Source organism: Xiphophorus hellerii, chromosome 11 (genome assembly GCF_003331165.1).
Source record: "Xiphophorus hellerii strain 12219 chromosome 11, Xiphophorus_hellerii-4.1, whole genome shotgun sequence".
NCBI classification, from domain to species: Eukaryota; Metazoa; Chordata; class Actinopteri; order Cyprinodontiformes; family Poeciliidae; genus Xiphophorus; species Xiphophorus hellerii.
Window position 1 is genome coordinate 5658016 of NC_045682.1, and position 53656 is coordinate 5711671.

Below are 53656 nucleotides of genomic sequence, written 5' to 3' on the forward strand. Positions count from 1 at the left end.
ATGTACTACAATACAAGGTGCCCTGCATGAATCTTTTACTATTTAGCTGGTGCAATTTGCAACTTCTGTAGTCCAGTTTATCTCACGCACCAGCGCGTGCATCCGTCATTGAGCCTACGTCAATGAACGTCATGGAAACGCACCAGCGCGTGCATCCGTCATTGAGCCGTCATGGAAACGACGTTAGCGTCGGTAACCCTATAAATGACGCGGACCTTCTGAAATCTTTCCCTTTGCTACGGGACTTTTGAAGGAGACGCCTGAAGGAGCATAACGCCTCGGAAGGTTTGAACCTAGTGAGAAGTCTGCTTTGCAAAACTTGCTAAAGAAGCACTTGCTGAAATACGCACTTGCTGAAGAATCCCACAACCCGGGAAAGATGGATCCTGGCCAGGAGAAGAACCAGCAGGGTGATCAGCTGGAAGGTTAATATCATTCTTCTACTATTTTAATAAACAAAAACAAGTTATTAGTAAAATAATAATGAATCGTTTAGTTTATTTTGTGTTTGTGTGCATTTCTTTTAAAGAAATACTGCCTGCTGTACAAAGAAAGACAAGTAGCATTCTTGCTAGCGTAGATGTTTCTTAACTAATGAGCCTTTTTCTTGACTGAATTTCCAGGAAATGTCAGGAATGTTAAACTGGTGTAGTGATTTAAGAAACATATGTATTTAATTATAGTCAAATTAGTTGAATTAATGTCAAATTCGTGAAAAATTAGCCTGCTCGTGACCGTTATTTTTTGAAAAATGCTCTGTTCCACTCAGTTTCCATGGATACGCCAAATAAAATACATTAGCTATTTAATGTTACTGAAAAAAAATAAAATAACAACACGTATTTTCCCCTTTGATAGACTGTAATTTAATTGTTTAGTTTTGCTATTTTTTAAAGAAAGGAACATGTAGACCTGTTTTTTTAAGCATATGCTAAAATGTGCAAATTGATTGAAACAAAGGTGCTATAATGAGAGTCAGGTTTAATGACTTTGTGTTGAATGCTTTATTAACGCTGGTGTTTGAGAATAACTGCTATGCTGATTTGAAAAGAAAGAAGAAAGAAAAAAACAGTAAAATTTCTGTCCAGTTGTTGGAAAATTAGCTTGTTTTTGACCGTTATTTTTTGAAAAATGCGGTGATACACACTCGGTATCCATGGATACGCTGAATGAAATGCATTAAACATTTAATATTACTTTAAAAAGCATTTTTTTAAAAGATATTTTCCCTATGACAGTCTATGATTTGATTGTTTAGTTTTATTATTTTTTCAAGATAAGGACATGTTGATCTGGTTTTTCTTTAGCATAGCCAGGAATGCTAACATGGGTGAATTGATTTAAAAAAGCTAAAATGATGCTATTTAATCTAAGAGTATCAGGTTTGATGATTTTGTAGTCCAATACTTCAAAATTTTGTTGACTTCTTTGAAAAATACAGCTTTAATAGGTCTGTTTTGCATTTGTGGGATGAAACAAATTTGTGAGTTAATTTAAATGGTTTTGTGACTTATGTGTTAGCTTATTGAAATTTGTGGATAAATGTGTGGAATGTTAGCACTAGTGTTTGGGAAAAAAATGTTATGCTGGTTTGAAAAAAAAAACAAAACGGGAAAATTAGCTTGTTCTTTATTTTTTTAATGTCCTGACAAAACATATTTGGTTTCCATGGCAATGACATCAGACTTGTAGAGGTTTATTAGGACACTCAAGGACAGTTTACATAAAATCAGTAATTTCTATTCATGCACACGTTCACACACTGATGAACATGAAAAGCTAATAGATTGTAGCCACAGCTGTTTTATCAAGCCATTGGACCTTCTGACCAACACCAGCAGGAAAGGTGGGAGAAGCGTCTTGACCAAGGACACAACGACAGAGGCGGGCCACTGCAGGGCAAACTCCTACACCTGTTGCCCCAGTAATAAGCATTGTGTGGGTGTGGGTGTGTGTGTCGTAGTGATCATCTATCAAAGCTGATTTTCAAATACAAAATAATAATTTTTATGTGAAAATCAAATCAGCTTTTATGACTTTGGTGTCCAATTCTTGGCAAACTCTTTGGATACGTTGCTTGAAATAAAATCTTACTTGAAGATTAGAAAAGTTTTTGATATATATTTCTATTTATCTTTTAGATATTTTAGAAATATATTTCTCCTGTGTTATTACTAAATAGTTTAGTTTATATTTTTATTATTGTTCAGTTTTATATTTCTAAGAAAGAGAAGTTTTGAATAATTAGTGGTTTACGAAATGCTGTGTTGGTTCCTAGCATATTTGGAGCTGTAATATATTTTAACGCTGACTACGTTTTCAGAAAGAGTCAGCAATATTAATAGTGGTGTGGTGATCGGAAAACCTATTATTTTAGTTTGAGAGAATTACTTTTGGAGAATCTTGTTGATGTTCTTTCTCTACATGGAGATGGTAATATTGACAGAATTCAAATTCAAAAATACTTTATTAATCCCAAAGGGAAATTAAATGTTGCTGTAACTCATTAATTAAGCTTCTTCAAAGAATTATTGTACGCTGAAAGATGGTCACGATTGTCCTTATGTATTGGATTTGGAGCAATATAATTGTGAACATTCATCTGAGTTTATTGCTGGGTTGTGTGCAGCCATGATCTTCAGACTGATGTAATGAATTTCATAACACTACCTTCAGCCATAACTGAGCCATTTGGAGTAATACTAACATGTGATAATAAGACTTCGAGGCATCATGCACACATAAGGAATGCAGGTTAATATCTTAATTATTTTGTCTGGTCTATCTCCAGACAAAATATAATGGCCATTTTAACACTGGATATGGATTTCTAAACCAGATAAACAGTTTTATTTTTGTAGGAGCCCCTTTTTACTGGAAACGGACTGGAAATTTGTGTCGGACTGTTTATTTAGATCCCCAGTGTTTAGACTCTGATATTTACAGATGACCATTTCTGCTGTTGACCATATGTAGGAGTATATAGGTATTTATTCATACTGTAGGATTTACTGATGGGGTGTCAGAGAAGCTGTGGTTGTGGTTCTGAAAACTTGTGGAGCTCAGAGGAATTTAATCTAATTAACTACAGTTAACATTTTATTAATTTAAAAATGCTAATGGAAACATATTAATTATTTTTCAATTCTTTTATAGTATTAAATTTATGTAAGCAGTACTTTAAGTTTAATAGTAATGAATGGCTCGTGTATCTTGTTTTGGCTATTAAGATAAAACAGATCTGTTCATCAGCACCAAAGATTTGTGAGAATTTAGGAAGGTAAACTGAGTAACTTGTTGCAGTGTCTTATTTTATTCACACTAATGGTATGTAAGATTAAAGGTATTTTATTAGCCATTAAAAAGTCCTCAACACAGCACATACTTGTTTAATTCATATTTAGACATTCTCAAACCTGGGCTGGTGTATTTTGGTTTTTCAGTGTTCTCTTTAAACATCGCTTTGGATTTTTGTCAAGGTCTTGATAATGAACTATAGTTTTTTCATGTTTTCCTTCACAGCTCATAGTGTAGAGCTTCCAGGAGATGGATCCCCAACGTTGGAGGAACGTTCAGACGACGGTAAGGATCTTGGTAAGGTGTGGTCAGATGTTGTCCCTCAGATGTCTGACAACGTGGTTTCTGGAAGTCATGGCGAGGCGTCGAGGTGTAGTTCACCTCCTCTGTCTGAGCCCATTTGGAGTCCAGATGACTCCAGACCTATTGGTACTTCACAACGTCATCAGGTAGGTTTGGTAGGGGATGTGGCTCGTGTGACATCTGGGACCAGCGTAAACAGAAAGAGGCCAAAGGACAGTGACTCTGAAGAGGAGCCCCCTGCCAAGAAGACTAGGGAGAGTGATGTTGATGAAGAGGAGCTCCCCTCCAAGAGGTCCAGGAACAGCGATGATGAAGAGGAACCTCTTCTCAGTCCCTCCACAAATACTTTGCGTGAGGATCCCGTTCAGTCATTTCCACTCTCCATTCCCTCGCCCATGACATTCTGGCTGGATCACATTAATTCACCCTTCAGTATTTCACCTCACAGTGCATGTGAGGATCCCGTTGCTGAAGTGGAGCTCCCCTCCAAGAGGTCCAGGGAGAGTGATGTTGACGAAGAGGAGCTCCCCTGCAAGTGGACCTGGGATAGTGATGAAGAAGAGGAACCTCTTTTCAGTCCCTCCACAAATAGGTTTTGTGAGGATCCCGTTCAGTCATTTCCACTCTCCATTCCCTCGCCCATGACATTCTGGCTGGATCACATTTATTCACCCTTCAGTATTTCACCTGAGAGGGCATGTAAGGATCCCGTTCCGTCATTCCCTGTCCTCTGTCCCCCACAATGGATGATGCATGAGGATTCTTCTCAGTCATCCTCTGCCTCCAGTTCCTCGTCCATGTCATTGTTTGGGGATCACCTTTTTTCACCCTTCGGTCTTTCACCTCAGAATGCATGTGAGGATCCCATTCTGTCCTCCCCTGTCGTTTGTCCTTCACCACCAACATACTGCAAAATTCCAAGTTCATCATTCCCTTGCATATGTGTCTGGATGAAGTCTCAAATGGACAAAGAAGAGGAACCTATACCTTCAACATCTGGGATTGGATCTGACAGAATTAGAGGAAGAGTGAGTTCCAGACAAGTGTTTTTTAGACCTCAGTACGACTTGTCAGGTGATGACTCTGATTAGAGTGGGATCTTGAAAAACTGAAGACCTACCTGAAAAGTCCCATTAGGAAAACGTAATTTCTCTGTTGTTTTTGTTAAAACCAATGGCTTTCTAGCAGGACCGAGGATGCCTTAGGTAGCGTCTTGCACCGGGGCTTTTCTTTATCCCGCTGCTAGATTTTTTATGTTATGTTAGATGAAAATCTTTAAGGATAAAAGAAAGAGATAAATATTTGGTTAGGGCTTGGTCCAGTGAATTGGACCACCATAGATACAGTTTATTCTGAGGTTCTGGTTCATGGTCCTCACCAGTCTCCAGACTGCAAGCTGCTCCGTCAGTCCCAGTCAGAGCAGCTCGCAGTGAGACTGCTTCCTCCAAGATTCCCCTTGCGGTTCTGTCTCTGTTTTCCTCTCTACTCTCCCATGTTTCAGGGTGTAATCGCGGTGTTTCCCTCCACAATGCTCTCTATAATTGTTCTCACCTGTTCCTCCACTAATCCAGTTTCCCAGTTTTAATCTTTCAGGTTTTAGCTGCTCATCGCTGGACTCTTTCGTCGTTGTCCATGTGGTTCCTGTCCTTCTGGTTCCTTTCTTGTAAGTTCTTGCATTCCACAACACATAATACTGCCTGCTTCCTGCTGGCATTGGGGACCATCAGCTTTACTAAATAAACATAGAAATAAATTCACTATTAGTAGAAAGATGAACTATTAATCTCATAAAACAAATAGTTTATATGGCCATATTCATGTGTTGCAACACAGAAAGATCCCAAAAAGAGAACAGACATTAAAAAATACAGACACTAGTCTCTGATCCCAGGTCCAGACTTCTCAGATCTCTGATGTTCTGATCATCCCAGGTTGGATCTCCTGAGCCTGGATTCCTCCACCTTCAACACCACCAGTCAGGAGGAGGAAGATAAGAGAACCCAGTTGACAAAAAAGTAAGAACATTTATATCTACACAACATAACTAAACATTTCAGATGGAGCTGCGTAGAGTTGAGCTGAAAGCTAGAAACTGGTTCTGTCTGCTGTCCATGCATATTTTCCTCTTTAACTCTGTTGTCTTTTCTCTTTATTTCATTTCTCTGTCAACTCATGTCACATGACTTGAGACTTGAGTTGACCAACAATTAAAGAAGAAGACCTGCTCCACCTGGTAACTTACTGGTCTAACAAACTGTGGAAAAGGTGAGGACATGAAGATGACTTGATCAGAAAGTCTCTTTCAATCATCTATTATTTAGACAGAAATGAAGGAATGTGTGTCTGATCATGTGTTGATTCTCTAGCATCACCAACAGCACTGGACCAATCAGGAGAGAGAAGACACAGAGGACTTAGGAGACAGAAAAAGATTTAACAGGGGGACACCTGAGGACGTGTGCAGAATAGAGAGACAGAGATCATGTGAAGTGTTTCCTCGTCAGCCTGTAAACCTCCACCTACACACCACCAGTAAGGTGGAGGTAGATAAGAGAACCCTGTTGATGAAAAAAGTGAGAAAACTTATTTTTACCTGGCTAACAATTTTAAATATGGATAAAATTGAGGTCAAATTTCAAAACTGTTCTTTCTTCTGTCCATGTTCTCTTTTTTAACTCTGTTGTCTTTTGTCTTTATTTCATTTTTCTGTCAACTCATGTCACATGACTTGAGTTGACCAACAATTAAAACAGAAGACCTGCTCCACCTGCTGCTCTACTGGTTGTAACAGATTATGGAAAAGGTGAAGACATGATGATGACTTGATCAAAACGTCTCCTTCAATCATCCTTTATTTAGACTGAATGTGTGTCTGATCATGTGTTGGTTCACTAGCATGACTGAAACTAGTCAACAGCACTGGACCAATGAGGAGAGAGGAGACGCAGAGGACTGAGGAGACACAGGAAATCCTGCTGGAAATCCAGAGAAGTTTCCTGATCCCATGACGATGAGTTGATCAGATACGGTGACCAACAGGTGCCAACGTGCAGCAAACAGGTGAAACGGCACAGAAAAAGTGAAACTAAAAGATCTTTTTACATTTCCAAACTGAACTTGCTTATACCATCACTGAAGCCAAAAACATGTTTCCACCATTTTTTCAAGTGACAAGTTGACTAGTCAAGGGACAAGTGTGTTGCTCCATAGATTAATTTAACACTGAAACCATTTGTGTTTAAAAGACGATTCTACTGTGCAGGATAAATCAGATGTTTACTGAAGGGGCAGTATTATGTATTTTCCAGGCACATAGTGTCATGTTATTGCACAATGAAGTACCTCTGTTAACTATGTTAATTAGTTACTACTTTGTTGCAGTTAAAACAAGCGAATGTAGGGTAAGAATCCACAATAGCCAGCAGACAAATAAGTAAGACCCTGATTCAAGTGCTTGACTTGAGTTAGTGGATTTGCAATATTACCTGTGCTAAACAAAAAACAAGATTAGAGATATACATTTTTATGTGTGACTGTAAAACACATCCATTTAATATCATGCTCTTTTTAGCATCATTAAAGTGATGGTTGTTCTAAATGTTTTCTAGATTCAAGGATGGCCTTTCAACCCTGGATGTCATTTATGCTTTGGAGCTTCGTGCTTCTGTGTTCAGGCCCTTTATGTGCACAAGTGTGGAAAAGCTGACATCAGAAATGTTTGAGGAAATCTTTGAGGTTCAGCTCAGCGAAAAGGGCAGCACCAGACGACAAGAAGAAACCAGACTGCTAGGATTCTCCTAGAGACGGACCAAACCTCGCTTTCCTGTTCAAACACTATCAAAATACCAAAGCCCAAGACATACGATCAGTTCCAAAAGAGACATGAACTTCGGGATACAAAACTCTTTGGACTTCAAATACAGAATCACAAAACTCAAATGTGGATGTTGGCCTGTGAAGGAAGATGTTAACTTGTGAAACCTGCTCTGTCAAAGTTCTCACTCTGCTGCGTTGTGGTTGTTGGACACACACCTTTGAACTTTAGACTCGTTCATTTCCGAGTCTTGTGTAGTTTTCTACATAGGATTCCCAAGTCATGGATGCACTAGGCCACTGTCTCTGGAGGTCCTCAAACTGTCCCTAAAGACGGTCATGGCCACATTGACTGCTGTTTGACTCGGTCATAAACTGTCCCAATTCCTCCTGGGAGTCTGGGAACCCACAGTCTGTTCTGCCAAACCGAGGAGTAAAATACGCACAGGACGCATAGATTAGTTATATATTTACATTTCTTCATTCAACTGTCACTACCAACTGTTATGACTATTGTTGAAAACTGTTGTAATGCTTGATTGTATTTATGTCATCAGAAATTGTTACAATAAAAGTGACATACTATTATCACATGGCTGATTTTTTTTGTTTTGACAAATTATTTTTGAAAGCTGCCAAACAGGCAACAAATTAACCAGATGTTAATTAAATAAATGAAAACAACAACAAAAACCTTGTTAGGTAGGTGGTACATGACATCCGGTTTACCAGTGAGACTGTTAAGCAGGTCTGATGGTATTTGTAGTCCATCTTTCCTTGCTTTCATCGATGTCACATTGCAGCAAACCCATGAACACAAACCGCACTAAACACATCTGCTCATGACTGCCACTAAAGACGTGTCTCTGCTTCAGATCATTCATCAGATCATCCAGAACTGGGACTAACAAACCAAAACGAAAACAAATTAAGGAAAATTTCAGAGGAGACACAAACAGTCTAGAATGACATCATTGGTTTCCATAAAATAGATAATTTCTTAAATTTGCTCTTTAAAGAATGAAGGCTCATTTGAACATTATGAATTGTTGGCAAGAAATCCAGAACTTCTGCACGACTGCAGTCGTCATGAAAGTTCGTCTTGATCAGATCCTCTTCTGAGAGCGAGTCCAGCACCGACCATGTTAAAGAAAATAGAGCAGAATAGAAAAACTTTTACTGTCCAACAATGGAGAAAATCAGGAGCTAAACTAACAATGTGACACACATTTAAAGCAGTTAGGTTCACATAAAGATAGAAGATAAAATATGTAAAAACAGTAAAATGCTGTACAGTAACGGCAAAAATTCAACGCCAGTACATTGGAGTTATTAAAAATAGCATTTAAATAGCATACTCTACTCAAACATAATGTGCAGTAAGGTATGTTAATTGAAAAAATATTCAAAACTGAGAACCAGAAAGGAAATAGCATATTTACTGATAACTAGCTGGCATTTGTATTTCAACAAATGTGGCTTGTTGAACCAAGAGAACTTCAAGACTATTTACCAGAGTCTTCACCTTGAGTCAAGAACTGCACATTTTTCCCACATGAAAAGCAGATCACTTGAACTGTCCCCAGATTTTGACCACAGAAGTTGCAAAACATGAAACATGGTCACATAAAAAAGGCACAATTGAAACCAGATATTTATACACCAAGGAAAAGATATAAACTTCTCTCTCTGTCTGTATAGATAGATTGAGATCTACATGTTACATGTTATTATATGATAAAAAGATTGAGATAAAAACATGTATTATTTGGTAATGAATTCATAATATATTATCTGATGATATTTTCTGCACAGAACTCGTGGCCATTTAAAACCAGACGGTATTTGGCAGCAGTTAAGCTAAATGAATGTAATAATAAAGGAATGGTGGATAGAAAAACATTCTAAAACTTAATGTTTCTTCACATATTTTGTAGTTTTGTCTGTGGATTTGCTCATAATTTTTGAAATAAGACAAAACAAACATAACTTTTCAGCAACACATAGGAGCTTTTTGAAGGCAATATTTCCTTAATATTGATGAAAACGTAAAAGTTCAAGAGGCAGATGACATTATTTCCAAGCTAAAAATAAAAAAATATATCAGTGAAACTATTTTTGTAGCTTTTGCAAATCAGTCATATGCCGGGCATTACTAGATGATAGATGTGGCAATGTTTCTGTGGCACCAAAGAACTGAAGCTACACTTATAACACCTTACAATGACTTATATCAAGATCACAATTCAACATTAAAATATTAACACATGTTATAATTGTATATATTAATATATTTTTTGCCTTGTAAGAGTGATTTGTAACTGAACTATGTACTACAATACAAGGTGCCCTGCATGAATCTTTTACTATTTAGCTGGTGCAATTTGCAACTTCTGTAGTCCAGTTTATCTCACGCACCAGCGCGTGCATCCGTCATTGAGCCTACGTCAATGAACGTCATGGAAACGCACCAGCGCGTGCATCCGTCATTGAGCCGTCATGGAAACGACGTTAGCGTCGGTAACCCTATAAATGACGCGGACCTTCTGAAATCTTTCCCTTTGCTACGGGACTTTTGAAGGAGACGCCTGAAGGAGCATAACGCCTCGGAAGGTTTGAACCTAGTGAGAAGTCTGCTTTGCAAAACTTGCTAAAGAAGCACTTGCTGAAATACGCACTTGCTGAAGAATCCCACAACCCGGGAAAGATGGATCCTGGCCAGGAGAAGAACCAGCAGGGTGATCAGCTGGAAGGTTAATATCATTCTTCTACTATTTTAATAAACAAAAACAAGTTATTAGTAAAATAATAATGAATCGTTTAGTTTATTTTGTGTTTGTGTGCATTTCTTTTAAAGAAATACTGCCTGCTGTACAAAAAAAGACAAGTAGCATTCTTGCTAGCGTAGATGTTTCTTAACTAATGAGCCTTTTTCTTGACTGAATTTCCAGGAAATGTCAGGAATGTTAAACTGGTGTAGTGATTTAAGAAACATATGTATTTAATTATAGTCAAATTAGTTGAATTAATGTCAAATTCGTGAAAAATTAGCCTGCTCGTGACCGTTATTTTTTGAAAAATGCTCTGTTCCACTCAGTTCCCATGGATACGCCAAATAAAATACATTAGCTATTTCATGTTACTTTAAAGATAAACATTTAACAACACGTATTTTCCCGTTTGATAGACTGTAATTTAATTGTTTAGTTTTGCTATTTTTTAAAGAAAGGAACATGTAGACCTGTTTTTTTAAGCATATGCTAAAATGTACAAATTGATTGAAATAAAGGTGCTATAATGAGAGTCAGGTTTAATGACTTTGTGTTGAATGCTTTATTAACGCTGGTGTTTGAGAATAACTGCTATGCTGATTTGAAAAGAAAGAAGAAAGAAAAAAACAGTAAAATTTCTGTCCAGTTGTTGGAAAATTAGCTTGTTTTTGACCGTTATTTTTTGAAAAATGCGGTGATACACACTCGGTATCCATGGATACGCTGAATGAAATGCATTAAACATTTAATATTACTTTAAAAAGCATTTTTTTAAAAGATATTTTCCCTATGACAGTCTATGATTTGATTGTTTAGTTTTATTATTTTTTCAAGATAAGGACATGTTGATCTGGTTTTTCTTTAGCATAGCCAGGAATGCTAACATGGGTGAATTGATTTAAAAAAGCTAAAATGATGCTATTTAATCTAAGAGTATCAGGTTTGATGATTTTGTAGTCCAATACTTCAAAATTTTGTTGACTTCTTTGAAAAATACAGCTTTAATAGGTCTGTTTTGCATTTGTGGGATGAAACAAATTTGTGAGTTAATTTAAATGGTTTTGTGACTTATGTGTTAGCTTATTGAAATTTGTGGATAAATGTGTGGAATGTTAGCACTAGTGTTTGGGAAAAAAATGTTATGCTGGTTTGAAAAAAAAAACCAAAACGGGAAAATTAGCTTGTTCTTTATTTTTTTAATGTCCTGACAAAACATATTTGGTTTCCATGGCAATGACATCAGACTTGTAGAGGTTTATTAGGACACTCAAGGACAGTTTACATAAAATCAGTAATTTCTATTCATGCACACGTTCACACACTGATGAACATGAAAAGCTAATAGATTGTAGCCACAGCTGTTTTATCAAGCCATTGGCCCTTCTGACCAACACCAGCAGGAAAGGTGGGAGAAGCGTCTTGACCAAGGACACAACGACAGAGGCGGGCCACTGCAGGGCAAACTCCTACACCTGTTGCCCCAGTAATAAGCATTATGTGTGTGTGTGTGTGGGTGTGTGTCGTAGTGATCATCTATCAAAGCTGATTTTCAAATACAAAATAATAATTTTTATGTGAAAATCAAATCAGCTTTTATGACTTTGGTGTCCAATTCTTGGCAAACTCTTTGGATACGTTGCTTGAAATAAAATCTTACTTGAAGATTAGAAAAGTTTTTGATATATATTTCTATTTATCTTTTAGATATTTTAGAAATATATTTCTCCTGTGTTATTACTAAATAGTTTAGTTTATATTTTTATTATTGTTCAGTTTTATATTTCTAAGAAAGAGAAGTTTGGAATAATTAGTGGTTTACGGAATGCTGTGTTGGTTCCTAGCATATTTGGAGCTGTAATATATTTTCACGCTGACTACGTTTTCAGAAAGAGTCAGCAATATTAATAGTGGTGTGGTGATCGGAAAACCTATTATTTTAGTTTGAGAGAATTACTTTTGGAGAATCTTGTTGATGTTCTTTCTCTACATGGAGATGGTAATATTGACAGAATTCAAATTCAAAAATACTTTATTAATCCCAAAGGGAAATTAAATGTTGTTGTAACTCATTAATTAAGCTTCTTCAAAGAATTATTGTACGCTGAAGGATGGTCACGATTGTCCTTATGTATTGGATTTGGAGCAATATAATTGTGAACATTCATCTGAGTTTATTGCTGGGTTGTGTGCAGCCATGATCTTCAGACTGATGTAATGAATTTCATAACACTACCTTCAGCCATAACTGAGCCATTTGGAGTAATACTAACATGTGATAATAAGACTTCGAGGCATCATGCACACATAAGGAATGCAGGTTAATATCTTAATTATTTTGTCTGGTCTATCTCCAGACTAAATATAATGGCCATTTTAACACTGGATATGGATTTCTAAACCAGACAAACAGTTTTATTTTTGTAGGAGCCCCTTTTTACTGGAAACGGACTGGAAATTTGTGTCGGCATGTTTATTTAGATCCCCAGTGTTTAGACTCTGATATTTACAGATAACCATTTCTGCTGTTGACCATATGTAGGAGTATATGGGTATTTATTCATACTGTAGGATTTATTGATGGGGTGTCAGAGAATCTGTGGTTGTGGTTCTGAAAATTTGTGGAGCTCAGAGGAATTGAATCTAGTTAACTACAGTTAACATTTTATTAATTTAAAAATGCTAATGGAAACATATTAATTATTTTTCAATTCTTTTATAGTATTAAATTTATGTAAGCAGTACTTTAAGTTTAATAGTAATGAATGGCTCGTGTATCTTGTTTTGGCTATTAAGATAAAACAGATCTGTTCATCAGCACCAAAGATTTGTGAGAATTTAGGAAGGTAAACTGAGTAACTTGTTGCAGTGTTTTATTTTATTCACACTAATGGTATGTAAAATTAAAGGTATTTTATTAGCTATTAAAAAGTGCTCAACGCAGCACATACTTGTTTAATTCATATTTAGACATTCTCAAACCTGGGCTGGTGTATTTTGGTTTTTCAGTGTTCTCTTTAAACATCGCTTTGGATTTTTGTCAAGGTCTTGATAATGAACTATAGTTTTTTCTTGTTTTCCTTCACAGCTCATAGTGTAGAGCTTCCAGCAGATGGATCCCCAACATTGGAGGAACGTCCAGACGACGGTAAGGATCTTGGTAAGGTGTGGTCAGATGTTGTCCCTCAGATGTCTGACAACGTGGTTTCTGGAAGTCATGGCGAGGCGTCGAGGTGTAGTTCACCTCCTCTGTCTGAGCCCATTTGGAGTCCAGATGACTCCAGACCTATTGGTACTTCACAACGTCATCAGGTAGGTTTGGTAGGGGATGTGGCTCGTGTGACATCTGGGACCAGCGTAAACAGAAAGAGGCCAAAGGACAGTGACTCTGAAGAGGAGCCCCCTGCCAAGAAGACTAGGGAGAGTGATGTTGATGAAGAGGAGCTCGCCTCGAAGAGGTCCAGGGAGAATGATGCTGATGAAGAGGAACCTCTTCTCAGTCCCACCACAAATACGTTGTGTGAGGATCCCGTTCAGTCATTTCCACTCTCCATTCCCTCGCCCATGACATTCTGGCTGGATCACATTAATTCACCCTTCAGTATTTCACCTCACAGTGCATGTGAGGATCCTGTTGCTGAAGTGGAGCTCCCCTCCAAAAGGTCCAGGGAGAGTGATGTTGATGAAGAGGAGCTCCCCTGCAAGTGGACCTGGGATAGTGATGAAGAAGAGGAACCTCTTTTCAGTCCCTCCACAAATAGGTTTTGTGAGGATCCCGTTCAGTCATTTCCACTCTCCATTCCCTCGCCCATGACATTCTGGCTGGATCACATTTATTCACCCTTCAGTATTTCACCTGAGAGGGCATGTAAGGATCCCGTTCCGTCATTCCCTGTCCTCTGTCCCCCACAATGGATGATGCATGAGGATTCTTCTCAGTCATCCTCTGCCTCCAGTTCCTCGTCCATGTCATTGTTTGGGGATCACCTTTTTTCACCCTTCGGTCTTTCACCTCAGAATGCATGTGAGGATCCCATTCTGTCCACCCCTGTCGTTTGTCCTTCACCACCAACATACTGCAAAATTCCAAGTTCGTCATTCCCTTGCATATGTGTCTGGATGAAGTCTCAAATGGACAAACAAGAGGAACCTATACCTTCAACATCTGGGTTTGGATCTGACAGAATTAGAGGAAGAGTGAGTTCCAGACAAGTGTTTTTTAGACCTCAGTACGACTTGTCAGGTGATGACTCTGATTAGAGTGGGATCTTGAAAAAGTGAAGTCCTACCTGAAAAGTCCCATTAGGAAAACGTAATTTCTCTGTTGTTTTTGTTAAAGCCAATGGCTTTCTAGCAGGACCGAGGATGCCTTAGGTAGCGTCTTGCACCGGGGCTTTTCTTTATCCCGCTGCTAGATTTTTTATGTTATGTTAGATGAAAATCTTTAAGGGTAAAAGAAAGAGATAAATATTTGGTTAGGGCTTGGTCCAGTGAATTGGACCACCATAGAGATATTCTGAGGTTCTGGTTCATGGTCCTCACCAGTCTCCAGACTGCAAGCTGCTCCGTCAGTCCCAGTCAGAGCAGCTCGCAGTGAGACTGCTTCCTCCAAGATTCCCCTTGTGGTTCTGTCTCTGTTTTCCTCTCTACTCTCCCATGTTTCAGGGTGTAATCGCGGTGCTTCCCCCCACGATGCTCTCTATAATTGTTCTCACCTGTTCCTCCACTAATCCAGTTTCCCAGTTTTAATCTTTCAGGTTTTAGCTGCTCATCGCTGGACTCTTTCGTCGTTGTCCATGTGGTTCCTGTCCTTCTGGTTCCTTTCTTGTAAGTTCTTGCATTCCACAACACATAATACTGCCTGCTTCCTGCTGGCATTGGGGACCATCAGCTTTACTAAATAAACATAGAAATAAATTCACTATTAGTAAAAAGATGAACTATTAATCTCATAAAACAAATAGTTTATATGGCCATATTCATGTGTTGCAACACAGAAAGATCACAAAAAGAGAATAGACATTAAAAAATACAGACACTAGTCTCTGATCCCAGGTCCAGACTTCTCAGATCTCTGATGTTCTGATCATCCCAGGTTGGATCTCCTGAGCCTGGATTCCTCCACCTTCAACACCACCAGTCAGGAGGAGGAAGATAAGAGAACCCAGTTGACAAAAAAAGTAAGAACATTTATATCTACACAACATAACTAAACATTTCAGATGGAGCTGCGTAGAGTTGAGCTGAAAGCTAGAAACTGGTTCTGTCTGCTGTCCATGCATATTTTCCTCTTTAACTCTGTTGTCTTTTCTCTTTATTTCATTTCTCTGTCAACTCATGTCACATGACTTGAGACTTGAGTTGACCAACAATTAAAGAAGAAGACCTGCTCCACCTGGTAACTTACTGGTGTAACAAACTGTGGAAAAGGTGAGGACATGAAGATGACTTGATCAGAAAGTCTCTTTCAATCATCTATTATTTAGACAGAAATGAAGGAATGTGTGTCTGATCATGTGTTGATTCTCTAGCATCACCAACAGCACTGGACCAATCAGGAGAGAGAAGACACAGAGGACTTAGGAGACAGAAAAAGATTTAACAGGGGGACACCTGAGGACGTGTGCAGAATAAAGAGACAGAGATCATGTGAAGTGTTTCCTCGTCAGCCTGTCAACCTCCACCTACACACCACCAGTAAGGTGGAGGTAGATAAGAGAACCCAGTTGACGAAAAAAGTGAGAAAACTTATTTTTACCTGGCTAACAATTTTAAATATGTATGAAATTGAGGTCAAATTTCAAAACTGTTCTTTCTTCTGTCCATGTTCTCTTTTTTAACTCTGTTGTCTTTTGTCTTTATTTCATTTTTCTGTCAACTCATGTCACATGACTTGAGTTGACCAACAATTAAAACAGAAGACCTGCTCCACCTGCTGCTCTACTGGTTGTAACAGATTAAGGAAAAGGTGAGGACATGATGATGACTTGATCAAAACGTCTCCTTCAATCATCCTTTATTTAGACTGAATGTGTGTCTGATTATGTGTTGATTCTCCAGCGTCTCATGTTGAAGTTCAACTGTTCCTTGGTCAGACGATGAATATTAAAGAATTTTAGAACCATTAGAGAAAACCCAGCGCTGGTTTCTGATCCCAGATTCAGTTTCTGCAGATCAATAATGTCCCAGGTTGGATCTCCTGAACCTGCAAACCTCCACCTTCAACACCACAAGTCAGGTGGAGGAAGATAAGAGAACAAAGTTGAGAAAAAAAGTAAGAGTAACATTAAAAGTAACTTTTACACAAGAAAAAGTTTTCAATATGCTTGAAGTTGAGGTCAATACTCAAATCTGATTAATACTTTCTGCTGTACTTTCTCCTTACTGACCCTTTTGTTTGATTTTTTCTATTGAGTCAATTCATAACAGCAGAGCTTTGATGAGCTTTGTGCTGATGGAAGGAGGATCAGGAATAGAGCAGAGGACCTGCTGACCTACTGGTTCTAGTAGATTCTATAAATGGTGAGGTCATGATTATGACTTGATCAGAAAGTTTGATTCAATCATCTGTTATTTAGACAGAAATGAAGGAATGTGTGTCTGATCCTGTGTTGGTTCACTAGCATGACTGAAACTAGTCAACAGCACTGGACCAATGAGGAGAGAGGAGACACAGAGGACTGAGGAGACACAGGAAATCCTGCTGGAAATCCAGAGAAGTTTCCTGATCCCATGACGATGAGTTGATCAGATACGGTGACCAACAGGTGCCAACGTGCAGCAAACAGGTGAAACGGCACAGAAAAAGTGAAACTAAAAGATCTTTTTACATTTCCAAACTGAACTTGCTTATACCATCACTGAAGCCAAAAACATGTTTCCACCATTTTTTCAAGTGACAAGTTGACTAGTCAAGGGACAAGTGTGTTGCTCCATAGATTAATTTAACACTGAAACCATTTGTGTTTTGTGTTTAAAAGACGATTCTACTGTGCAGGATAAATCAGATGTTTACTGAAGGGGCAGTATTATGTATTTTCCAGGCACATAGTGTCATGTTATTGCACAATGAAGTACCTCTGTTAACTATGTTAATTAGTTACTACTTTGTTGCAGTTAAAACAAGCGAATGTAGGGTAAGAATCCACAATAGCCAGCAGACAAATAAGTAAGACCCTGATTCAAGTGCTTGACTTGAGTTAGTGGATTTGCAATATTACCTGTGCTAAACAAAAAACAAGATTAGAGATATACATTTTTATGTGTGACTGTAAAACACATCCATTTAATATCATGCTCTTTTTAGCATCATTAAAGTGATGGTTGTTCTAAATGTTTTCTAGATTCAAGGATGGCCTTTCAACCCTGGATGTCATTTATGCTTTGGAGCTTCGTGCTTCTGTGTTCAGGCCCTTTATGTGCACAAGTGTGGAAAAGCTGACATCAGAAATGTTTGAGGAAATCTTTGAGGTTCAGCTCAGCGAAAAGGGCAGCACCAGACGACAAGAAGAAACCAGACTGCTAGGATTCTCCTAGAGACGGACCAAACCTCGCTTTCCTGTTCAAACACTATCAAAATACCAAAGCCCAAGACATACGATCAGTTCCAAAAGAGACATGAACTTCGGGATACAAAACTCTTTGGACTTCAAATACAGAATCACAAAACTCAAATGTGGATGTTGGCCTGTGAAGGAAGATGTTAACTTGTGAAACCTGCTCTGTCAAAGTTCTGACTCTGCTGCGTTGTGGTTGTTGGACACACACCTTTGAACTTTAGACTCGTTCATTTCCGAGTCTTGTGTAGTTTTCTACATAGGATTCCCAAGTCATGGATGCACTAGGCCACTGTCTCTGGAGGTCCTCAAACTGTCCCTAAAGACGGTCATGGCCACATTGACTGCTGTTTGACTCGGTCATAAACTGTCCCAATTCCTCCTGGGAGTCTGGGAACCCACAGTCTGTTCTGCCAAACCGAGGAGTAAAATACGCACAGGACGCATAGATTAGTTATATATTTACATTTCTTCATTCAACTGTCACTACCAACTGTTATGACTATTGTTGAAAACTGTTGTAATGCTTGATTGTATTTATGTCATCAGAAATTGTTACAATAAAAGTGACATACTATTATCACATGGCTGATTTTTTTTGTTTTGACAAATTATTTTTGAAAGCTGCCAAACAGGCAACAAATTAACCAGATGTTAATTAAATAAATGAAAACAACAACAAAAACCTTGTTAGGTAGGTGGTACATGACATCCGGTTTACCAGTGAGACTGTTAAGCAGGTCTGATGGTATTTGTAGTCCATCTTTCCTTGCTTTCATCGATGTCACATTGCAGCAAACCCATGAACACAAACCGCACTAAACACATCTGCTCATGACTGCCACTAAAGACGTGTCTCTGCTTCAGATCATTCATCAGATCATCCAGAACTGGGACTAACAAACCAAAACGAAAACAAATTAAGGAAAATTTCAGAGGAGACACAAACAGTCTAGAATGACATCATTGGTTTCCATAAAATAGATAATTTCTTAAATTTGCTCTTTAAAGAATGAAGGCTCATTTGAACATTATGAATTGCTGGCAAGAAATCCAGAACTTCTGCACGACTGCAGTCGTCATGAAAGTTCGTCTTGATCAGATCCTCTTCTGAGAGCGAGTCCAGCACCGACCATGTTAAAGAAAATAGAGCAGAATAGAAAAACTTTTACTGTCCAACAATGGAGAAAATCAGGAGCTAAACTAACAATGTGACACACAATTAAAGCAGTTAGGTTCACATAAAGATAGAAGATAAAATATGTAAAAACAGTAAAATTCTGTACAGTAACGGCAAAAATTCAACGCAAGTACAGTGGAGTTATTAAAAGTAGCATATAAATAGTATACTCTACTCAAACATAATGTGCAGTAAGGTATGTTAATTGAAAAAATATTCAAAACTCAGAACCAGAAAGGAAATAACATATTTACTGATAACTAGCTGGCATTTGTATTTCAACAAATGTGGCTTGTTGAACCAAGAGAACTTCAAGACTATTTACCAGAGTCTTCACCTTGAGTCAAGAACTGCACATTTTTCCCACATGAAAAGCAGATCACTTGAACTGTCCCCAGATTTTGACCACAGAAGTTGCAAAACATGAAACATGGTCACATAAAAAAGGCACAATTGAAACCAGATATTTATACACCAAGGAAAAGATACAAACTTCTCTCTCTGTCTGTATAGATAGATTGAGATCTACATGTTACATGTTATTATATGATAAAAAGATTGAGATAAAAACATGTATTATTTGGTAATGAATTCATAATATATTATCTGATGATATTTTCTGCACAGAACTCGTGGCCATTTAAAACCAGACGGTATTTGGCAGCAGTTAAGCTAAATAAATGTAATAATAAAGGAATGGTGGATAGAAAAACATTCTAAAACTTAATGTTTCTTCACATATTTTGTAGTTTTGTCTGTGGATTTGCTCATAATTTTTGAAATAAGACAAAACAAACATAACTTTTCAGCAAGACATAGCAGCTTTTTGAAGGCAATATTTCCTTAATATTGATGAAAACGTAAAAGTTCAAGAGGCAGATGACATTATTTCCAAACTAAAAATAAAAAAATATATCAGTGAAACTAGTTTTGTAGCTTTTGCAAATCAGTCATATGCCGGGCATTACTAGATGATAGATGTGGCAATGTTTCTATGGCACCAAAGAACTGAAGCTACACTTATAACACCTTACAATGACTTATATCAAGATCACAATTCAACATTAAAATATTAACACATGTTATAATTGTATATATTAATATATTTTTTGCCTTGTAAGAGTGATTTGTAACTGAACTATGTACTACAATACAAGGTGCCCTGCATGAATCTTTTACTATTTAGCTGGTGCAATTAGCAACTTCTGTAGTCCAGTTTATCTCACGCACCAGCGCGTGCATCCGTCATTGAGCCTACGTCAATGAACGTCATGGAAACGCACCAGCGCGTGCATCCGTCATTGAGCCGTCATGGAAACAACGTTAGCGTCGGTAACCCTATAAATGACGCGGACCTTCTGAAATCTTTCCCTTTGCTACGGGACTTTTGAAGGAGACGCCTGAAGGAGCATAACGCCTCGGAAGGTTTGAACCTAGTGAGAAGTCTGCTTTGCAAAACTTGCTAAAGAAGCACTTGCTGAAATACGCACTTGCTGAAGAATCCCACAACCCGGGAAAGATGGATCCTGGCCAGGAGAAGAACCAGCAGGGTGATCAGCTGGAAGGTTAATATCATTCTTCTACTATTTTAATAAACAAAAACAAGTTATTAGTAAAATAATAATGAATCGTTTAGTTTATTTTGTGTTTGTGTGCATTTCTTTTAAAGAAATACTGCCTGCTGTACAAAAAAAGACAAGTAGCATTCTTGCTAGCGTAGATGTTTCTTAACTAATGAGCCTTTTTCTTGACTGAATTTCCAGGAAATGTCAGGAATGTTAAACTGGTGTAGTGATTTAAGAAACATATGTATTTAATTATAGTCAAATTAGTTGAATTAATGTCAAATTCGTGAAAAATTAGCCTGCTCGTGACCGTTATTTTTTGAAAAATGCTCTGTTCCACTCAGTTTCCATGGATACGCCAAATAAAATACATTAGCTATTTCATGTTACTTTAAAGATAAACATTTAACAACACGTATTTTCCCCTTTGATAGACTGTAATTTAATTGTTTAGTTTTGCTATTTTTTAAAGAAAGGAACATGTAGACCTGTTTTTTTAAGCATATGCTAAAATGTGCAAATTGATTGAAACAAAGGTGCTATAATGAGAGTCAGGTTTAATGACTTTGTGTTGAATGCTTTATTAACGCTGGTGTTTGAGAATAACTGCTATGCTGATTTGAAAAGAAAGAAGAAAGAAAAAAACAGTAAAATTTCTGTCCAGTTGTTGGAAAATTAGCTTGTTTTTGACCGTTATTTTTTGAAAAATGCGGTGATACACACTCGGTATCCATGGATACGCTGAATGAAATGCATTAAACATTTAATATTACTTTAAAAAGCATTTTTTAAAAAGATATTTTCCCTATGACAGTCTATGATTTGATTGTTTAGTTTTATTATTTTTTCAAGATAAGGACATGTTGATCTGGTTTTTCTTTAGCATAGCCAGGAATGCTAACATGGGTGAATTGATTTAAAAAAGCTAAAATGATGCTATTTAATCTAAGAGTATCAGGTTTGATGATTTTGTAGTCCAATACTTCAAAATTTTGTTGACTTCTTTGAAAAATACAGCTTTAATAGGTCTGTTTTGCATTTGTGGGATGAAACAAATTTGTGAGTTAATTTAAATGGTTTTGTGACTTATGTGTTAGCTTATTGAAATTTGTGGATAAATGTGTGGAATGTTAGCACTAGTGTTTGGGAAAAAAATGTTATGCTGGTTTGAAAAAAAAAACAAAACGGGAAAATTAGCTTGTTCTTTATTTTTTTAATGTCCTGACAAAACATATTTGGTTTCCATGGCAATGACATCAGACTTGTAGAGGTTTATTAGGACACTCAAGGACAGTTTACATAAAATCAGTAATTTCTATTCATGCACACGTTCACACACTGATGAACATGAAAAGCTAATAGATTGTAGCCACAGCTGTTTTATCAAGCCATTGGCCCTTCTGACCAACACCAGCAGGAAAGGTGGGAGAAGCGTCTTGACCAAGGACACAACGACAGAGGCGGGCCACTGCAGGGCAAACTCCTACACCTGTTGCCCCAGTAATAAGCATTGTGTGGGTGTGGGTGTGTGTGTCGTAGTGATCATCTATCAAAGCTGATTTTCAAATACAAAATAATAATTTTTATGTGAAAATCAAATCAGCTTTTATGACTTTGGTGTCCAATTCTTGGCAAACTCTTTGGATACGTTGCTTGAAATAAAATCTTACTTGAAGATTAGAAAAGTTTTTGATATATATTTCTATTTATCTTTTAGATATTTTAGAAATATATTTCTCCTGTGTTATTACTAAATAGTTTAGTTTATATTTTTATTATTGTTCAGTTTTATATTTCTAAGAAAGAGAAGTTTTGAATAATTAGTGGTTTACGAAATGCTGTGTTGGTTCCTAGCATATTTGGAGCTGTAATATATTTTCACGCTGACTACGTTTTCAGAAAGAGTCAGCAATATTAATAGTGGTGTGGTGATCGGAAAACCTATTATTTTAGTTTGAGAGAATTACTTTTGGAGAATCTTGTTGATGTTCTTTCTCTACATGGAGATGGTAATATTGACAGAATTCAAATTCAAAAATACTTTATTAATCCCAAAGGGAAATTAAATGTTGCTGTAACTCATTAATTAAGCTTCTTCAAAGAATTATTGTACGCTGAAAGATGGTCACGATTGTCCTTATGTATTGGATTTGGAGCAATATAATTGTGAACATTCATCTGAGTTTATTGCTGGGTTGTGTGCAGCCATGATCTTCAGACTGATGTAATGAATTTCATAACACTACCTTCAGCCATATCTGAGCCATTTGGAGTAATACTAACATGTGATAATAAGACTTCGAGGCATCATGCACACATAAGGAATGCAGGTTAATATCTTAATTATTTTGTCTGGTCTATCTCCAGACAAAATATAATGGCCATTTTAACACTGGATATGGATTTCTAAACCAGATAAACAGTTTTATTTTTGTAGGAGCCCCTTTTTACTGGAAACGGGCTGGAAATTTGTGTCGGACTGTTTATTTAGATCCCCAGTGTTTAGACTCTGATATTTACAGATGACCATTTCTGCTGTTGACCATATGTAGGAGTATATAGGTATTTATTCATACTGTAGGATTTACTGATGGGGTGTCAGAGAAGCTGTGGTTGTGGTTCTGAAAACTTGTGGAGCTCAGAGGAATTGAATCTAATTAACTACAGTTAACATTTTATTAATTTAAAAATGCTAATGGAAACATATTAATTATTTTTCAATTCTTTTATAGTATTAAATTTATGTAAGCAGTACTTTAAGTTTAATAGTAATGAATGGCTCGTGTATCTTGTTTTGGCTATTAAGATAAAACAGATCTGTTCATCAGCACCAAAGATTTGTGAGAATTTAGGAAGGTAAACTGAGTAACTTGTTGCAGTGTCTTATTTTATTCACACTAATGGTATGTAAGATTAAAGGTATTTTATTAGCCATTAAAAAGTCCTCAACACAGCACATACTTGTTTAATTCATATTTAGACATTCTCAAACCTGGGCTGGTGTATTTTGGTTTTTCAGTGTTCTCTTTAAACATCGCTTTGGATTTTTGTCAAGGTCTTGATAATGAACTATAGTTTTTTCATGTTTTCCTTCACAGCTCATAGTGTAGAGCTTCCAGGAGATGGATCCCCAACGTTGGAGGAACGTTCAGACGACGGTAAGGATCTTGGTAAGGTGTGGTCAGATGTTGTCCCTCAGATGTCTGACAACGTGGTTTCTGGAAGTCATGGCGAGGCGTCGAGGTGTAGTTCACCTCCTCTGTCTGAGCCCATTTGGAGTCCAGATGACTCCAGACCTATTGGTACTTCACAACGTCATCAGGTAGGTTTGGTAGGGGATGTGGCTCGTGTGACATCTGGGACCAGCGTAAACAGAAAGAGGCCAAAGGACAGTGACTCTGAAGAGGAGCCCCCTGCCAAGAAGACTAGGGAGAGTGATGTTGATGAAGAGGAGCTCCCCTCCAAGAGGTCCAGGAACAGCGATGATGAAGAGGAACCTCTTCTCAGTCCCTCCACAAATACTTTGCGTGAGGATCCCGTTCAGTCATTTCCACTCTCCATTCCCTCGCCCATGACATTCTGGCTGGATCACATTAATTCACCCTTCAGTATTTCACCTCACAGTGCATGTGAGGATCCCGTTGCTGAAGTGGAGCTCCCCTCCAAGAGGTCCAGGGAGAGTGATGTTGACGAAGAGGAGCTCCCCTGCAAGTGGACCTGGGATAGTGATGAAGAAGAGGAACCTCTTTTCAGTCCCTCCACAAATAGGTTTTGTGAGGATCCCGTTCAGTCATTTCCACTCTCCATTCCCTCGCCCATGACATTCTGGCTGGATCACATTTATTCACCCTTCAGTATTTCACCTGAGAGGGCATGTAAGGATCCCGTTCCGTCATTCCCTGTCCTCTGTCCCCCACAATGGATGATGCATGAGGATTCTTCTCAGTCATCCTCTGCCTCCAGTTCCTCGTCCATGTCATTGTTTGGGGATCACCTTTTTTCACCCTTCGGTCTTTCACCTCAGAATGCATGTGAGGATCCCATTCTGTCCTCCCCTGTCGTTTGTCCTTCACCACCAACATACTGCAAAATTCCAAGTTCATCATTCCCTTGCATATGTGTCTGGATGAAGTCTCAAATGGACAAAGAAGAGGAACCTATACCTTCAACATCTGGGATTGGATCTGACAGAATTAGAGGAAGAGTGAGTTCCAGACAAGTGTTTTTTAGACCTCAGTACGACTTGTCAGGTGATGACTCTGATTAGAGTGGGATCTTGAAAAACTGAAGACCTACCTGAAAAGTCCCATTAGGAAAACGTAATTTCTCTGTTGTTTTTGTTAAAACCAATGGCTTTCTAGCAGGACCGAGGATGCCTTAGGTAGCGTCTTGCACCGGGGCTTTTCTTTATCCCGCTGCTAGATTTTTTATGTTATGTTAGATGAAAATCTTTAAGGATAAAAGAAAGAGATAAATATTTGGTTAGGGCTTGGTCCAGTGAATTGGACCACCATAGATACAGTTTATTCTGAGGTTCTGGTTCATGGTCCTCACCAGTCTCCAGACTGCAAGCTGCTCCGTCAGTCCCAGTCAGAGCAGCTCGCAGTGAGACTGCTTCCTCCAAGATTCCCCTTGCGGTTCTGTCTCTGTTTTCCTCTCTACTCTCCCATGTTTCAGGGTGTAATCGCGGTGTTTCCCTCCACAATGCTCTCTAAAATTGTTCTCACCTGTTCCTCCACTAATCCAGTTTCCCAGTTTTAATCTTTCAGGTTTTAGCTGCTCATCGCTGGACTCTTTCGTCGTTGTCCATGTGGTTCCTGTCCTTCTGGTTCCTTTCTTGTAAGTTCTTGCATTCCACAACACATAATACTGCCTGCTTCCTGCTGGCATTGGGGACCATCAGCTTTACTAAATAAACATAGAAATAAATTCACTATTAGTAGAAAGATGAACTATTAATCTCATAAAACAAATAGTTTATATGGCCATATTCATGTGTTGCAACACAGAAAGATCCCAAAAAGAGAATAGACATTAAAAAATACAGACACTAGTCTCTGATCCCAGGTCCAGACTTCTCAGATCTCTGATGTTCTGATCATCCCAGGTTGGATCTCCTGAGCCTGGATTCCTCCACCTTCAACACCACCAGTCAGGAGGAGGAAGATAAGAGAACCCAGTTGACAAAAAAAGTAAGAACATTTATATCTACACAACATAACTAAACATTTCAGATGGAGCTGCGTAGAGTTGAGCTGAAAGCTAGAAACTGGTTCTGTCTGCTGTCCATGCATATTTTCCTCTTTAACTCTGTTGTCTTTTCTCTTTATTTCATTTCTCTGTCAACTCATGTCACATGACTTGAGACTTGAGTTGACCAACAATTAAAGAAGAAGACCTGCTCCACCTGGTAACTTACTGGTGTAACAAACTGTGGAAAAGGTGAGGACATGAAGATGACTTGATCAGAAAGTCTCTTTCAATCATCTATTATTTAGACAGAAATGAAGGAATGTGTGTCTGATCATGTGTTGATTCTCTAGCATCACCAACAGCACTGGACCAATCAGGAGAGAGAAGACACAGAGGACTTAGGAGACAGAAAAAGATTTAACAGGGGGACACCTGAGGACGTGTGCAGAATAAAGAGACAGAGATCATGTGAAGTGTTTCCTCGTCAGCCTGTAAACCTCCACCTACACACCACCAGTAAGGTGGAGGTAGATAAGAGAACCCTGTTGATGAAAAAAGTGAGAAAACTTATTTTTACCTGGCTAACAATTTTAAATATGGATAAAATTGAGGTCAAATTTCAAAACTGTTCTTTCTTCTGTCCATGTTCTCTTTTTTAACTCTGTTGTCTTTTGTCTTTATTTCATTTTTCTGTCAACTCATGTCACATGACTTGAGTTGACCAACAATTAAAACAGAAGACCTGCTCCACCTGCTGCTCTACTGGTTGTAACAGATTATGGAAAAGGTGAAGACATGATCATGACTTGATCAAAACGTCTCCTTCAATCATCCTTTATTTAGACTGAATGTGTGTCTGATCATGTGTTGGTTCACTAGCATGACTGAAACTAGTCAACAGCACTGGACCAATGAGGAGAGAGGAGACGCAGAGGACTGAGGAGACACAGGAAATCCTGCTGGAAATCCAGAGAAGTTTCCTGATCCCATGACGATGAGTTGATCAGATACGGTGACCAACAGGTGCCAACGTGCAGCAAACAGGTGAAACGGCACAGAAAAAGTGAAACTAAAAGATCTTTTTACATTTCCAAACTGAACTTGCTTATACCATCACTGAAGCCAAAAACATGTTTCCACCATTTTTTCAAGTGACAAGTTGACTAGTCAAGGGACAAGTGTGTTGCTCCATAGATTAATTTAACACTGAAACCATTTGTGTTTTGTGTTTAAAAGACGATTCTACTGTGCAGGATAAATCAGATGTTTACTGAAGAGGCAGTATTATGTATTTTCCAGGCACATAGTGTCATGTTATTGCACAATGAAGTACCTCTGTTAACTATGTTAATTAGTTACTACTTTGTTGCAGTTAAAACAAGCGAATGTAGGGTAAGAATCCACAATAGCCAGCAGACAAATAAGTAAGACCCTGATTCAAGTGCTTGACTTGAGTTAGTGGATTTGCAATATTACCTGTGCTAAACAAAAAACAAGATTAGAGATATACATTTTTATGTGTGACTGTAAAACACATCCATTTAATATCATGCTCTTTTTAGCATCATTAAAGTGATGGTTGTTCTAAATGTTTTCTAGATTCAAGGATGGCCTTTCAACCCTGGATGTCATTTATGCTTTGGAGCTTCGTGCTTCTGTGTTCAGGCCCTTTATGTGCACAAGTGTGGAAAAGCTGACATCAGAAATGTTTGAGGAAATCTTTGAGGTTCAGCTCAGCGAAAAGGGCAGCACCAGACGACAAGAAGAAACCAGACTGCTAGGATTCTCCTAGAGACGGACCAAACCTCGCTTTCCTGTTCAAACACTATCAAAATACCAAAGCCCAAGACATACGATCAGTTCCAAAAGAGACATGAACTTCGGGATACAAAACTCTTTGGACTTCAAATACAGAATCACAAAACTCAAATGTGGATGTTGGCCTGTGAAGGAAGATGTTAACTTGTGAAACCTGCTCTGTCAAAGTTCTCACTCTGCTGCGTTGTGGTTGTTGGACACACACCTTTGAACTTTAGACTCGTTCATTTCCGAGTCTTGTGTAGTTTTCCACATAGGATTCCCAAGTCATGGATGCACTAGGCCACTGTCTCTGGAGGTCCACAAACTGTCCCTAAAGACGGTCATGGCCACATTGACTGCTGTTTGACTCGGTCATAAACTGTCCCAATTCCTCCTGGGAGTCTGGGAACCCACAGTCTGTTCTGCCAAACCGAGGAGTAAAATACGCACAGGACGCATAGATTAGTTATATATTTACATTTCTTCATTCAACTGTCACTACCAACTGTTATGACTATTGTTGAAAACTGTTGTAATGCTCGATTGTATTTATGTCATCAGAAATTGTTACAATAAAAGTGACATACTATTATCACATGGCTGATTTTTTTTGTTTTGACAAATTATTTTTGAAAGCTGCCAAACAGGCAACAAATTAACCAGATGTTAATTAAATAAATGAAAAAAACAACAAAAAACCTTGTTAGGTAGGTGGTACATGACATCCGGTTTACCAGTGAGACTGTTAAGCAGGTCTGATGGTATTTGTAGTCCATCTTTCCTTGCTTTCATCGATGTCACATTGCAGCAAACCCATGAACACAAACCGCACTAAACACATCTGCTCATGACTGCCACTAAAGACGTGTCTCTGCTTCAGATCATTCATCAGATCATCCAGAACTGGGACTAACAAACCAAAATGAAAACAAATTAAGGAAACTTTCAGAGGAGACACAAACAGTCTAGAATGACATCATTGGTTTCCATAAAATAGATAATTTCTTAAATTTGCTCTTTAAAGAATGAAGGCTCATTTGAACATTATGAATTGTTGGCAAGAAATCCAGAACTTCTGCACGACTGCAGCCGTCATGAAAGTACGTCTTGATCAGATCCTCTTCTGAGAGTAAAGGCAAAAATTCAGCTTTTTTAAGTCAATATTTCCTTAATGATGAAAACGCAAAAGTTCAAGAGGCAGATGACATTATTTCCAAGCTGCAAAAATGAGAAAATATATCAGTGGAACTAGAAATGTTCTATTTTTGCGGTGGGTGAATCTTATTTTCTCATCATTGCAGAGTTGAGTTTTTGCTGTTGCAAACTTCTTCTCTTCTGGCCACTAGATGTCACTGTTGCTCTAAAATAAGAATGGACGGAACTACTTCCTGTTGCATTGCAGCAGTGATACAACTGGGAAGGATTTACTAAACAAACATAGTTAATTTATATACACCGTTAACCTTACAATATGAGCAAAAAAAAAAGTTTCACATTCCAATTTTCCTTCTTCATTAGAAATTAATGTGTTTAAATTAATGCAGTTTTGCTTTCCAATTATGCATTTATCCATAGATCTACAAACGAAAAATGTGGTTATTTACGAGGGCTTCATTTTTAAAAACCCTTATTCTGCTTCTAATAAACCCTGCATTTGATTTTTGCTTTCATTATAAACTCTAATATCTCACATTGCCACGTATCCAGGCCCACTTTTAGTTAATTTATTTGTAAATATTTTAAGATGTGTTAATAAATGATAGATGCATTTCTTACAGTGCCATGCAAAATTATTCTTACTTTTTAAAAAAATTGTATTTACATACACTCAAAAACTTTACTATATTTTGGGGATTTCATGTTCTAGACAAACACGAACTGGAACAAACTGTAGAGTGGAAGAGAAGAACTGCGTCACCACAGCATGACGCTGCCATCACAAAGTTCAGAGTTGGTGTCAGATGATCAGAGAAACGTCCTCCACTTGGATGATACTTCATGATTTTATACGGTTTAATTCTGACTCTGTTTACTGTTGGCCAGACATGGTCCCAGATTTAAGAATGTAACTGAGTAATTTACCTTAAATAAACTGTAATGTGACTACCGTAGTTACTTTCGACCCCTACTGTTGGATAACTGCGTTTGTTTTTTAAAGAGGCAGTATTTTCCAGCCACATAGTGATATTTTGTAACTATGGTAAGTTCAGTTGTTATATAAAAAAAAGCTATATTAATCAAATATGACCTTGTAATTTAGCGCCTTGAAATTGGCCCTCTGTCTCTTTAAGAAACTCCTGCTCTTTCTGAAGATCCACCTCCAGGAAGTCATCCCAACATGGCTCCTCCATTAACCCTTTACCATTATTACCAGCGTTGCTCTGTGAAGTAGCTCCTATAATGAGCTCAGCAGTTCCACCAGCTGTTTGCTAATTCATGCTAGCTAGTCTGAAGTGGCTGGGTGGGGGAGAAGCTATGCCTCGAACTCAGGGCTAGGCCCACCCAGCTTAATGGTTGCCATGGAGATTAATGGATTTCTCAAGCCTGAATGAATCAAAGCAACCCTCCAAGTCTGTTACTGATAGAAAGCTAAAAAAAGGTGATTTTATGTAATACTGTCCCTTTAAGAAGCATCATAGTAAGAGGGCTAAAAAGAAGCTACTTTGTGTTGCTAAATCCAAATAAAACACTCAATATTTAGAAATGTGAGTTCATTTCAAAGGACAAATCATGTCAGGTTTCAATAATCCAGTTATCATAAATAATAAAAATCAATCATTAATTTTAAGCAAATAGAAAACGCCTCATTGAAATCAATAATGCGCAGCAACATGTGAACCGAATGTTTGTGACAGTTCTGAAATGTTTAGTTGCCTGAAACTCTCTGAGCTCCAGCGTCAGTCAGTTCTGACAAACATGAAACAATCAGCATATCTGCCGCCGCTCACGCTGCGCTCTGGAGAACCTGCTGCTCATCGTCTTCCTCAGCAGGAAACCAACGTCAATTTGCCACTTGGAGAAATCTAATCATAACCAGCCTGTGATTTTTCTCCTGTTTCAGACGATCCCAGTAGGGGGCGCTGCTGCGGAACAGCCACCTCCTCCTGTTGCTAATTTCCCCGTCCAGACGTGGATGATTTCTGGTTCCTAACTCTCCTCTAATGTCATCTCTGGTTCATCTCTACATAGGAGCCATACTTATACTTATATATAAAATTATGATTTCATTTTTTAGGGTTAATAAAAATCGATTCAACTGAACCTGGTTCTGTGTGAAAAGTAATCACACCCTAAACCTGATCACTTTGTTCCACCTCAGGCTGCAGCAGCTGATAACTGGCTATGAGATTTTACCATCGCTGTGGAGGAAGCTTGTATGGAGCTAAACTGGGGCCATGAAGTTTGTTTAAAAAAAAAGACTGAAAAATCAGTTTGGAAAGGGAAAAAAAAGTTAAGCTGAAAAAAAAGTTTGACGCTGAAAAATTATTTTAAAACAAAAGTTATTTTAAAACAGGAAAAAGTTGCAAACTTGAAAAAAATTTCACTGAAAATACGTTTGAAACTGACAAAAGTTTGAAAGTACAAAAATAAATGAAACTGAAAAAAAAAATCAAACAAAAAATATATTTGCAACTGATTAAAGATTTAACAAACTTTATGGCCCCAATTTAGCTCCATACATGTGTTGTGCCAAAGCGTTTTAACTCCAACATGAAGGAGAGTTTGATGCGTAAACTGTCTGTAAATGTCATGCCACAAGGTGTAAAAAACAATTATTGTAAGTCTTTGACTAGGACACTCTAAAATCTTCACTTGTTTTTCTTTAAAGGCCTTTTAAATTTATTTTTTAATTTTCTGACGTTATTTTGCTGCACAACCTGAGTGTGTTTGAGCTTTGGGTCACAATCTTCAGGGCTTCTTATGTTAGAACAAGCTGTCCTGGCCAAAAGCAGGACAGCAGTCCCTGATCAACCTACTGCCACCACCGTGTTTGACTCTAGGTCTGATGCTCTGGGTTAATTTTATTCCAGATGTGACGGGAACAAAGCCTTTCAGAAAGTAACATTTTTGTCTCATCAGTTCTCAGAATAATTTCCCAGAAATCTTCAGGATCATAACAGTTGTGTTCTCAATCATCTTTAAAAAGAAGATCTTGGTTTTTTTTCTCTGGTTACTTTTGTTGGATATTAAAGTTTGACTGATGATCTGAAGCATTTAAATGTGACAGAGAAGTGAGGAAACAGTAAATCTACAGACGGAGTAAATATTTTCCCACAGGTTGGAAACATAAACCTCTTTCTGATTTCCCTTTCACCCCACTGGTACAGGAATCCATTTTTAATTTAACCAGTAGATGAATTAAGCCACTTTCTGATGGACCGCTGATGTTTGCATTTGCGAATAGGAGAATTTTTAATTATGACTTTATTGAAAACCATTGGCCCGGGTTGCCCTCTGACCTTTTGAAGGTCTGGGTCAGATAACAGAGTGTAGAACCCTCTGAACTCCTCTGGGGATTTAACTGCTGTTGCTGATTCGTGTTACTGCAGATAAATCTGAGTCGATTTAATGAAATGAGAATTGACTGGTAAACACAGATCAAGCTGAGCAGATACATTGTTTTCTTCTGTCATCAGTGAATTTATCTGACGCAGAGCTTTGTTTACAAGACGAGTGGAGATGACATTTTATTAAAGCGTCTGGTTTTGTCTCTGGCTGCACAGCAGAGCAGCTGGAAGAGGAGCTAAGACATTTTAACTCTTCCTTCTGATGAATCACAAAAATTCTGGTTTCATTTTCCAGCAGGACTTGGTACCAATTCACTCTGACAAAGGCCACCGGTAGCTGGTCCAATGAGCAGCAAACAGGCCTGACCTTTAACCCCATACAGAGTCTATAGAGTCAAGAGGAAGATGAGCAGAGCCAACAATGAAGACTCAGCAGAACCACAGCAAGATCTCCTCAATGCCAACTCAAAATCACTCATGTAGGATCCACTCAGGTGGCATTCATTCATGTAGCATCCACTCATGTAGCATCCACTCAGGTGGCATTCATTCATGTAGCATCCACTCATGTAGCATCCATTCATGTAGCATCCACTCACGTAGCATCCATTCATGTAGCATCCACTCAGGTGGCATTCATTCATGTAGGATCCACTCATGTAGCATTCATTCATGTAGGATCCACTCATGTAGCATTCATTCATGTAGCATTCACTGATGTAGCATCCTCTCACAGCATTCAGTTCCTGCCAGTTTTTTCTGTCAGATTCTGACTTGTTGAATCTTTAACAGCTCTCCTCTGGTTTATCCGAAACCAGATGTTCCTCCTGATTCTCTCTGACTCGACTGCTGTACATTCACCATTTAAACATTTGCTCTGCCCACATGTTTTATTATAAACTCATGAAATGCACGGATGCTCTCTGAACGGCTTTCGTTTCGTATTTTGTCCCCTCTGCTGGTTGAAGGCCAACCTCTCGTGAAAATATGTCGGCTTTTATTTCATCGTCAATGTCATTTTTTTTCCTTTTCTTCTCAGGAGAGCGGCACCAGAGTTGAGCTTTTATTGCTTTGTATACCTGTGTGTTGCCAGGGGAAAAAATACCAACTGAAATTAAAAGTTTCCGTGAAGCGGCGTTGCCACTGAGTGGTTTATGCTTAATGAAAAGCTCCCGGATGGCAGCAGCTTTCAATATTTAAAACCATTTACGGATTCTTAGCATTTCTGCATTCAGAAAAGCTATTGTTTTCACCAACACGTCTGAAATCGTCTCTGTTTACTTTGCTGTGTTCTTCTGGTACAATTCCTCTCCTCAAAGCCAGCATCAACCGAGGTTTCCTCAAAGCAACGAGAACTGAACTTCTGAGGCTGGCTGACTTTGTTCTGCTTTGCTCTGAAACTCAGATGTTTTTCACAGATGTGTTGCAGTGATTTGGGAATGTCAGGTTTTCTTTCCTTCTCGGAGAAGAGAAGGAATATTTATGGTGCTGAGGAGGAAGACGACGAGTCTGAAACATCACAAACACATTTGAGAGGTTTTGCTCCAGCCTGTTTAGCTATTTTATTTTTTAGGTTTTATCTTTGCATCCAGCGGGGGTTTGGGGAGGGACACGGCACGCCACCCAGGGCCAATAACTGGAACTACACTATCAAAAGAAAAGCTAAATATCAAGCGCCAAACTAAATACTTAGCTCAAACAGCTAAACAGTTAGCTTGCTAACTTAAAATTTAGCTGTGTGCTAATATTTAGTTTGAAGCTAAATATTTACCAAAATACTTAGCTTCAAACTAAATATTGAGGTCATAACTAAATATTTAGCTAAAATACAAATTCATTTGCCCTTAACTGGAAGTGGACTGCCAAAATAAAAGCTGGGTTTTGCAAACCTGCTGCTGTGGCTGATTCGCAAGACTCAGCTTTTATTTTGATATTCCACTCATCAGCAGGTTAATTTGAATATTAGCTAAAAATTTTGCTCTGAGCAAAATATTTAGTATGAAGATAAATATTTAGCTCTGAACTAAGTTAGCTTGCTAACAAAACATTTAGCTTGAAGCAAACATAAAGAGGCTAAATATTTAGCATATTTAGCTTTAGGATAAATATTTAATTTACTTTCTGACAGAAATAATTTCTAATCAAAATCTGGCAAAGGTATGAAGGTATAAATTTGGACTTTAACTCAATGAATGTGTATAAAATTAACGTAATAAAAGCAGAAGACCTAACGTTAGCTAGGTATACTGGTTTCTTCCTTTTTGTTTTTCCAACACGTTTTCTCGTTAATAAAATAAGTGAGTAAAAGGACCTTCCTTTAGAAGAGACCAGAGCCGTCGCTGCTGCCACAGCATCTTGGAGGAGTTTCTTGAGTTTTCCCTCTGATGTGAACAGGTCAGCGCAGAAAGGTGTTGAGATGAAATAGACTAATTTTGCTGTCACCGCTTCTCCCTCGCCGATTCACAGAGAGAAAGTTGGATCTGTAATCACTATCCAATCTGCCTGAAGGAGAGAAAGAAATTTAATTTGACAACGAGGTAATGAACCTGTGCAGCCATTATCTTAGATAACCCATTTGAGGGACTGGTTGAGCACTGATGAAATTTCTATTAAACATAGCTGGCTGATTTCTCTATTTTGTTCTGTGGCAGAAAAGTCTTTTTTTTTCACCCTTGCCAATTTACTTTGAACTCCAGGAGTTGCCAAGGATCATTATATCAAGGAGCTTCAAACACACACACACCCCCTTACTCAGTGATTCAAAGGTAAAAGCTGCAGACTTTGGGCTAATAACCTCTGAGATGCATGCACAATATGCCGAAGTAAGTGCAGGAGAGTTTCCCTGCTGATATCAGCTGTGGTTCCATCCAATGTCACAGAAATCTGCAGGACGTTTACACTAATGAAGGTTTTAATTCTGAACGATCTTGACTGCAGATCCAACATGGCTGTACGCTTCAATATTCAGGCCCATGGTAGCATCTTAAAACAGGCTAACAGTGTGTCAGTTTTCATTTCAATAAACTTTTTTGCTATTAAATTATTGACTAAATAGACATATGAGCTCAACAACAAAGATATTTACTGTTTTTAATATGTTATCCAAACACCAGATTGCTACAAAGTGCTATCATACCGATTCACTTTTTGATTTTCGAAGCAGAAATGAACCTGAATGGGGCCAAGAGAACCAGTTTTATTGTTCGGATGTTGCTTGTGCGTCAGATTGATGAGCTTCCCAGAAACACGCAAATTCAAAGGTTCCGGCTTTTTTTGTATGTAAAACAAACAAAAAAAAAAACGCATTAAATTGTGTTAAGATTATGTAATTAACTGATTAAAATTAATAAAGCAAAAATAAAATCTCATAATTTTACAATCCTGCTCTGATGTTGGCTAAAAGCATTTCCGAACGTTTGATGTCCAGGGTATGCTGTCTGAAGGTTGAGTGCTGGCTGAGAGAGGCGAAACACTTCTTAACGTCTCTGTGGATTTAAAATAGTAATAAATTTACCTCCTTGTGTCGATATTTATCCGCAACAGTTGTAATAAAGCAAACTGAATGAACAGAGAGGTAAAGTAGCTGTTTCTTGGTGTCCTGTCTTTGAAGCTCCGCCTGTTCAAAACCTGACCAGACCTGAACATGAACCTTGGAGCCATGCGAACCCTCGTGCGCTCCATTTAATATTCATACGCCCCTGGATGCATGTCAGTATTTACTCCTTCTCTGCCTCCTCGTATATTCATGACATGAATAATGCTGCAAATGCTAATCAGACGGCGGCCGAAGAGCAGCGTCTCAAAGCATCCTTGTGGAAAATCAATCATCTTCCAGCATCAACCGACTCCGACGCTCCCAGGATCACAGCCCAGCAGCGCAACCGTCTCTTCCGTTCTCTGTTTTTACGATGCTGGACGAACCACCAGCGCTGATTAGCTGCATCCCTCCCCACTGATAGATGCTTTGTGTTTGATTTTAATGAACTGCTTTGCATTTGCAAACTCCTCTTTCCCCCCTTGTTGCCTCTTCGTTTACTCTTTCTTCCTGGCAAACCCCAAGAAAAAAAAATAATCTGCATCATATCTCTGAGAAAGTGTCGGGCCAGGCAGACCGTTCTCCAAGCCAAGGCAGAAATATTGACAAAATGTCTGCGAGCTTTCTTATTATCTTGCCCGGGGTTGCAGTTGGCAGAACAGCACATGGTGTGTGTTCTGCTGCTGAAGGAAGCCAGGACTGCTGAGCTCCGAGAGCGGCACATTCACGTTTCTGGCTCCGACGACATCCACGCCTCTGTTTTTTTTTTTTTTTGTAAAGTTTGATGACATGTTTCCACGGCAACACAAACTCTGCACGATGCCCGTCCAGAGATGTTCACGGAGCGGGAACGGTGTTGCTGGGAGCAGAGACATGGAACAAGATGAAGTGAAACAGAGTAAACACTATCCTACTGCATCCAAAATGGCGGATTTCCTACAGCGCTGCTGTTTTCAGAGATTGCTCATCGTTTGGCTCAGTTACTTACATGATGAAATGTTACTTTTCCCTTTTATTTGGCTGAAATGGACAGAAAATGGTTGAAAAATGGTCAAAATTTCTCTGAGAACACAGATCCAAAACAGTGAATATACATCTGCAAATATATTCAGAACTTTGGTAGTTTAACAGTTTAAGCAAAGTGCATTAATTTTTTTAGACTACTTTAGATAAGCTCTGACAAAATCTGTGAATAGACAAAAATCTTTGCAAATAATTTGGAGTAAATACTGTTCAGTGTTTCAGTGACTCGACGTCAAATCAACTCTTTCTTTTTGCATGTAAACTGTCCTAACAGGTTGCTTTGTTTTCGATCATTGTGCTTCCGTGTAAATTTCGACATTTTTTGTGTAAGTTTGTTTACTTTTGCAGTATCTCATCACCATACTTGTGTCCACATGTGCAAAGCTGAGAAACGGCATCGATAAAGGATCGCCATGCTAACTATTCAGACTCGCCACCAGGGGGCGTCTGTCTTATTGAGATGCTTTTGTACCCAAACTAGAGGCAGATAGGGAAATTCAACCGCATCGTTCACCCAAAAAATTGCAACACGAATTTGGTTTTACACCAAATATTGCAGAATTAAACCAATTTTACACAGAAATGTCAAAACTTGCACAGAAACATAAAGATAAAACCTGCAAGAACCGATTTATAAAGTTTACCTTTAAAAATAATCTTGACGTTAAACATAGAAATAGCTGAAAGAAGTTGCATCTCCAATACAAATGTGCGCAAAACTGTTTATATTATTAAGGAAACTCAATTAAAATCACACGTGAGTAAGTTTGTCCATGCGATAAGCCATTAAAAAACATGACGCTTCACCATCCCGATGCTACTTCCTGTCTTCTTCTTCTGTGTTTCCACCAATAGTAACATCCTGTTATTGATCATGTATCTTGTGTGATGCAAAAAAAGGGTTTCCATTGCAGCTCTGTGAAATAAACCAACTTTTTATTGAAAAATAAACGTTTTTTGAAAATTGCAGAAATTATTTCCAAAACGTCAAACTGTGCAGTTGCATGGTCAATGGAAACGTATCTACTGATGTGTTTTGATCAACTCAATATTCATTTTCCACAACTTTTGACACATTTAACAAACAAATTTCTCTTCATGCTTTGAAATGATTGCTTCCACAAATGAAACCTTTTTTTCTTGCTTTTTATATTTTCTGCCACCATACCAGGTGCTTTTAAGTCATTAGAAACAAAAGCAAAAATCATTCAAAGTCGGACCCACCAGCCAATGGGAAGACCAGGAAGAAATAAACCCCTCACAGAGAAACGGATAAAACCGAAGCTGATTCTCAAACAGCAGTAATTCGGGAGACGGTCCTCCCACCCTCGCTCCATTTCCGCCTGAGATGCTTTTTGGGAAGCCGCCAGACGCTGTGGGGGATAATTGAAAAATTTAGGGCCTGTTTGAGTTCCAGAACAACCTGGATTTACTGTCCGCACGGCGCACAGTCTCCCCGAGTGTCGGCGGCCAGAACATCCGACACGAGCGATTAGATGAGGGCTTATTGATTCCTAATGTTGGGAAATGGTTTGTTGCAACAGCTGCAGTAATAAGATTCAGCGGGGAGAGAAATAAACATGAGAGCTGCCACTTTGGAGCTTTAAAACTACAAGAAACTGGTACAATAACACAACGGCAGGCTATAAACACAGAGAACTGCTCCATTCTAACAAAACCTGTAACTTATGTGCAGTCAGAGACGCTAGATTACCAGTGGAAAGGAATTATTATGCACATTATAGTTACTCTGAGGCTCTGAAGAAACGAACTGGTTCACAGATAAATTCAGCCTGAATGGATGAACTGGCTGATTCGAGCGCAGCAGCCGAGTTTAATCTTGCGTACCGTGAAGAGGAGCTGGAGGAGAGATGAAGGTGCAGAGGATGTTTCTGAGCCACTATCACCATCAGATTAAAGTGAAGGGAGTAAGAGCAAACAGATAAACAAATCTGATCTGCAGCAGCGGCGGAGTCAGTCACACCTCCGCTTTTAATACGAGTCATCTTCACTGCATTTAAAGTTGATAAACACAATTAAACTTCTAATTTATTACAATCAGATTTCGTTCTGTCATCAAAGGCGAAATCTGAGTTTCATTCTTCCCGATCCAGATCAAAACGAAATAAAAATGAACGCGGAATGATGGTTGAACTGCAGGGAAATATAAAATATTTTGATTAACGAGTTGAAAGGAGAGGAAACCCAATTAGATCTACCAAAACTTCAGCATCTGTTCCTCCTCCAGCTGCTGTGGTTCCCTTTCTCTCAAACCAAAAACCTCTGAAGACACTGAGCGCATCTTCCTTCTTTACCAAATGGAAACAAAAATGTAGTGGCATTTAAATGTAAAATTACATTTGTAACATAAGTTGCTACAAATGTTTTGGTTCCCAATCGAACAAAGGGATTTCTTTTTGCCAATAGGTAGCTTCTCATTGGAGCGGACAGAAGTCTAGTGTGGGGTACCCCAAGGTTCAATCCCCGGACCCCCTCATATTTATTTATATTAGGTTATAACAAGTTATAAGATTAGCTACCATAACGACACAGCTCTACATTATGATGTCACCAGGGGACTCTGAACATCCAGTCACTGAATATATAGGATATATATATGTGTGGATGTGCCAAAACTTTCTCCAGCTGAACAAAAACAAAACTGAAGTTATTATTTTTGGACCTAAAGAGGAACGATCTAGAGTTATAAATCTAACGCACAGCTTCAGTTATTACAGCTAGAAACTATTGATCAGGACGACCTCTGACCTGAACCTTCAGAGACACATAAAGACAGTCACAAAGTCGGCCTTCCATCACCTGAAGAACGGCATTTTGTCTTTACTCTGGTTATCTTAGGAGTTATTTGTCCTAAAAACTACAAGCAAAGTTAGAAATGTGCATTTATCATTAACCAGTCAGTTATATTCTACCACTGTAGTTGTTTCTAAAAAGAAAGATTTTTAAAAATGTGCTCCTCTTCCATGTGCAGTTTCTCTTGTGAGTTTTGCAGCAGCAGCAGCTGCGGTGTAGTAATCTGTACTTCTTAACAATCGTCTGATCAATTTGCATCTATGCTGCTAAAGATCTGTGGAAAAAAAGTGGAGAAAATATTCTACCCTGGATGATTTTTAAAGCTCGACTGAAGCAGCTAAAAGTGTGTGACGGTTTAAGATTATGTACAAACGAGACATCCAGGCCGGTGATGGTCAGACTGGTTTACTTTAACGCTGTTGCCTTGGAGACGAGCATTAATAAATCAGAGGGATGCAACTTCTGAAGAAGAGAGGTATGCCTCATTTATTCTACATGAATCGTGTTTCAGCACTTTGTTTATTGACTGTACATCTCAGTCTTTGATGATCTGTGATGGATTTGCAGGGATATGAGAAAGTTCAGACTCGTTCCTGGCTTGTTGCCTCCAGAAACACTCGTTTCCTTGAAATGTTTTAACACGGCCTTGATCAGAAGTTGATCTTTTGTAGAGGAATGTTTTATGTTTGACGACTCAACTCTCGTTAAGACATCATTCAGAACCAGAACATCATCCCTACAGTCAAGCATGGTGGTGGTAGAGTGATGCTCTGGGCCATTTTGCTGCTTTAGGACTTCGCTGTAGTTGATGAAACCATGAGGTCAACTTTATTAGCAACTCAAAGTTGCATTGCTGCATGACAAAAACATCACAGAGTCACCAATTGTGAAAACAAGAGATAAACATTAAATGTAGTCAAATATCACCATCAATATCAAATATATTAATCAATACTCCAGTTATTATGAATACAAAGCAGCTCTAAGTAGGTTGGGTTTTATTTTTGATTTAAAGGAACTCAGCGTTTCGGCTGTTTTGCAGTTTTCTGAAAGTCTGCTCCAGATTTGTGGTGCATAGAAGCTGAACGCTGCTTCTCCATGTTCGGTTCTGGTTCTGATGCAGAGCAGACCAGAACCAGAAGACCTGAGGGTTCTGGACGATTGACCCAACAGCAGCAGATCTTTAATATATTGTGGTGCCAAGCCGTTCAGTGATTTAAACGTTCTTCAGGCGATAGAAGGCTGATTTTGTAACTGTCTTTATGTGACTCTGAAGATTCATGACTGAACCTGGATTTTGGGCCTCGACTCACTATTACAAACATATTTCAAAATCACAAATAACAAAAGATACACAACAGAACATCAGCTTGTTCAATGCGTTACTGATTCATCGTCACAGATGGTTTTAAATGTCAATATTATTCCATAAACTGACAGCTTTAATTGAAATGCATCTTTCCATTGTCACCATTCTGAACTTGCTTTAAAAATCTCAGTTCCTTTTAAGTTGCATTTGCTTTCTCTTTTTACAAATCTGTTCAGTAAAAAAAAAAGTAAAATACTGTTATAAATATTAAATTACAACCAGAAGCTGTCTTCCATAAAAGAAAAATATAATCTATAAATGTTTTAGAGGAACTTCCCTCAATTTCCACACAATATACCAGATATGGAACTATCAGTGAATTTCACTAAATATACTAAATGAGCAATTCCTTTACATTATTACAAACCAAAATAGTTTGGGATATTTTAACTTTTATATAGATTATATGAGATTTCAATGAGAAATGTTCACCAGTAGCTGTGCTTTCATTGACCATAAAATTGAAATTACAGAAATACAGTAAGTTTGGTGAATGGAAACATGCTTATTTCTAAAAAATTTGTCTTTTGATCAAATGTTTTGGCGTATTTTGAAAAACACTGCAATGGAAACCATTTTTTCACATCACACGAGTCAAGTGATGAAAAGCCGGATGTAACTACTGCAAGAAATGATGAAGAAGATGACAGGAAGTAGGAGGAGGATGATTTTTAATGACTTACAAACTTGTGACTTTAACTGTGTATCTGCGGATTTAATGGAACTACAATATTGTGTTTTTATGACATTAGTGGAACATGGACACAGATTTGTGCACATTTGTAATGGAAACGTTCAGAACACCCGAAACTTAATTTATTCAACATGTAATTGTGCATCAGCTGCTACCACATATCATAAACTTTGTTTTTCCGATATTCATCAACAGTTCAGACCCTCCATGCATTTCCTGTGATGATGACTCAGACTCCAGGTTTTCTGATCGTAACCCAAAGAAGTCCCAGCATGCCTCAGCCCGTCTCCTCTTCGTTTGTACAGCAGACAATACAAATAAAGCCCAGAATGAATCGGAGCCACTGTGAAATTTGATTGGGATGAATGGACCTTGATGTTCTTTCTCTCCGTCCCCAATCTCTTTTAATTTACTGGTGTTGTGGAGGATATGGTTCTCATCATTAATCAGCAAGACAAATGAATCCCCAGCCGGCTCGGCGTGAGAGAGAGCCAGAAACGCACGGGGAGAAGGGAAGAGGGATGGAGGGAGAGACGGAAGGGGCGGCTTGTATAAATCAAGTCTGCTTTGATTAATTCACCTTGGTCTGGAGGACATGCTTAATAAGATCCATTACCAGGATATTCAGAGTTCTCATGTTTTCTGCTGGGTGTCAATAAGACAGAAAAGGCCCGGATCATTCAAAATGCTCAATTACGCCGGGGGTAATTAAAATCTTTACATTTAGTGACACCAATTAGTAATGTTCAGCTCAAATTACAATCATTTGCAGAGCGGCTAATTATCTCATTGGGACGGAGTTTTTTGAGCACTGCAGGTAAAAGCTATCAATCACATAATGAGTAAACAAAAGGAACATATGGTGCTTGATTAAATGATGAGCAGCTCAACTTTCTGCTGGGAAACATTTTTTTTTTTATTCCATCTGAATCTCAAGCCAACGCTTTGTCATTAAAACAGAAGCTAAAATGTTATGCGTTTCCACATCTGTCCACCGGAGGGCGCTGAAGAGGAACGGGGCTATGTACTGAAGAAGGACTGAAGTGTAAACCGGGGTTTGAAATATATTTACATTTTCATAAAATGAAACAAATAGGAGACTGAACAACACTTTAACTGCATTCAAACAAAAACACAGAATCTCATTTAGAATCTCAAGATAAATAAACAAACATTCAGTTAGCGAGCTAAATATTTAACTTCAAGCTAAATGTTTAGCTAGCCAACTAAATATTTAGCTTCAATTAGATGTTTGATATTATTTATTAAGTTAGCTAGCTAAATAATTAGATTAAAACAAAAATAATTGGCAAGCAGGCTAAATAATTAGCTTCAAACTAAATTGTTAGTTAGCAAGCAAAACATTTTCTGAACTAAATATTTAGTTGATAAGAAAAAATATTTCCAGGCTACATATTTAGCTTCAAACTAATATTTTGTTCCCGAGATAAATATCAAGTTAGCCAACTCAATAATTAGTTTCAAACTAAATAGTTAGCAAGCTAAATTTAAATTTAGATGGGGAAATAATTAGCCTCTAACTAAATATTTAGTTAGCAAACTAAATATTAAGTTATCTAGCTAAATAATTAACTTGAAGGCAAATGTCTAGCTTACTGTCTGAATGGAACTACTGAAATAAGTTTTCAGTAAAATTATAAATATGTGAGATAATGAGCAGATTAACAGACTAAAAGTCAGTTTGTTTCAGTCGTTTCTTCTTCAGCGCCTAAAGGTTCGCTTCTCGGGTTCATAATTTTATGCTTCACACCCTTTCTACCACCACCTGCTACCGGTGACAAGTGACTTGTTCCCAGAACCCAGATTAAATCTGACTTGAGGTTGTGAAGCCAAGTTTCCCCCCCCCCCCCCCCCCCCAACGTTGCCTGCGGCGTTCCCGTCAGCGCCCTACAGCGGCACTCTGACCTTCCCCAGCTCGGCTCCACCGTACCTGGAAAAACCGCTTGGGATGCAGAAACTGACTCACATTTAACTGAGGGCTCAGATATTACAGAGGAAGACATGTTCAGGACGCAAGATGTGAATCTGATTCTTCAGCTTCATCAAGGATTTTAGCGTTCGCTCTCAAACACCCAGAAAAAGAGCCATCAGCTCTTCAGAGTAATTAAACGGTTCAGGCTCTGAAAAGATGCTCAGAGTGACAACAAACGCTGAATATTTCCTCTCATTGAGATACAGCAGAAAGAAAAAGAAGAGGCGCAAGTATCCTCCGAAAAACGCAGAAATTTTGAGATTAATCTCTGAAATTTTCTACAAAAAGCAAGGACCTTTCTGAGTTTGAAATATTTGCAAGAACAATCTCAGAAATGCTTTTAATTAATCCCAGAAATTTTGTAGAAGAAACAAGGAATTTTCTGAGTTTGAAACATTGAACATTTTCTAGAAAAAAACAGTTACATTTCTAGGTATGAAAAGTCACAAATTAGATAGAAAAAAACCAATAAAAAGCTTGAAAAGTCTATATTTTTCTAGAAAAAACTCAGAAATTTGGAGACTAATCTCAAACATTTCAGAAAAAAACAAGGACATTTTTGTGTTTCTAAAGCTGACAATTTTCAACCTTTGCAACCTGAAAACATTTAAAGTTTTTTTTCTAGAAAATTTCAGATTTTTTTCAAACTCAGGGATTTCCACATTATTCCCCGGAAAACTTCTGAAATTAATCCCAAACCTTTGGAGTCTTTTCTAACAAATTTTTATTTTTATTATTCAGAAATTTCCAAGTGTTTTCCACAGAAAAATGTGAGATTTTATTGTGTAAATTTACAAAGCTATCATACAACAAAAGTTAGAAGGTTGAAATAACCCTTCCAGCCGCTTGGCATCTAAAACCAATGGAAATAATTGTCCTTAAATGCAATAAACCAACCAAAACCATTAACAAAAGTGAACAGAAATAACAAATCAGAGCCAGCGTAATGATTTTTTAAATTTTTTTTTACTTTACTTTAATCCTGAATCCTAAACTCTGAATATTTCACAGATGTCGGCTAATTTTATGAACTAAGTCCCAGAAAGAGACAGCAGACTTGAACCTCAGCATGGAGATGTTTAAACAGACATGAAGGAATCAACACTCAGATGATCCTCTCAAGGCAAATTGCTGCAGAAAACAAAACAATCCCAACAAATGTTGAGTGGCGCGGAGCAATTTTCTGCTCGAGTCAAGCAAATAAAGGTGATGTTTTAACCAGTAAGTGGTTACGCCTCACAAAGGCAACAATGGGAACAATTTAAACAGTGGGGACTGAAAGGTTTTTAACAGTGAAAAAGCAGGCGTGCATGTGACAAAGCCCCATTGTATTGAAAAACAAAAAGTGACTGACATTGATTTTTCCAGCTATGATGATAACAGTGGAACATTTTCCAAGCCAGCAGAAGAAGAATAGAAAAAGCCAAAGGTTTCAGTAAACAAATAATTGGAAAAAAAAAACAAGAAAAAAAAAAACTACTTTCCATGAAGCCAGTTTGAGCTTCAACCCCTTTATTTGCAACAAGTTGCATTAATGCAATTTAAATGTAAGCTATTCAAGCCTGGGAAAGCTATTCAATCTGAGGAAAATGACTTGGCCTGCTTTTCTTGAGATAAATGTGACCACTTGTTACCATGGTGACCGTACACATCAAACACGGTAAGCGAAATGCTTAACGGCCATGCACACACAGCAAGGTACAATGAAAATAGCCATTATTTATGGATCGAAATATCCTGCTGGGTGTTTTGTACATTAGAAGAATTTCTTCAGAGGTGCAAAAACAAACATTGAAGGGTCAGTTTCTGTTTTAGGTAAAATAAAATTAAAAACAAACTCACCCTAAAATCACGATGTCCAGCGCTGTCCAACCTCCTTCTTGTCCTGGGAAGCAGAATTTATGGTCTAGGCTCGGCAGGCTAGGCTAGGCTAGGCTAGGATAACACAGCAGGCCTTGATTTTTAACTGGTAGTTGCTTTGCTTTGTATTATTACAATAATACAAAGCAATACTTTGTTTTGTATTATTGCTAAGTGTCATCTCTGTTGGTGACAAGTGACATGTATTTTATTTATTTTAAGATTTTCTAACCATCTTCCTGGGGCTGCTGATGGAAACTAGCTTACTAGCTAAGAACGGCACATTTACTGCCTGGTTGTAACCATGTTTATGATTTAAATAGATAACTTAAATCAAACCTGAGGCCAGGTACTTTATCCTAAAAGTGAGCATAAAGCTATGAAGCAGAGTGTGTATAATTATTGATAATATTTGAGATGACTAGAGCGAGTAAAGGAAAGGCTAGACTGAAGTTTGACAGCAGAACTGAGAGAAATAGGAGTGGAAATGTGAGCGTACTGCATGTGTTAAATAACCCGTGTCTTTAATTAAACCACTACAGTGTTCCTCTCAGTGTACAAACCAGAAAAGAGAAAACTGGCTCTTTTTCTGTTATCTTTGCCTTTCGCTCAGGGCTTAATAAAGAACTAATCAGCCATAAAGAAATAAAATAACATTCTCTTTTCAAGAAAATCTCTCACTAAAACAATTACACACTAATTGTGTTGTATCTTCTCAGACTGCGGCGACTAAGAGTATAATTGTTTTGTATATTGCTAATGGTGTCAAATATGTCTGAATTTATCAGTGGACTATTGACTTTTCTAATAAGAACAAATGCATATATTGACTTGCTAAAGCAGATAAAAATGTTCTACTAGTAAAGCAGGAAACGCGTCACGGTTCTTGACTCACTGATGTAGAAACAAAACTGTTTTGTAACTTTGGGTTTGTTGCCGTTTTAATCCTTAAAAATGATTCTTCAGTGAATTTGTGGTCAAACTCAGACTGGATGTTTTACACCAGTTGTGTCCAGTTGTGGAGCTGCGTTCCAGTTGCACTTGGAAATGGGGAAACTTTGATTTCTCAGTCATAAAAAAGCAACTGGAACACGTTCCAAAGTGGGACTTCCCAATGGGAAATTGGGAGGAACTCCGACAACCCCCACTTAGGACTTGCAAGGCCAACTTCGAGTTTCAATATGGCCGCTCCTCGCATCAACAGTAGTAAGATGAGGTGGAGGCATGTTTATTTTACAAAACTCACATGTACGAGTGAGTCTGTCTGAAATCAATGTTACATGCAGCACCTGGAACTATAAAATGAACTCATTAAAAGTCGTGTTCGGTTATGGAAAATAAAACTTAAAATTATGTTTGTAAGAAGTGCTGCCAACAATGTTTATGGGCGTCGCCATGTTGAAATGGACTGGGAATCGCTATTATTGTGTGTTAGGGTCATAGGTCAGGTCAGGTCATGGTGAAATGTTCTCTCTAGAGCCAGTTTCAAAATAAAACTGTTTTGCTTTAATCCCAGTCCAGTTCGTTTGGGGAGGTGTGAATGCGCAATCGAACTCTGACACGAACCAAAAAACCAAACTCTGGCCTGCCTCCTAACCTCGGTCGGGGTTCCGTTGAAGTGAACTCTGGTTCAGTTCTAATGCATATGTGAACGCCAAGTGGACTGGAGACCACTCCAAAAGCAGGAAGTGGACTACAGCACAAGGTATTCTGGGTAAATAGAACCAAAACAAACCAGCTAGCCTGGCTTAGTGCTAGCAGGTGAAAAGGTTCATAGTTTTTAGCCAAAAACAGAAGAGAAATCTTCCAGCTGCTAAAATCTGACACCACTCCATTTTTATTTCTATTTGGTGAAGAAGGAAGTTGTGTGCAGTGTCGTCTTTAGAGGTTTTTGTGTTGTCTCCTTCAGTGGTTCTTGGTGCAGCGCCCCCACAGGTGAGGAGGGGAACTGGTTGCTCAAAGGGTTTGGTTGGTTTGACACAGTGCTCAAATGTTGCAGTTTTGGTCCCAATCGAACCGAGTCTACCGGACTATCGGGTGGAAAACACTCTGAAACTGCGGTAAATAATATCCACCAACTAGAGATCACTTAACATTTTTGAAAAAAGATTTGGTTTCAGCAGGTGGTATTTTCGTTTCAAACTATCCCACAACATTTAAAACAAACACTTGAGTTGTGTTTTAATACGCTACTTTTCTTACTTTCTGTACCTTTTAGCTGTGTTGATGTGCTAATGCTAGTTTTTCTAGAAACAAAAAACAACAATATAACATTTAGTTTTAGCATTTCTTAATTGATTGTTTTGTTTTATACCAAAAAACAGGTAAAACACTCAAAATTGTCTAATTCTCTGTATGCTGCAGTTTTAAGATGAGACTACGTAAGATCTTTTTCTTCAATCTACTGCTTCTCATTCAAGTCTTTTATGTCAACATGCGGCATGTTCACTTTAAACTGTAAACGAATGAAATAAACAAATGCTACATACTTGCACAAACTGAAACAGCAAATTTAGACACAAATTAATCCAACTTCTTATGTTTGGTGTTCTACTATAATAGTGGACTTTTCGTTTGTGACTCTACTAATGAAGAAATATAATTTTGTTTGTTTCTGCCGCTGCTTGTCCCCGTTTCATCCATCACTCCCCATTCCATCCAGCACATCCTGGGCTCCTTTATAAAACACAATATATCACCAAATATAAGAGACAAATGAGAGAAACAACAACTGTAAAGTGAAAAAAAAATAAGGTTCTGCTTTTCATCAATAAATATTGTTTTCTTTTATCACTGTGAGCTGAAACTTGTGGACAGTTTTCTGTTTGCTAGTGGGATCCAGTTTAAACACGATGTACTTTATGAGACTGCACTCCAAATAAATGTTAGAAAATACTATTGTTTTAAGGTACATCTCTTGATTAATGGTTAGAGATTTAATGGAAGAACAGTCCACTATGTCAGCACTCGAGCAGAACCTCTCATTTTAGCGTGTCGGTGTCAAGCCGTGATTCCTTCAGCATAAATAAATAATTGGCCGTAGAGAACTCCATTAAGTTACTTGATATTTCTTGATTACAAGCAAAAATGATTAAGCCTTCTCAGCCTAAATGGAGACCCGGTCTGATTGCAGACGTTTAATCGTTGCCCTTACAAGCAGACTAATTTCCTAAGAGCCCTTAAGGGTTGCCATTACGTGCAGTTTATGGCTGCACTCTTTCTTGGCCCAGACCATCACACAGCCTCTGAATCAAACCACTTCACCTGTTCACGCCACCAGGGACAGCTTTCTCTACCAGCTGACTGATAAGCTGCTTTCACTTTGTAAAACTATTAAACATTTGACATTGTAGCTCAAGAAATATTGAAATCTTAACTGAAATGCAAAACGTAAATGTCTAACTACGTATTCTTAGTTTACAAAATTATTAAACTTTTGTTTTTCTTAAATTTTAAAGTGCCAGTATTATGTATTTTTCAGGCACATTGTGCCATTTTGTAGCACAGTCAAGTAACTATATTAACTTCAGCTGTTATAAAAATGTTATTTATATCAATAACTTAAAGCAAATTTTACTTTCCGATTTAACGTTTTGAAATTGGGCCTCTGTCTCTTTAAGAAACTCCTGCTCTCTCTGAAGCTCTGCCTTCAGGAAGTCATCCCAACATGGCTCCTCTATTAACCCTTTAACAACATTTTTATCAGCGTTACTCCTATGATGAACTCAGCAGTTCCACCACGTGTTTGCCAATTGCTGTTGGCTAGTCTGAAGGAGCTGAGTGGGGGAGGAGCTGCTAGAAGGCGGTGCTAGGTCTAACCAGGCATTTTGCACAGCTGAATGGTTGCCATGGAGATTAAAGGCAACACTCCAGGTATGTTTTTGCTGAGGGAAAAACATAACATGATGGAAATATTACAAAAGCTGATTTTACATAATTTTGCCCCTTTAATGTTTTATTGCTGTTTGGAAAATGAGCCGTTTCAAATCCGTCCAGACTTTTTAAGTTGCAATTGGAGCACAGTGCCACGTTACCTAGCAACCCACACAGAGCTCCGTCGAGCACTGATTGGTCAGCTGGTTTTACAACGGCTGCTGGAAAAGAGAAGTGTTCGGTTGTTGACTCACCGTCCAGAAACCATTTGCTGCGATATCTTTCCACCTGTTTCTTCAGCTTTTCTTTTGCATATCACCCTATGTACCCTATACCTATTCTAACTTGATTAAAAGAAGGTGTAAAAGGTTTCCTTTAATTGAGGCTTCAGTTGGATTGTTTGTAAAACATAATCTTCTAAAGCAGCTGACATCCTCTATGTGGATGATAACCTTTTATGACTTGTGAGGTTAAAACAAACACACCAGAAAGCATTAATAGCCTGATTTTATTACCACGCTAAAAACAACAACAACAAAAAACATCAAATAAAGCAGAATAATTCTGTTCTGGCTATAACAACAGAAGCCAGGAATGAAGCGAAGCGCTTTCTGGTCTAACTGATTGGAGGATGTTGAGTAATGAGTGTGTGAGCGCATTAAACATGAACTCACTGGCACGTTTTCTATGACTGATGGCCTGCCGCGGGTCTTCTCTCTCTAATCAATAGCTGGATCACCTTTACTTATTTAAGATGTTGCCTCATTATGTACAGCACTCCAGCTATAATGAGAGCCTGAGGTGCAAATGTAATTAAAAAGATAACATCGTCTTTTACTCCAGTCATCGTCTGAAAACCGAACGGTTTGAGGATTTCAAAGACTGGCTGACGTACATTAAATATGAGGACAGGAGTTACATTTTCTCCATGACGGACAGCTCCATCGATTAGTCCCGACGTCAGCTGCACGCTTCGGGCTTTTACTCAGCTTTCCCGACGCTCCTCCAGGTATTAGCCTTTTGATTGCGTTAATTAGGACTCCTTGTTTTACGCTGCTTGTTAACGGCGCGCATTTGATTAAGATTTCATAAGCCCACCTCGGAATAGAGTTGGACTATGGCAGCCCGTTTAACATAAAAACAAACAAAAAAGAAAAGAAAAAAAAAGACATTCTAGATATCAGAACATGCATTTTGGCCATCCGGAATGATAATTTAAGACATCTGCAATTACATCCTGACTACTAAGAATTATAATTCTGGATACCTTCAATTACATTTTGAGGAGTCCAAATGGCTTTTTTAATATGGAATTGGTTTCGTCTGACTATCTGTAATCACATTCTAGACATCTAAAGCTACACTTTGCCTCTCCGGAATGGTTATTTAAGATATCTGTGTTTACATTCTGACTACTAAGAATGATTATTCAACATTCAAGATATCTTGAAATCTCGAATCAAGTCAATGGCGAAGAAATCTCAAATTCATTTGGAGACATCGCAAAAGAAATTTGGATCCCAAATATCTCTAATTTAGTTTTGCTGAGTCATTATTTGCTTTCAAGACATCTGCAATGTAATTTGCACTAGTCGAATCTATTAAAACTATTTTCTAAAAATACATTTAAAATATCTATAACTATATATGTTAAATGTATTAAATTATGATTAGCCTGAAATATGTGTTTCAGATAGTAAATTCATTGTGGACATCTTGCATTGAAGCCTCCATAACTCGATGGGAAACCTGATGTCATTTATAAAAGTCAGAAACGTAATTAGAAATATTTAAAGTTGGTGTTTAATCTAGTGAAAGTATAATCTAGTGAAAGTATAATAAGCGATATCTTAATTTAATAATATGTCTAGTAATAAACCAATTTCCGGTGTTTGGAATGAAAGTGTGGTTAAACAGATTTTATGACAAAACGGCCTGCCACAGCTTCAGTCGGAACGCATCAGCTATTCGGGTCGTTCCAAAATGAGATTAACGTGAAACTACGCCACAAAATGATGACACACCAGGCGTGTGGCAGCGTTTGAAAGCGGAGCGTGGCTTCAGGTGCGGAGGCTGTCGTCATCCCTCCCCGGTCCATGCTGCGCGGGGCCTCGGGTTTCCTGGTGGGGGGGCGGCCGAGTCAAAGCCCGAATGCTGAGCAGAAGACTTTCACATCACCTTTCATCATTAAAGTCAACAGATTAAAGGAAGGTTAAGGAGCAGGAACGCTTTAGAAACTTCACAAAAAGTGAAACTTTAAGAACCGTATGCAAAAGCAGACAAGTTTAAAACTTGAGATGAAACTCTTTGAAGAGCAACATGATGTTATTTTAGCTGAAAAGATGAATATAATGCACTTTCTGACGTCATTCCTCACTACATGTAGCAAATGTTAAAGTTGCAGTATTTAACATTTAGGAGAAAAAAATGTCTTATTATGAACAGTGATGGTATCTGATATGGGCGACACGGGCATCTGCCAAAGGTGGAATTTTGTGGGAACCACCCCCCCCCTCGGTTGTCAAATCAGGTCAGGTTAGTCGTCAACAAACACTCAGAAATGTCCCTCAAATGGTAGTTAAACTGTGAGGATATTAGAGAGTCATAATCTGATCAGTGATGTCAGTAACGCGTTACTGACGTGGGACCTCTTCTTTCAGTAACGAGTAATCTAAACCGTTACTATTTCAAATCCAGTAATGAGATTAAAGTTACTTATCCAAATGTTCGTTACTGTTTTCTTTTGTAATGTAATTTTATTTCCTCTAGGCGTCTTGGAGAGCGACCGCCGTTTCTAGGCGACAGTTGTCAGCAGCGACAGAAACGTAAACAATGGAGGGAGCAGAGAGATGCGCATTTTGTTGCTGGACAATCAGGAACTCTTTTGAGTTTCTGTCAAGTCCGATTATTATAAGTGACGTTGGGCTTCTTTTTTTTTTTCTAATGTCGCTAGCGAATTGAATGAGTTGCGGACTTTTTTTTTTTTTTTTCCTTTTTTTTTCTCCGAAGAGTTTTTGCGGCGCTAGTGGCTCGTATTTTTGTACAGTAGGCAGACAGGAAGGAGGGTGAGGAGAGGGGGAAGACATGCGGTAAAGGTCGTCAGGACCGGGAGTTGAACCCACGACGTCCGCGTGGAGGACTAAAACGTGGGGCGTGCTAACCCCCTGCGCCACCACAGCACGCCCCGAGTAGCGGGCTTTTTTTTAGCTTGTTTTTGAACATGAAGTTGCTCATTTGGGCCTGGAAATAAGCAGAGACACACAATGAGACCCAGATGTTGTCTGACACCCAGGTAGTTTTAGTCAGGCTCTCCCTGTTCACCATTTCCCGAATGAACAGGGAAATGTTCACCTGCGTCTTTGTTAATGTCCAGGTGATATAAATATATTTATAAATAGTTATATTTATAATATAACTATTTATAATATATATATCTTTACCTGTAAATGCACTCTGACACCAAGCGCAGGGCCGTAACACAGAACCTGGAGGCTGGGGGGGAGGAGGCCCTAAACCCTATCTAGAGTCTTTCTGATAATAGTGGAACACATAAAAACACGTAAAAATGACTAAAGTCTTTTTTGAACTGTTGTAACCATTAGACAATCTCCCTTTCAGGTCAGCCTTATAAGTAGAGACACATTGTTGATGTTATATTATAAAATAACTTTCAGTTACATAAGTATTGGCAAAGATCAATGTAATTTTCACAGGTGGCAGAGAGTTGTCAGCAGCTGCTGAAAGTAACTAAAACGTTACTTGTAATCTAAGTTACTTTCCAAATCAAGTAATCAGTAATCTAACTAAGTAATTTTTATAGGAGTAATCATTAATCTGATTAAAGTTACTTTTTCAAAGTAACTATGCCATCACTGCCTTTGAACATGCATTAAATATATTTTTCATTAAGCCCTCATTTCTGGATTAAAGTTTTATTCATTGGTCTGAAATAAATCTGTTCTTAAATGTCTTGTTTTTATTAGCTGTAAGATGATATGATTAACATAAAAAAGGCTTAAAATGTGAGTCTGCAAATAATTAATATAGATAATGTGTTTTAATTTAGTTACAGAAATACATGAACTTTTTAAGTAATCCATCCATTCACTATCTTACATGTTTATCAATAGAGGGGTCACAAGTGGTGCTGGTGCCTGTCTGCAGTGAACACACACACACGCACACCCCCCCACACTGTCATGTTGGATTTTAGTTTCCTTGCCCACATGAAGGTGCGCACAGAAGAACAGACTTTACTCTTAAGAGGGTTTATTTTTAATCAGTTAAACGATTGTTCAGGAATCGAGAACAGAGGACGTCAGAAGGGAAACGAGGGTCCAGGTAGGTTCGGGGGTCCGGGACAGCAGCGGATCGGAACGGTTTGGTAGGGCCAACCAGCGAGACGCGTCCGACCAGCGAAGTTCCAGGCTTGGCTCCGGGAAACGTGATCAAGGTCTGTGAGGTAACAGAGAGAAAAGGACAAAATGACTTGACAATACTTGACATGGACTA

At 38.2% G+C, this 53656-nt stretch overlaps 3 long non-coding RNA genes across 4 annotated transcripts; all 3 read left to right on the forward strand.

Annotated features, from left to right (window-relative positions):
- The first annotated feature begins 6353 nt into the window (after nt 1-6353).
- LOC116727994 (uncharacterized) lies at nt 6354-18407 on the forward strand. Of its 2 annotated transcripts, XR_004340916.1 has the most exons (5): nt 6354-6403; nt 16242-16455; nt 16597-16703; nt 16805-16969; nt 17525-18407. It is a non-coding gene; the product is annotated as an uncharacterized LOC116727994 (long non-coding RNA). The 2 variants fall into 2 exon arrangements; XR_004340915.1 differs by having other exon boundaries at nt 16242-16703.
- Nucleotides 6502-8091, forward strand: LOC116727996 (uncharacterized). The gene is made up of 2 exons (XR_004340917.1): nt 6502-6660; nt 7209-8091. It is a non-coding gene; the product is annotated as an uncharacterized LOC116727996 (long non-coding RNA).
- Nucleotides 18408-26579: 8172 nt separating the features above from the next.
- LOC116728692 (uncharacterized) lies at nt 26580-28172 on the forward strand. Its single transcript, XR_004341017.1, has 2 exons — nt 26580-26719; nt 27275-28172. It is a non-coding gene; the product is annotated as an uncharacterized LOC116728692 (long non-coding RNA).
- Nucleotides 28173-53656: the final 25484 nt, after the last annotated feature.